We start from the raw sequence: 72,089 nt of genomic DNA, 5'->3' as shown, positions 1-72,089 counted from the left end.
AGATTGACTGCCGTACCGTAAAAAGTATTCTACAGTTTTGTGATTGGTTTGGTAATCCCTCTGTCTAGATTTCTAGAGAAGTCTCTTTCATTCCTTTTCAGACTCCTTAAAGGAAAAGGTCCATCTGAGCACTTGTCACTTCAAGCTCATTAAAAATCGAAGGCGACTAGAGTCATCTTTTGTTTTTTCTCGACTCTTAAAAATTGAAAAAACAAGTTGTATCAAAGTGTCTAAAATTCATTTAATTCGGAAACATATTTCTCCTTGATTTTTAGTTGATCGAGTAATCTGCAATCGTGGAGGAAAGTCAATTGAAACCCCGTCGTTTGCGGAGGCTTACGAGTCAACCGTCTTTGTCTCCAGAATCAAAACTGTTACAGACAAAGTGAACTCGTTTAACCGGTTCAAAATCCCCTGGTAAAGTTAGAACAAGTGTTCCAACACCATCGGAGACTCTGGTTACTCCAAACATTTCTGGTATCCCTACCTTTATAGAAGAAGTTGCGCAGCCACCAAAGGACAGTAGGATTGATCCTAGTGTGAAGGTAGACACTTGTATTACTGAACCAGCTCCATCTACAACTGATTCGGAAGGTGTTATTCCCCAAACATCTGTTGCTACAGAATCTATACCTTCTTCGACACCGGAAATATTTTACAGACCTGACGGTCTACCTCTTCCACCTGGTCTGATTGCTATAGAAGAGATTGTGGAGGATCCTCCATCTAGTACTCCGTCGCAATTTGGAGTCGGTATCACCCTATATCCTTCTTGATCAGAAATTAGTCTACTGTTATCGGAAGCTCCTGTAGAATCGCTAGGAAATATTTTGGATAGACTAGAAATTTCTGAACAATCGTCGACATCTAGGACTGTGTCATCTGACACAGAGACGGCAGAACTTCCTGCTGTCACTCCAACAATGTTTGCCGGCATACCATCTGTCCCAACTAGCTCTCAATTACTAGATGGGGCCCACTCAGGGGCTATTTCGACAGTATGGTCCATTCCCGTTTGTTCATCCGGAATAATATCTGGGAACTCTTATGTTGAGTCTCAGCAAATTGATCCTTCACAGTGTCAATTTGGGCAATCCAGTCCTCAAGGACAAATCATTCCTTTGAGTACCGGATTACCGCCGTATGGGGGGAAATATACCCTTTCATTGTCTCCTCCGGGAGGACAACCATACGAGAGTTCACAACAAAATTCAGGTTATGCTGGAATTACATCTAGCGGTTGGGTGCCAATACTGCCTCAACAACCAAGAGTTGTATACTCGATGCAACAATGTTTACCTATGTCAAATATACCAACTACGCCGGCTATTATGACGGTGTCGCAAGTACAAGCATTGCCTATTGTATGCCAACCTCAGGTTTCTCAGGTCGTAATGCAACAGCCTCTTATCCCTGTGATTCAACCACAATTGCCAACTAGTGGAATGACACAGGCCCAAATGGGTACAATTACCCCTCATCTTGGTCAAACAGCCAGTATTGGACAATAGCACATGGCTTCGTAACCATGGCTGGTGCAATATCAACAACCGCGATTCCAACAAGTTTACCAAGGATCTGAGCAACAAATCTTTGCAAATAATGGGCAGTTGTATATTCAAAATGGTCAAAATTGACCATTCTACAATGGTTATGCCCATCAACCTTACCAAAGTTACTAGCATCAAATGTATTATGCTGGTATGCAAAGACCAACTGCCCAGGCGATTCCATCTTATCCTGGGTATGCTTCGCCAAACCTGAATCAACAGTTACCCTTCGTGGTGACTTTAGAGTTACCAGATCTAAATTGGTTAACGAACGATCCAATTGCTTACACCCCTTGGTGGCCAGCGATTCCACATAAACTTCCGTCAGATATTCCTAAATTTAATGGAAATTCGGGTGAATACCTGTCGAATCATGTGATGACCTTTCATCTGTGGTGTTCATCAAACACCCTAAACGATGATTCAATTAGGCTTCGCCTTTTTCAGAGAACGTTAACTGGTCCGGCAGCAAAATGGTATATCGAATTACCTAGAGCTTCGTTTGATAACTTCAGTACCCTAGCCACAACCTTTTTAACCCATTTTCAGTTACCCATAAGGTACGAAACGGGAACAGAACTTCTTACCAATTTCAAGCAAACGATGGCCACTCACATATCCGATCATATTCATGAGTGGCGACGTTGTCGTAGAATGGTAAAAACGTATGTTCCTGATCAACTTTTAGCTAAATGGTTATAAAGTCATTATTACCTTCCATTACAGAAGATGTGGCAAAGGGAGGAGTCGTCACTAAAGAGTAAGTTATTGCTCGTGCACAATATTTAGACTTGATTTAAACTTAGTCTGGCATGCTCTACGATAAAATCCCTGATGCTCCCAGACTGGAATTTTCTGTTCCTCCTCCTCCTAAATCGAATAATGACTCTCATGCCGGTGATGGCGTGATTGGTACGACAGACACAAAATCAACAAAGGCTACATCTAAAAAGGCTCGTAAGATTTCTAGTCAAAATGAAAAAGATGAACTTCTCGCCTCGGAAGTAAATGTCGTCTCAACTGACAAAGGCAAAAAAACCAAGCAACCAGGAGGCAAGAAGAAAAACAAAGGAAAGAAGAAGAAATAGGAGGAATCATCACCTGAAAAATCTTCTGCAAACCCTTCTGGAGATAAGAAACCAAGTCGTCCATGTCTTATATGTGATGAGGATCATTGGGTAAAAGATTGTCCATATAAAGCCGAACTTAAAAGATTCTTCAAGAATTCAAAAACCTTGGCGGTATTAACTGATCCATTTCCAAATCCAGGAGCAAATCTGGTTGCCAGTGATAATGCTTCCCTGTCCCAAGTGCTGATGTTTTCGGTTTCGAAACAACAAAATGATGCTTTGATAACGACAAGGAATAAAGATTACGGGAATCCACAGCTGTCGAACAACAAGGATAAAGATCAACCTAGTAGTTCGACAACAACTTCGACAAAAGTTGCGCCGCCCATCATTCCAAAACTAACAATAAAACCGCCAAAGGGAGTAGTACACAAGTCGACATTTAATCCTCGTGCCAGAGCAGCACAACATTATAATATAGTGGAAGATCTGGCCCAATCGCCATCCACTATGTCGACACTCGAGGTACTGCAAAATTGCCCCTCCCAAAAGCAGGCTTTATTATCAGCAATAGGTGGGATTGACCCAAAGGATTCTAATCTTATGTCCTTTAATCACAAAGGATATGACCCTTAGTTACCAGCTCAACTAGCTTTCCTCATTCAAGTGAAATCCCTCAACAAAACTGTTCATCGAACAATTATTGATGAGGGGGCATCTACATGTATTATGTCGACGAGTTGCTGGAAAAATTTAGGATCTCCAACCTTGTTGCGATCTTCGACGACATTAAAATTATTTGATGGACGAACATATACCACATATGGGATTTTAAGTAACTTGCAAATTGAACTAGTGGGGAAAACAGTAGAAATAGATGTTGAAGTAATCAACGGAAACCTCGATTACAACATCCTACTTGGAAGGCCCTGGATATATGCTATGGCTGTGGTTGTGTCGACCTACTTCAGGAAAATTGCATTTCCCTTTCAAGGGGGAATTACAATCGTCGACCAACAAACATTTCTCCTCAATAGTTCCCAAGTTACGGGAATCATTTCGATGATCCATGGAAGCCCCCATTCACTTCAAAATATCGGAGTAGGCCTACTAAAAGACCCTATATTAATGGGGACTTTTGCCCTCCCACCTCCAATCAATCTGGCAGAAGTGGCAACGGTAGGAACCTGCAATATGATATCTTCTATTCAAAAGATCTCAGAAAATGATATTAACATGGATAATATGCAGGTATTGCCTCCAAGCTCAATAGAAATATTTTAGAAATCAATGTTTCTGGCATGGGAGGCAAACCCAAATCAACGCTCATCAAGCGTTTGGATAGATAGGTCTAAGGAATATGGGACCCCTTTAGATCCTTGGTCACAAGTGCATTACATTGACGAAGGAATTGTTCAGTCAATGATAATTGACGGGGCGCCATGGGAAGATTACCACCATCGTTCCCATCTTCCAGATTGTCAAGAAGATACTCCTGCTAACCTTCATCATCCTTCAGTTTTTGATTTCCTATCAAATATTGTAAACACGGTGGATTACGAGCGAAATTTGTCCAATATCGAAGAGACTATCGCCATAAATATCTCAACCAAAACAGATGTTGTAGAGAATATTTATGTTGGCAAATGTTGTTCTCCTTCAGAATTGGAAATATACAAAGTTCTTTTTCGCGAATTCAGAGATGTCTTTGCTTGGTCATATGATGAAATGCCAGGCATTGACTCGAGTATAGTTGAACATGAAATAAAGATGTATCCAGAGGGCAATGAATTATTCCTTCCATGACATCAAAAACATCGTTCAACCATATCTCTATGATCTTCCGGTTCATTCGCGAAAGCAGACCGATCATCCGCAGCATTTAAGAGCGATATTTCTACGTTGCTGACACTACAAGATACGACTCAATCCGCACAAATGTGTGTTCTGTGTCAGTTCTGGTAGTTTGCTCAGCTTTGTAGTCTCAAAGGATGGGATTCATCTCGACCCATGTAAGGTTCAGGCAATCATAAATTTTCCTCCACCTTCAAATTTGCTTCAGATTCAGAAACTCCAAGGGAAAGCAAACTTTTTGAGGAGGTTCATTCCAAATTACGCCGAACTTGCTAAAGGTTATACACGTCTATTGAAAAAAGAAGTACCCTTCGTCTGGGATTAGGTCGCGCAAGCTTCCTTTGATGCTTTAAAGGAATCCCTAATGAAAGCATCATTAATGTATGCTCCTGATTATCAAAAAGACTTTAACCTGTATCTGGCTGCAGCGGATACAACCATCACAATGGTTTTAGTTCAAGAAGACAATGGAATTGAACATCCCATATATTATTTGAGTAGAAACTTAAATGATACAGAAAGCAAGTATTCCTATGTTGAAAAGCTAGCTCTCGCAGCTATTCAAGCGATATAGAGATTTCGACACTATGTCCTCTTTCGAAAAACTACCATTTTGTCAGATTGCAACCCCATGACTTATATATTGTTGCGACAGTTGCTGGGGGGAAAATATTCAAAATGGATAGCAATTCTTCAAGAGTTTGATCTGGAATTTGTAAAATCCAAATCGAAGAAATCCTTGGTTTTCGCGGAATTACTATGCGATCTCCCATCATCGTCCAACGATGAAACATCCGAAGAAACCATCGTGGATGAATCTTTGTTTCTGATATCTTCAAGCAACCCATGGTATGGAGATATAATCATCTATCTCCAAACCCAAAAATATAGGTCTAATACCTCTCACTCAAAACAAAAACGTATTCGATACCAATCAAAAGACTACATGATCGTCGGTGATACGCTTTACCATCGTGGTGTCGATACAGTTCTGAGGAGGTGCCTCACCCATGAGGAGGCCGAAAAAGTCCTGAATGATTGTCATTCAGGCACGTGTGGGGGGCATCAATCTGGTTATGCTACGGCGCAAAATTTTTTACGAGCAGGATACTTCTGGCCAACAATGTTCAAAGATTGCATAACCACAATTAGAAGTTGCCATGCATGTCAAATTTTTGATAGCAAAACCAGAAGACCACCCGCACCCCTGCAACCAATAGTTGTTGTTGGTCCATTCGCCAAATGGGGCATAGATTTCATGACATGTAACCCCACCTCGACTGGGGGCCATGGATATATCATAGTCGTCGTAGACTATTTTACCAAATGGGCCGAGGCGATGCCTACATTAAACAACACCGGCGAAATAGCTGCCCTTTTCTTTTTCAATCATGTAGTCGCCAGATTTGGCATTCCACAGGCCATAGTCACAGATCATGGATCTCATTTTCACAATCACATGATGGTTGAATTGGCTGCCAAATTTGGGTTGTCCCACGACAGCTCTACTCCATATTACCCGCAGGCCAAAGGACAAGTTGAAGCAATCAACAAAGTCCTGAAGCGGATGCTGCAAAGGATGATTGGAATCCACAAAAGGAGTTGGCACCTGATCCTGTACTCAGCCTTGTGGGTATACCGAACATCGGTAAGAAATGCAATCGGGTTTACACCCTTTCAACTGGTGTATGGCCTAGAAGTAACCTTACCAGTTCAGTGTGAGATCTCGTCCCTCAAACTCGCAGTCGACCTTCTCCTCAGAACTTCAGAAGAGGAGGCTCGTTTCTTGGAACTAATCCAATTGGATGAAACCCATCGTGATGCCACTTTAGCTAACGAAGCCCGTAAGAAACGATTCAAGGCGTAGTTCAACAAGAATGTCAAACCCCGTGTCTTCTCAGAAGGTGACTTGGTCTTACTTTACGACCAGGAATCCGATAAATTGGGAGCAGGTAAATTCAAGTCTTTGTGGATGGGCCCCTATATTGTTAAACGTGTATTAGCAAAAGGGGCCTACGAGTTAGTGGATTATGACGGGATTCCACTGGCGCAACCCCGTAACGGGTTGTACCTTAAGCGTTACTACGCATGATTCAGTGTAGTAACCCCTATGCTTTTGTTACATTTTTGTTTTCGCTAAGGGTAATTGTTTTGGTCAAGTAATCCACTTTTTACATTTGTTGTAGATGTCGAACCTATTGGAATCATTTGTTGGATATGCCGACGGAGCGAGTCGTAGTTCGTGGAACCTATCTTCTGCGGCCTAGGCCATTTTTGATCCAAGCGGCGAGTTAGTAAGTTTCAGAGGGGTATGTATTGGTCAGTCAACAAATAACATCACTGAATATAGCGCATTGATAGAACTCCTCTCTGATGCCATCACACATGGCATACGTCGACTTGTCGTCAGGCTAGACTCACAACTCATCATCCTACAACTCACTGGTATCTACTCCGTCCGAAATCCAGCTATCTATCACATGTTCCTAAGGGTCAAGATTTTGGAAAGGCAATTTGATTTTATTCAATATCAGCATATTTCCAGAAACTTAAACACATTAACAGACTCATTGGCAAATTATGTGTTAGATAGACATTTGCAACATTTATAAAGAGAAGCATTTCATCAATATTTGCATCAGGATCATGTAACTTAACCAAAATAAAACTTCGAAAATCAAAAATATATGTATAACTATTTATGGTTTACACATAATGTTTTGTAACCAAGACAAAATTGGTCAGATGACCCAAAACTAAAAATGCTAGGGGGCACCCTAGTCTAATGATGCTGGTGATAACAAGTCACCGCCTGTGCAATCATGCGTAAAAGCCTAGTCCATCGACTCGGCATGCCGGTAGTATGTCGCTGCAACCTTAGAGGCAGCTCGTCAGTCCTCATGTCCGGAATACCAAGGGTGAGGCCCTCGACCTGATCCTGCAATGCTGAAAGAGTCTCGGCCACATCAAGGCTGCGAAGGATAGCCCTTCCCACAGCCTCTCCTGCTGGAGCGCCAGTTGGCACTCTCAGGTGTACTACTGGTCGAACTGGTCCAACATCTGCATGAGCACATGAGTTTTGATTAGTCGTGATAGAAGAAAGCACAAGAACATTATAAAGAGAAATGATAAATAGAGATATGGATACTCGGAAAAAACCATCTCTTGACGATTGAACCACTCAAAGAAGGTATTAGAAAAGGAAACCTGGGACTGACTGACATGTTTGGCCATAAGGTCGACCCATCTCTGCATTTGTGGCTCAGTCGGTGGAGGTAAACCAAGTGAAACATACTGCAGCTGCATCAGCGGGATCTTTTCCAAGGCAAAAGCGGTCAAAATAGAACCATATCCAAAGTTCTTCAATCTTCCATTTTTTACCTTGGTCAGTTGTTCTTTCATCACAGAGAGTACTGCATCACACCAGTTGAACACCTTTGGTTCAAGGCATTCCAAGGCATACTGCATATAAGACCTGTTGGCCACATGAAGAGCCGCACTACCAACCAGTCTAGCAAAAGTGAACAGAATGGTCCTCAAAGACCTGTCAGTGACATCTCGGATATTGATCTTGCCGTCCTTACTCGGCTGAGATCCCTCTCTACAGTACCGACGAATATAATCTCTCACAGATTCACCCCCACGGGCCAAACCTAATAATGAGATAGGGGCACCACGCCTTGATAAGCTGGTCAAAAAATAGATGTCCACGACAGTCAAAGGGATGGATTTGCCCCTAATCTGGAACACCTGGTTGGTAGGATCCCATGCATCGAGAAAATATTGCAACAAGTTGATTTGTTGCCTCATGCTAGAGATGCAGAAAAACTTGAACAGGCCACAGTTCTGTAGTGCATTTACCATAACCGGATCATGGAAAGCAAGCATGTCCTCTTCTTCATGCTCATGTTCTCGCCATGTAACAGGCATTTTGCTCCAATGAATCTCTGAAAAAAAACAAGAGAACAGTCGAGATCTTGATTTGGTGAAAAACAGGCAAAAATTTCCATGAAAAACTGTGCACAAGTTTCCCTCCTTGCACCCATCGCACCCCTAGCAGTGTACTGGGTGGGATGCATGCTGACTGGCCAATGGCCAAGCCAACATGCATCGCACCTTTCGATATAGGAAAGGTGCGATGGAGCCAGGGTGAATTCTTCAAACCCCAGGGGATCAGAAAAACCAGGAAACATGCTCAGAATTCAAAAAGGAAAGAATGAAAATGAAGAGCTCAGATTTAGCTCTTACCTGGTCCAGACGGCGCCAAGAATCGTCCACAGAATCTCCTAGAATCAGCTAGTGAAAATCAAGGGGGAAAGCACCTCCAAAGCTCCAACAAACCAAAGTTCAAATGAAATGGTAAAATGAGAGGTAAAAACCACTTTTAAATTACTTTTCACTCAATTCAAGTAAAATATTAGTGTTTTGACTCATTTTTCAAGCATATATTATTCGTTTCTAACAAGTTTGATGAAGTAATTGAATAGGCAGTACAACCTTTGAAGGAACAAAGTTGTCAATGGTAAAATCAAGGTAATCAATGACCATTATATCGAGCAGTTTTTATGTGGAGTTCAAGCTCGTTAAAAATTAAACATAAGCAGTGAGCAAATGTTTCCCCCAGAGTTTAAGCTCATTCATTAAAAAATGAACCAATTTCCGGTAAATAACCATCGTGAATGAATTATCATCAGCCTTTGAAGCCTTGGTCATGTTCTCATCATCACCTCCACTCTGTATTGGCCGATCATTCACCTCCATTTGATTGTTTACCCTTTTTGAGGAACAGCTGCGAAGAGTGATCCTGTTAGCCATCCTTGTGACACTGTCGTGATTGGAAAATTCCAAACCTTGCCTGGAATTAGTTGCTACCCGAATTTATCACTCGTTCCTCGAAAAACGAGTCTCCTTTAAGCTCTCTTCATCTGACTCATAAAATATGAAAATATTTCCGAGTAATTGGGCTCTCCAGCTTGTTAAAGTGATTGGAAGTGCTATCCCTCCTTTAGATTTTAATCTTTTTGGACCCGAGGGATTATTACACAAAAAGATCGAGTGCTTGTTTTGTTCGGCTCGTTAAAATTACCAAAAATTCATCGCTTTTGTATTATTTTATACTTTTTCGGACTTAAGGGATTATATGACAAAAAAGGATTGTTGGAGTTTTCTTTACGTCCCTTTCAGACTCTCTAAAATTGAAAAGGACCGAGTTATCTTTGTCATTAAACTCGTTAAAACCAAAGAGCGACAAACTTGTCCATACCGACAAGAACGAGTTTCACTATCACTAGGCTCCTTAAAACATAGCGATGGGTTTGCCCGAAGGGCAAATTATAGAACAAGCATATGTTATCCTCCTCAAGCTTGACAAAAATAAAGAGGTACTGGTCAGCAATGACTGGGGAAAAATTGGGAAGAAAAGTTGAAGAAACTTTATTGGTAGCAAGTCGCTCTTGAACATGACACTTTCACTCCGCATCCGAGTCGGGTTGGGTTGTTCCGTTCACTGGTCATATCACCATTGGTCCATCACACCATCCATATTTCTGGTTAACGCTACCAATCCATCATGTCAGTGTCGCCGATATGTTCAAGAGAAGTCGCTCAGAGAATTCACCTGTGTCTCATCCACTGCAATACATTTACGCTCCATTCTTTCATGACCACCACCCTGAACCTTATATCATTAGATCGTTTTCACCTCCATTAAAATCATTTGCTCCATTCCGTGTCATAGATGTGGGATTCACTAAGGCCCTCCTATGACGGATCACTTCTTGTCGACATCAGCTCATTATCCAGGAAGTCGATCTAGGAACAACCCTTTCAGTACTTTGAAGCTTGCATGCCTCAATGGCAAGTTTCTCACTTCCGACGACAGGTTTACATCAATGGCCTTCGACCGAAAGATTTTGTGTGGTGTTCGACGCCAAGTCCCTTATTCACACCACGTGAATTGTACTGTAGTACCTTGAGGGTCATCATCATTATCGGTGATTCCTCTCGCGCCTGTTAACAGCTTACATCATTGGTTGGTAATCAGGCGATGTCTTTCCATGTTCGACTCCAGAACATCTCTCACATGGATCGACTTGTACTTTGAGTGAAGATCGAACGAGATTGAAGACCCCGATCTAGTTTCATCCATCCAGGCTGCGATATATATTCAGGAAAATAAAGACATCAAATGTACATCATTGCTGCACAGATAATCATCCAACCTACGGGATGATGGCTCTACCAGAATCATCAGTCTGCACACAGACGATTGTCTGTCTTATGTACATGAAAATAATTTTATAAAGCCGAGCATGGGAATGTCTGCCTCAGCTAGATCATGAGAATATTATGAAGATAATGTATTGTATTGTATCTTATTACAAGTCGCCTTCCAGCTCGAAAAAACTTCGGATCCTCATGATAAAGCATTTCACCCGACATCAAAAGATTAATGACCTCATGCTTTAGGGGGCAACTGTTATAGACATTTTTGGGCACTGCAACCCCAATCATAAATGTCCATAAACCAAGGGCTCCTAAGTCCCTAAAAGTGTTGTTCCAACCCCTAAAAGAACAAGGTCAACTGATTACATCATCTCCCAGAAGTTCTCCATGAAAAACTACTCAGAACTGGTCAAAACTGGACCATCTCACCTGCTCCATGGTCAAAGTGTGTTGCATCCCACCTAAATGCACACGGGAGGTACGATGCATATTGAAAATCCCTTCTATGGGGTGTGATGGGTGAGAGTGGACAAATGACAGAGTCAATTTGCGAGGTGGAGGATCATGGAATCTTCTAGAAACTTCTCCTGTGACACTTGCCTCTCTGCATTCGCCCAGGGATGAGTAAGAGAACATCAATCTCCAAGTGGAATCAAGAACTATCAGAGAGAGGACACTAATCAAATCTCAGAAGTTGACTCACCCCCCTTACAAACATCTATATATGGATCCCTCATCCCAGAGATCCAGAGGCTGGAATTTTGTATCTTGTAAGGAAGTGTTGCTGCTTTCTTGGTGTAACATCATAGTGTTGGGTGATCTAAGCTTTTCATGAGGTGAAGAAGGGCTTTCTTGCTGAGAGGATGACGCTGGGTCAGAAAAATTGGTTGTAATCCTCTTTGCTATTCTTGATATTAATAAAGCTATTCAATTTTTCCTCCACATTCTTGTATGATTGATGATATATGCTTTTGTGTGGTCAATATATATCTAGTCCTATATTGTTTATGATAGTAGATCTCTGTTCTTGGATAGTGTTATGCTGCTTTGATTCCACAAGTGCTCTTTGAAGCAGGGTAGACAAGGAAGCAAGTGGCAAAGATCTATCAGAAGGGAGAGGAATCAAGTAAGGAACCAAGCGCAAGACATAGGTTGGTCTCCTTTGTTCCCCTCTTATCTACTTCTCATAAAGGAAAATGAAAGTAGTTTTAGTTAGTTTGTTTCTAAGATAGCTACCAGTCTTAGTGGGACTAGCAGCTCTGCATAGACACTAGGTTTCCCAATAACACATCCTCAATGACGATGGGCTCCTTTGAAGGTGGCTGAGGCCTTCCCATTTTGATTTTGGTGCTCTTTCAAGCTTTGAAGTACATAGATGATTGTCTCTTCCTTTTTCCTTTGGGCTTGGCTGGAGTACTAAGTGTAGCAAGAACAACTGTTGCTTCTCTTGCTAGTGTCTCAGGAGACACTTCTTCTTGCTGTGCTTCTTCTTTTTCATCTGTTGTTTTTCCTGTTTCTGTTGTCTTTGATTTTGTTTCTGCTGTCTCTGGTGTTGTTTTCTCCTCTGCTTGCTGAGTTTTTGCCTTTCTTGTGGCAGCCTTTTTCTGAGCTGTCTTGGGCTTCTTCTTTTCAGTTCTTGTCCTCTTCTTTTTCTCTGTTGTGGTTTTCCATTTTTCTGCTTTTGATGCTGTTTTCTTCTCTACTTTAGGTTCATCTGTAGGTGTGTCAGGTTTCTCCACTCCTCTCTGTTTTTCTTCTTTTTCTTCTTCCAATTGAATGTTCTGTTCTTCTTTTTGGATTTCCTTCTCAGGTTCCTCTTTCTGTTCCTCCTCTTCACTTCCAGATGGACTAAGGTCATCAGTGAGAGTTTTGATATCATCCTCTTTAGTCATGTTCCTGAAAATCTCCTAGGCTATGGGGATTGTGTAAGTGTGGAGGGCATCCTCCACCAGCAATTTAATTAGCCCATGGTGGGCCAATTGGTCTGGAACCCCTGCCTTCAGTTTGGTGCTAGATTCTATTAAGGATTGGAGGAGAAAATATGGAAGACTGAGTTTTCTAGATGCAGGAAGGTCCATGCCATATCTTAGTTCATGTAACAGTCTGAAATGATACCCATAGACTATGTTGTATCTTCCTTCACAGGAGATATACTTCATGATCTGATAGCTGACCTCACCCCATGGATAAGGTATACTTGTCCTCCTAATGCCATTCTTATCCTCCACAGGATGTTCATCAGGTTGGAAAAAGGTCTTCTTGGCCACTTGACCCAGTGGTTTTTCTTCTTTGCTCCAGGGGAGTCCAAGTGGGAGGCTTGTAATCCTATTGATAAACTCCGCTATAAGTTATATGGTTAGACCCCTGAAACTGACTGTGGCATGGGTTTTTGAATGAGGTTTTAAAGACAATAAAAATTCCTCTGTGACTTCCTCATCATACCCATGAAATTTTTCAAAGAAAGGAATCCAATTTTCCCTGGTAAAGAGGGCTACCACTTCTGGGTGTTCGTGCAGTTTAGTTGAATTCAGAGGCTCCATCCTCATAAAATCCCTTGTTATGATGTTCAGAGACTGTTGGAAAGTTTCAGGTGAGGAGGAAGGCAACAAATTTCAAACCCGAAAACAGAGGAATAGCTGAGGTTTTCTTTTTTGGAACCAGAGAGAGAGTTTTTCGTGTTTCTTCTTTTTAACCAAAAACAGATTGCAACTTTCCCTCCATTCAAACTCTGTTCTCAAACTTAATTTACTTCTCAGCTTGTTTGAGGGAAACAATAATTTAAAAAAAAACAAAGAGTATACAAGAAAGTGTTTTTTCCTTTCACAAAATAAGCAGACTACTCAATGAAAATTCATTGTTTTACAGGCTTAATTTTCTTGGTTGCATCATTTCATTACATAGGAGAATACTACGGAGTAGAAAGAGACAATTTTTCAGTGCAAAGAGTGAATGGAGAAACTGTATATATATTTTTAAAAGAAAAACACAGGCAAACTTCTGTTCTCACGTTTCCTTTCTTTTCAACTCAATACTTCGCTTCAAATCCCACCACCTTTTGTAGATATATGAAATGTAGAGTGGGTTTTACTAAGCCTACCTTTTTCGAGCTCACGTTTGGCATAAAATCTCAATTTTCCCTCTGCGAGACTGCTCGCTGGCCCTCCTATAGAAGGGCTCCTGTAGGACTGTGTTTCCGCTTCTGTAGAGTGCGATAATGCTCCTGTAGAGCCCGATAAATGGAAGGGTTTTGAAACTGACAGAGAGTGACTGTTTCAAGGTCCTAGAGGTGGTAGGTAGGTTGCTACAATCGAGAACTTGTCGATGCAAATGAAAACAAAGGTGGTGGAGGCTTCGACTGCAACGTACTTAAGCTTAGAGGAGTGTTCTGCGGTGACAAGGTGAGGTGGCAGGAAGGGTACGCTATCCCCATCTGAACCGTTGGTCTCTACTCCAGTGCCATTATGAATCTTCATGCCGCCTGCCCACAATCACTTCCATCATCCTTGTTATACGCTGCCACCACTACCTGTTTTGAGTTTTTCTTCCCGAGTTGATTGATCACACATGCCGATTGGACCCACTAAATGCTGTTTGAATTGGACAAGGTGTTGTTTGAACTGGACGAGTGGTGCTGTTTGAACTGGACAAGGGTGGCCAGTTAACTAGCCACCGATTTTGTTTAATCCCAACCATCTCAATTGTTCATGTAGTTTCTAAATTATACTCATGCAACAGAGGAATGGGCTTCGTCACTTACCTGTTAGTCGCTACGTGTTGTTGCATGCTTAGACTTTGGCACTCTGTTCATGGATTGTTGCTACTGTTGGCACCCATGGATTATGAGTTGGTGGCTTGGATACTTCATGCTAGTGATATTTAATCAGGACTGGTTCCTTGCGTGTTTTATCATCTGTGGCTGCACTGACCCTGCCTTTGGAGCTCGATTTTTAAGGGGATCAGTTGTTACAGGAATCCTGCAGGATTTCCTGTAACTGCTTCTCCCTCTAAAATTTCTGGCTGAGGCTTGAGCAGGGACTAAAGAGATAGCTGAGGAAGGTTCTGAAGGAAAAGGAAAAGTAGCTGGTATGCACTAGGTAAGAAACAAGTTAAGGATGCTACTATTTATTCTTCATTTTTTAAAAACAATAGAAACAGGCTTTCTGTGTTTTCTGTGCAGGGAAGAAAGAAGCGAGTGGAAATGCAGTGGTGCAGGTATGGAATGGAGAGTTAGGGTGATGAATGGTGGTAGGGAGGTCCACAGGTGTTTTGGACAAATTTCTAGCCCTATGTTTCTTTTTTTGAAATTGATTTCAAGGTCTTTGTGATTTCTATAGGAGCCTCCTGTAGAATGCACAGAGCTTCCTGTAGGATGCATAATTTCTAGAACAAATGAGACCAGGGACTAGGAAAAGACAATGGTGATGGAGAAATAATGTATCAAGGGTGTATTCAGCCTGGCCATGTCCCTTTTCCCTCTGTGGCCCTCCTACAATCTGCAAAGCATTCAAAGAAAATTTAATTTCCTGTTTCTGTTTTTGTTTGTTTTTTTTTTTTTATGAGACAGTTGGGGCGCCTCCAGGAGGTTTTCACCCTCACTGCCTACCCTGGGCACCTCCAAGGGGAGGTTTTCAACCAGGGATCTTTTATTCTCCTTCTTCTTTTCTGGTTTTTTTCTTGTTTTTTTCTTTTCTCTCTCTTTCTTTTTTAGGGTGTGGGTGGAGTGGAGGCAGAGACTTGCTCCGTTACCAACATTGTTTTACTCAGATTTTCAATGAATTCTTGCTTAGAGAGGGGCTTCCTATAGATCTTCAACCTATGCCCATTGATGAGCATGGGGATGGCTTCTTCATCAATGGTCCAGATCAGAACTGAACCATTGTTATTGCACTTTTCTACTGTGTATGGTCCCAGCCATCTTGTCCTCAGTTTGCCCTTGAAATCTTTATATCTTGAATCATACAGTAGCGCCCAATCTCCTTCCTGGAATTGTTTCTCTTTGAGGTGTCTGTCATGCCATATTTTCCTTTGAAGCTAGATTACCTCTAAGTGGAGAAGGACCTGCAATCTCTGTTCATCCAATCCATTTAGCTGAAGTAACCTTTCCTTTTATGCATGGCTGAGATCTAGGTCCAGCTGAGCTGCCATCCTTAATGTGTTATATTCAAATTCTATTGACAGCAAAGCCTTCTTCCCATAGACCAGCTCATAGGGTGTGAACCCTTTGGTGGTTTTCCAGGTGGTCTTATAGGACCAGGTGGCCTCAACCAATTGATCTGCCCAATATTTTCTGCTGCTACTCACTACCTTGGTCAAAATCCCTTCCAAATTTATGTTAGTGACTTCCACTTGTCCATTTTCTTGCGGATAATAAGGGGTGGAAGTTTTGTGCTTGATTTTTTGATGTGTGAGGAGGTCTTCAATCAAATTGGAGGTAAACTGACTCCCTTGATTTGTGACTAATTCTCTTGGATATCCAAACTTCTAGAATATATTCTCTCTCAAAAACTCAACTACTTTTTCTTCTGTTGCTCCCTTGATCACCTTTGTTTTTGCCCATTTTGTCAGATAATCAGTGCACACAATGATGTAATATTTCTTCTTTGAAGGAGGGTTGATAGGACCCACAAATTCCATGCCCCACTTCTCAAATGGCTCAAAAGTCACTTGAGGTTGCAGGGGCATCTCATCCCTTGGAGTAGGTCTCCCCATCCTTTGACATTGGTCACATTGGCTGATATATCTCCTTACATATTGATGAAGAGTGGGTCAATAGTAACCTGCTTGCAAGATTTTGAAGGCAGTCCTCTTTGCTACAAAATGGTCCCCACAGGGCCCGTCATGACAGGTTAGGAGAATGTCAAAAACTTCCTCCTCCCTGACACATCTTCTCAAAACCTGATCTGGGCCAAGTTTGAAGAGATTTCCCCTAATCCAGGTTAAAGGGGCAAATTTCCTCACAATTTTGCTCTTCTCTTTCGAGGACAGATGTGGTGGGAATTGTGCTGAAACCAAGTAATTTGCTATATCAGCAAACCATTGAGAGAGTACTGAGATAGCAAATAGGTGTTCATCTAGCATTTGATCATCCACCATTCCTTCTTCACCTATAGGCAAATCTATTCTAGACAAAAAATCAGCAACAACATTTTCCTTACCTGGCTTATCAACAATGGTTAAATCAAATTGCTGCAATAAAAGAAACCATCTAATAATGTGAGCATTTACATCTGGTTTGTTCATTAAATACCTAATTGCGACATGATCAGTGTGTACGAATGTTTGATAGACGGTGATGTAGTGTCTGAACTTATTTAGGGAATGGACTATAGCTAGGAGCTCCTTTTCGGTTACAATGTAGTTTAATTCTGCCTTGGACAAGTTTTTACTCACAAAATATATGGCATAAGGCAGCTTCTCATCAACTTGCCCTAAGGATGCTCCTATCCCTTTGTTTGAGGCATTTGTATGAGTGTGGAAAGGTAGGCCCAGTTTGGACCTCTCAAAATTGGGGCAGTCACTAGTTTACTTTTCAAGGTATCCAGAGCCTCTTGACAGTTGTCAGTCCATATGAACTTAGCATCTTTTCCCAAAAGACCAATCAATGGAGAGGTTAGCTTACTAAAATCCTTAATGAATCTTCTATAATACCTTGCTAAACTTAGGAAACTTCGAACATCTCTTACCTTTTGAGGAGGTGGGACCCTTTGGATGATGGCAATTTTGTTGGGGTCCACTTGTAATCCTTGCTGAGAAATTGTATGACCTATCACGGTCCCTTCAGTCATTAGGAATTCACATTTTTCAGGACCGAGGGATAGGTTCATTTCAATACACTTGTCCAAAACTTTTCCCAGGTTAGACAAAGCTTCCTGGAAGTTAGAACCATAAGGGGTAAAGTCATCGATATATATTTCCACTGCATCATGAACTAGTTCAACAAATATACTCAATACAGCTCTCTGGAAAGTGGCGGGAGCATTGCACAATCCAAAAGGAAGGACCCGGTATGCAAAGGTACCCCAAGGACAAGTGAAAGTGGTCTTATCCTGGTCTTCTGGGCTAATTTGGATCTGGTTGTACCTGCTAAACCCATCTAGGAAGGAGAAAAACTTCTTCCCTGCCAGGCCATCTAACACTTGATCTATCAAAGGGAAAGGAAAATGGTCCTTCTTGGTGGCCTTATTTAGTTCCCGATAATCGACATAGATTCTCCACTTCCCATTTTTCTTCGGCACTAGCACCAAAGGAGAGACCCATTCGCTGTCTGAGATAGGGTAGATGAATCCTACATCCAGTAACTTTTGTAGTTCTTCTTTACAATGTCCTTAAGGGCTAGATTCATCCTCCTTTGAGGCTGCCTGACTGGTTTGCAATCTTCCTTACTGTAAATGTGATGAGTACAGACTGAAAGGTGCACTCCCTTCATCTCCTTATAGCTCCAAGAAAAAGCATCCAAGTGGTTTCTTAATAAGCTACACAATTCTTTCTCCTGAGAGGTGGATAGGGATGAGTTGATCTTCAAGGTTCTTTCTGGGCTGAATTCCACATTCTTAACTTGGAGAGAGGTTGGGTCAGCCACACAGAGATCAAATAAGGGATTGGCTTGGGTTTCTTCCACCAGCTCTTCTAATGGCAACACACTGGGGGGTGGATTCTGAATCAAGTTTTCAATAAGATCATCCTCGGTTTGTGGGCCCCCCACGGTAGCTCCCATTGCACACAAAGGTGCAGAATAGACTTCATCCTCATCTTCCTCCTCCAACCAGAGAGGTAAATCATGGTCTAACAAAGGTTGGGCAGGAGGATATAGGACTAGCTGCTTGGACATATGCCCATTCTTGATTGTCATGTTCCCGGCTGAACAACTAATGTAGGCATCTGTAGTAGCCAACCAAGGTCTTCCTAGGATGAGAGGATACTGTTTGGTCAATTTAGTGTTGTCTAAATTGCTATCATAAATTGTCAACCTGGGGCTCGTAAGCTGATGAAGTGAAGTGTACAATATATACTTAAGCAACCTTTCCTAGTTCTTTTTGTCGTTTTTAGTTCATGTTTGACTTATCTTCCTAATGTGATGTGATGAAGTTATAAACAAGTGAGTGAATGTGTGTGTATGTGGCGATTTCTAAATGCTTCTTGAAATTTAAAGAGAAAACTTGAACAATAACTTGGAATGAAATTAAAGCTTCAAATGAAAGTAAAGCATCAAACAAAAAGACCAATGGCACTAGTCCAATACCTTTACTGCTGATAAGAATGAAAATGACATCTACATTAACTCAATTGAAAGCAATAACACTATTCTAACTCCTCTATTGAACCTAAAGCAATGCAAAAATTAAGTGACAAATCACACTACTTAATTCTCCCTTAACATTCTGCCTTTAGCTAAATTGATCATGTGAAAAAGAGTTAGGAGTGAATTAGCAATATGAGTCTAAAACTAAATAAACCAAGCTGCAATTAAATGATGTTTTTGTCCCATAAAAGTTAGTGAATTATGATAAAAAGAACCATCAAGAGATTAGCAACTTGACAAAACCTGATAAAGTAAACTAGGCAAGGAAACTAACTAAGCAAGGAAACTAATGAAAATCAAAGCAAAAGTCAGCAGTTTAGATAAGACAACTTCAAATGCCACTAGTGATAAAAAGAAGGAAAAGCACACTGTCCCGGGCTCCTAATAAAGCTGCAAAAACACACACTGATCAGTCATGAAAAGTACGGAAATGTAAAGCAGCATAATTCAAACTGTACAATAATATACATGTCAAAAGAAATCAAAATTGCAGAAATCAAACTGTACATTAATATACATGGTAAATTAGAAAAAAGAAATGCGGGAAAATAAATTTAAAAGCTACTGTACAATGGTTGTAGCAGACAGGGGCCCTCCATCCACTTCAACCAATTAAAAAGATCAGCTACGCAGGTAAGAACAGAACTGTCTTCTTGGTATTAAATCAACACATAATAAAATACAGTGGGGAGCGTAAACGCTATGTAAAAGAGTCTTGAAACAGAGTTTTACAAACTGAATAACAACAGCAAAAGACTAAATTCCAAAAGCTAACTAATCAGCGTGTGGAAACGCTTTATTTATAGCAAGAACACAAACTGTTCTGTGCGTAAACTAAGCTAACTAAAAGCTGTGCAAAAGACACGTTCAGCAGCACCGTGCACGGATTTAGGAAACGGTCATCATGGTTGATAAATCCGCTGTTGGATTCTTGTCCCCTGCAGTCTTCGTGGCTAAAGAAGAGGCCAACTGTTAGTTCCGTGCTCCACCTGAACACGCAGAGCCGTGCCACCATTGGCAACCTTGCCGTTTGACCAGAGTTACCTCCGCGTTGACCAGGGATGTAGATGGCCAGTTTGGCTGAGCTGACAGCACACGCACCATGTACACAGTCATACAAACTTGCCCATGTAGCTCTTTCCTCTGGAGGACACCTGGAGCATAGCAAACAAGAAAATGGCTGCAGAATCTGGGATCGGCTGCGGAAACCCTGTATAAGCTACGGAATTGCAGCATTTGAACCAAAAATCTAAACCAACAGTCAATCATTAGCACAATTAGCAAATCATGTTAAAAAGTCCTATAATGCAATGAATTGAACAAGTTGATGAAGGAAATGATGACAAAAGAAGGAAATGAGTAGGAAAAGGCTATTGGGAGGATGGGTAAATGAGTGCAGGTTTGAGGCTCAACATACCCCCATTGTGAAGGTGTTGCATGTCCTCATGCAACCGAAACTTTGTCATGATTTTTCAGTCCATATGCTCAGATGCCTCTGCCAAGACATCCAACCTTCTCCTCTTTCTTCTTGCTGCCAAATTTGTTCTTGGTTTTCTAACCAAACACCTAAATTTCAAGTTAATCAAGGCCCTGCTCAATTTCTTGCATTTCCTCTTCAATTTCCTATTCTTTTTCTGCCAAAGACCCAAGTGAAGCATTGTGTTGTCATGGACAATTTTGTCCACCTTGCTTTGTTCTTTCAATGCTTCATTCTCCTGTTTAATATGCCAGTTCAAGACTTCCAGCTCAAATACCTCTTGTTTTAGAGAGTGGACTTGTTCCTCAAGAGGTAATATAGTGCTTGGACCGGCAACAGATTGCTCTAAGGTCTCCAAATAATCATATGCCTCCTGCTGGTCAGGGTCAATGTCAGGTGTTTGTCTTGGCCTAAATTCAAATTCTTGAAAACTGCTTTCTCTTTCTTGCTGGAAGGGACTTTCCTCTCGTGGAGGACTTAGCTCAATATCTAGCTGAATTGGAGTCTTTTCAGGTGTGCCCAAATCAATGAAATGGGACTGTTTCTCTTTAGTCACACTCTTCTTCTCTATAAGTCTACTGCTTCTTCTCACTTGTATACTAGTACTCTTTGGCTGACTGTTTTGTTTTTCTTTTTGTTTCTTTTTGGAGAGGGCAGTAGCATGGATTTGAGCAAGTCTATCAGCTAGTGTTTGGGATTCTTCTTCAATTGAGGGCTCAGGTGAAGGGTATGACTCTTGCACAATGGCTTTCCCTTTATCCCTCTTTTGTCTTTTAGTTCTGTCTCCCTTTTTCCTTTCTTCTTGAGCAATTTCCTGGACAGTTTCTTGAACAGTAACTTCTTTCCCTCTTCTCCTACTTCTCTTTGGTATCCTAGGAGAGCTACTAGAGGCTTCAGCTACCTCTTGAAAATGGTTTCTAACTAGAAACTTCTCCCACGTATCCTTTTTAATTTTCAACTGCTCCTCAATTAAAATTCTAATGAGTCCATGATGATACAAGTGAGATTCAATGTTTCCCACGTGTTTTTGAACAGTGGCACTCATCTTCTTTAGACTAGCTAACAAGAAATAAGGTAGGTTGATAGCATGGTCATCCATAAAGTGCATCATGATTCTTGCATGGTATACATACATGACACCAAAGCGGCCTTCACATGTTAAAAATTTTTGAACAAGCACCAATAATGAAGTCCACTCTTCCTTAATGACATGTACAGGGATTCCCTTAGTGAAAATGGAGGTATCCATACCTGGATTCTTGAGCATATTTTTCCACTCTTGATCTTCAACTGTTCTGTTTTTGAACCAGCGTTCTCCTTTTTGAGGCAAACCGGTTGTTGTGGCCAAGGTACTCTCTGTTATGGTGAACTGCAGGTCTCCTACCTCCACGGTATTTTCTTTAAATGACCGGGCAAATGCCTTTGTCACCTCTTTATTGTACCCTTTAAATTTCTGGATGAACTTCAACCATTTGGCTTTCTGCAGTGCTTCCTTTGTCTGTGGGTAACCCTCTAAAAATTTTGAACCCTCCGGTTCTGCTCTTAACAATTTCCCCATTTTCGGCTCTCAGTTTTACTTGAAGCTCTGACAGTGGTATATGGACGCTTGAGGAGAATGCTCACGGGAAAAACAGGGGAATTACGGTTGTAATAGAGTAACCGTAGTGTAATAAACGGTATGGTGCAAAACTTGTGATCGGGGTTTTGAACAGAGAGGTGAGGAAAAAAATGTATGAAAACGAGAATGGAAACGGTGGTATGAGAGAGTAGAGAACAATACGGCAATGAGTTTATGCATGCGGGAAATGGAGATATAAGCAGATGAAGCAACGGCCAAATCCTTAAGCGTCGGGTGGCTACGTACACTTGGCTGCGGAAATGATCATATGTAGAGCCGTAGTACACTGGTATACGTCACTGAGGTACGAGTAATTAATGGAAGAGCAGCTCGTATTAAGTTCGAATCAATAGTAATTAGGGAACCGTTAGGAGGGTGATGAGGTGGATTAGGCGTGATCGTGGATGAGGAGTGGACGAGGAGTGGGATAATCTTGTCAATCATTGCATTAAGTGACTCTTACCACGATTTGAAAACCATGCATAAATGACATTAAACTGTTGGTTAAAAATTTGGAACATACCTTCATACGTTTGCATTTGATCCCTTTGTTGATTATGGTGGCTAACTTTTGATTGCTTTCTAGCCTTGTAGGTGCTATGTATCCTTGCTGCTCTTTGATGATGATACCTCTGACTGTAAATTTTTTCTTTTTGAAACAGAATTGCTTTGATTGCAGAGACAGAGTGTGTTGGTTGCGGAAACTTGGTATGAGCTGCGGAAACTGCAACAACACTTTTCTGCCTGCACAAAGATGATTAGAACAAACTTAACTGAATGGAATAGTCCTAAGAGGGACTTTATTGGTGGAAATGAGATGGAATGAATGAACTGGAAGAAAAATGAAGTGGAATGGAGATGATGAGATGGATGAAATGGCGGATGAGATGGAAAAAATGGGGGATGAGAAGGAAAGAGAAGGAGAGATTTTTTTTTATTTGGAAAATATAAGTGTTAGGTGACCCTGATTTTCACTTTATATTTTCTGCATAAGACCGCCAATCCAAGATTAGTTTTCAGGCTTATACAAGAGACTTTTTTTTTTTTTTCAACTGAAAGAAACAAAGACTAGGCTGATGGAGGAGAAGAATTCTTCTCCACCAGCCTCATTGCAGAATCTTCTTGGAACATTTTAACAAATTCCTCCTTTGAGAGTGGCTTGTGGTAGACTTTCAATCGGTGGCCATTCAAAATGAGAGGAGTCTGAAGCTCATCAATGGTCTTCACTCGAACTGCTCCATTGTTAAAGACTTCATCAATCTCATATGGTCCAAGCCAATGAGTTTGAAATTTTCCTTTGAAGTCCTTAAACTTGGAATCAAACAATAGTGCCCAATCTCCCTTTTGAAACTTTCTCTCTTTGATGTGTCGATCATGCCACTTAGTTCTTTGGTGTTGAACTAGATCAGTCCTTAAAATTGCATCTTGTCTTATCTCATCTAGCTCATTCAGCTGCTCCATTCTATGCTTTTGGGCTTTTGATAGGTTCATCCCCAATTGAACTGCCATCTTGAAGGTCTTGACTTGGAACTCAATGGGGAGCAGGACTTCTTTCCCATAAACAAGTTCATAGGGAGAATGCCCTGTTGTGTTCCTCCATGTAGTTCTATAGGCCCATAAGGCTTCAGGAAGCCTTTCTGCCCAATCTCTTCTGTGGAGATGAACAGTTTTGGTGATGATGCTTTCAAGAACTTTGTTTGTAGATTCCACTTGACCATTTGCTTGCGGTTGGTATGGAGTAGATGTTATGTGCTTGATTTTGTATTCTTCCATCAGCTTCTCCATCAAGTTAGATGTAAATTGACTTCCCTGATCTGTCACAATTTCTTTTGGGACACCAAAACGAGTAAAAATATCCTCAAAAAGAAATTGAACAACTGAATTTTCAGTGGCAGAAGGCAATGCCTTTGCTTCTACCCATTTAGTAACATAATCAGTACAAACCAATATATACTTCTTTTGCTTAGATGGTGGGTTAATAGGTCCAATGAAATCTAAAGCCCATTTTTCAAAGGGTTCGATGCATACCTGTGGCTGTAATGGCATTTCATTTGAAAGAGTTGGTCTCCCTACTCTTTGGCAGCTGTCACACCTTTTGACATATTGTTTTGCATCTTTAAAGAGAGAAGGCCAATAATATCCTAAAGAAAGGATTTTATAGGCCCTCCTCTTGTCAGCAAAGTGTCCGCTGCATGGTTCATCATGACATGCCTTAAGGATGTCAGGCATTTCATCTTCCCGAACACATCTTCTGATCACACAATCTGGCCCTGTTTTGAACAATTCATTAGAAATTCATGAATAATGTGAACTCTCCTGAATGATTTTCCTTTTCTCATTAGGAAATAAGTGTGGAGGTAGCTTCCCTGTAACTAAATAGTTAGCAATATCTGCATACCAAGGAGTTTTAGTAGTTACTGCAAACAAGTATTCATCTGGAAACTTATCCTCTACAGGAGAATCTTCGTTAGTATTTTGGATTCTAGACAAGAAATCAGCTACTGTGTTTTGTTTCCCTGGTCTATCTAACACAGTAATATTGAATTCTTGTAAAAGTAAAAGCCATCTTGTAACTCTGCCATTAGTAACAGGTTTTTTCATAAGATATCTAATTGCAGAATGATCAGTATGGACAAAAGTTTCATAGCCGGTTATATAATGTCTAAACTTGTTGATTGCATGAACAACGACTAAGAACTCTTTTTCAGTCACAGTATAATTTAACTCAGTGGGAGTCAAATTTTTACTGGTGTAGTAAATGGCATAAGGGACCAAATCCTTTTGTCCCAAGACAGCTCCTAGAGCTGTATCTGAAGCATCAGTAGAAATGTGGAAAGGGAGTTTCCAATTTGGCCCTCTCAAAATGGGTGCTTCAGATATTCTAGTTTTTAAAGTTTCAAATGCAGATTGACATTCAGGATCCCATTTGAATTCACAGTCTTTTGTAAGTAATTTGAAGAGCGGAGATGCTATCTTGGTGAAGTTTTCAATAAATCTTCTATAATATCCAGTAAACCCAAGAAAACTTCTAACATCTTTCTGACAATTTGGAATAGGTAACTTGGAGATGACTTCAACTTTTGATCTATCAACTTTAATTCCATCTCCTGAAATATGATGTCCTAAAACAATCCCTTCAGTAAACATCATAAAACATTTTTCATGACTTAATGAAAGATTTGTTTCTTTACATCTAATTAGGACTTTTTCCAAATTTTCTAATGCTTCTTCAAATGTGTTACCATAAACTGTGAAATCATCCATGTAGACCTCTACACAATCATGAATTAGATCGGAAAAGATTCCTTATACTGCCCTTTGAAATGTTGCGGGTGCATTACATAATCCAAAAGGAAGTACTCGGTAAGAAAAAGTTCCCCATGGACAAGTAAATGTGGTTTTGTCATGATATTCAGGTGCTACCTGAATTTGCTTGTAACCACTAAAACCATCCAAAAATGAGAAATACTTTTTGCCTGCTAAAGTATCTAATACTTGATCAATAAAGGGCAAAGGAAAGTGATCCTTCAAGGTTGCTTTGTTCAATTCCCTGTAATCAATGCAAACCCTCCATTTACCATTCTTTTTAGGTACTATAACCAAAGGAGAAACCCATTGGCTATCTGAAATGGGGTAAATGAAGTTTACATTAAGTAACTTTTGGAGTTCTTCTTTCACTATCTCCCTAAGATTTGGATTCATCCTTCTTTGAGGTTGTCTTATTGGTCTGCTATTTTCCTCGATATAGATGTGATGAATGCAAGTCTTAGGGTCAATACCTTTCATGTCAGTATACTCCCATGCAAATGCAGTAGAATGTTTTTGCAAGATTTTGGTTAGTTCCTCCTGTTGTGATTTTTCCAAGTTTTTATTGATATTCAATGTTTTTCCTGGAAAGATCTCAATGGCAGAACTACCAAATTCTTCCATAGAGAAAAGAGACATTTGTCTAGATGATAGACACTCAATGTCAGAATCCAACTGAAATTGTGTGTGGTCATATTCTGAAGATGGTTCAAAGTTTTCTAATGTATTCAGAATTTGACTATCTTCACTAATCTCAGAAATGGTAAAGACAGGTTGTATAGTATCTTCATCATCAACCCACTCATTATCTCCTATTTCTGTAATTGCTTTTGCTGGAGGATACAGATTGAACTTCTTTGTTGAATTGCCATCAGAAATATACATATCCCTAGACCTACAACTTATAAAAGCATCAGCTGTGGCTAGCCAAGGTCTTCCTAAAATAAGAGGATGTCCTCCTAGATTGTTCTTGGGAGTTAAAATCATAAAATCAACTGGATATTCCCAAGAGTCTAGGGAGACTGAAATGTCTTCCAATACACCATCAGGTTTAATGATTGATCGATCTGCAAGTTGCAGTAAAGTAGGTGTAAAGAGAAGGTTAGGAAGTTTTAACTGGTCCATGGTCTGTCTACTCATAATGTTGATAGCAGCCCCTAAATCAATCAAGGTATTTGGTATTTCTACCCCATTGATATGTGTTTTGACAATTGGACTACCGGGGTCTACATATTTCTGCATAGTAATCTTTCCCATCATGATGTCTGCAATTTTCCCTACCAGGTGGATCCTTCTGGTATCTCTTGGTTTCCTTCCTGGTCTTTTAAGGCTCAACTCCTTTATTGTTTTTGCTAGAATAGGAATCTCTTTAATGGCTTGTAACAAGGGAATCTTGATACAAACATTCTTCAATTCATCTAGAAAATTATAGTCAGGCAACCAAATTTGTTTTTCCACTCCTTTGTCGATTTGTAACCTTTCAGGAAAAGGAGGTGTGGCCAAAGATGTAGGTTGTTCAACTATGGGAGTTGTGGGGGTTGATTCTTTTTCTTTTTCTTTTTGAGTGTTTGGGTTTTGAAGAGATGCTTCAGAACCCTTATTGGCTTTAAGAGACTCTTCCTCAGAAATGCTTGGTTGTTGAACATTTATAGAAGGTTGATCTAGGATTCTACCTGATCTGAGTTGTACTTCATTGAGAGGAACAATCATATAGGTAGGGAATGGTTGACCTTCCATCATGTAAGCATTTTGAGGGTTCCTATTATTGGGGTTTGGCAATGGCTGAGAAGGAAGTTGATTTGACTTCTGTTGGGATGGAAGCAAGAGTTGAGAATTTTGGTTTTGTGGAGAAGGTTGTTGTTGTTGAGGAAATGGCAATGATAGTTGTGGACTTTGATTTGGAAGTTGTGGAGCTTGCTGGTTTTGAAAAGATGGAGGATATTGATAGAATTGAGCAAATCTCCCATAAGGATTTTGCATGCTTTGCATCCATGATTGAAAAGGATTTTGAGGTTGAGACCAAGGTTGTTGCCAAGGATTCCAATTTGGTTGGGGTTGAAAATTCATAGAGTTGTTAAACCCTTGATTTTGTTGCCCTTGCCAAGGTCTCCTTGCAACAAAACAGAGAGATTCAAGTGTATTTGGATCTTCTTGAAAGACTGCTTTGAGCCCAGGAATTGAAGGACAATCCTTGGTCTCATGGTTTTCTGAGAAAATTACACATGTTTCTACAACTTGTGCATCCAAGGGACATTCCCTTAGAGCATGTTTCTTCCTACATTTTGGGCAAAAGATGGCCAAAGCCTCGGCTTCTGCTTTCTGTTTATTGTGAATCTTAAGGGTGTCTAATTGTTCACTAAGACTCCCTAAGATGTCAGTTTTGAATTCATCAAGCATATTGCCGATCTCAGCCCTACTTACTGATCCAGTTGCAGATTTATTTGCTCTAAGGAGAGAAGGATCTCTAGGCCCTTTTTGAGTTTATTTGCCCCTTGAGAAACGGACACATAGCTCTGCTATATCATTGAGTAAAAGTTGAGATATATCTCCTTTCCCCATCATGTTCAGAATATTTATCCATTCATCTCTAATGGATTTTAATAGGAGGGCTTTCAAGGTCTCCTCATCCAAGTTACTCATTTTTGCTCTTTTCAGGTTATATTGAAATCTTTCAAGTAAATCCTCTAGGTTCTCATCTTCTCTTTGTACCATTTTAAATACCTCATCCTTGTGATTGGTGGGCATACAATAGTCCAGGTACCTATCCAAAAATGTTTGTTTCATATCATTCCAAGACCTAATGGATTGAGTGAGTAACCCCATGAACCATTTCAAAGCTTGTCCTTTCAATGTTGAAGGGAACAATTTCAGTTTTTGAGAGTCATCCAGATAGTCATAAGTTCGACACACGACTTCAAACTCAAATAGAAATGTTTCAGGGTCCTCAGTTCTTAACCCATGGAAGTTTGGGAGGACAGATGGTGATATGTTTTTCATAGTGGCTCGGGAATCCTCATCGACGATAGGAAACCCAAATGAGTTATCCCCATCTCTATTTCCTCCAATGTGACCTCTACCTCCTCCATTGTTTCCTCCTCCTCCTCCTCCACCTCTACCTCTACCACCTCCTTCCTCTGTCATAATGGTTTCCCTAGAGACTTCAGAGTCTTCTGGTTCTTCTACAAAGGGTGAATGAGAAGGAATTTCTCCCTCTTCTTCAGATGATTCTACTTCTTCAATTACAATTGGTCTTTCTGTAGAAGGAAGGAAAGGATCTCTTTCTAATTCAAATTCAATCGAAGGTGTGGGAGAGTCAATTCTTGCCTCTTGAATTCCAGGAATCCTAGGGCTAGGAGTGTCAGTTGGAGATGAGGGAGGTGTCTCTTGTCTATTCCCTGAAGTAGATGGACTTGTAAAAATCGAACTCTTGGCTCTAGCTAAAAACCTTCCCCTAGAATCTCTAGCTCTATGCATGTCATTTTTTTTATTTTTCTTCAAGTCGGGCTAATAATTCTCTTTCTGATCTTCTAGGTCACTCTAGGTACAAGAAGAGAGCATACTTAAGAAACTATTAAACCAATAACTTTCCCTTTTCTGATCCTCCAGATCACTCTACGTGCAAGAGGAGAGCATACTTTGAGAGGTTATCAATTTCCCTTTCTTGAAATTTTCATAATTTTTTTTCTAGAAATTGGCTACCTAATTTCACTTCACCGGCAACAGCGCCAAAATGTTTGGTCAATTTAGTGTTGTCTAAATTGCTATCATAAATTGTCAACCCGGGGCTCGTAAGCTGATGAAGTGAAGTGTACAATATATACTTAAGCAACCTTTCCTAGTTCTTTTTGTTGTTTTTAGTTCATGTTTGACTTATCTTCCTAATGTGATGTGATGAAGTTATAAACAAGTGAGTGAATGTGTGTGTATGTGGCGATTTCTAAATGCTTCTTGAAATTTAAAGAGAAAACTTGAACAATAACTTGGAATGAAATTAAAGCTTCAAATGAAAGTAAAGCATCAAACAAAAAGACCAATGGCACTAGTCCAATACCTTTAATGCTGATAAGAATGAAAATGACATCTACATTAACTCAATTGAAAGCAAGAACACTATTCTAACTCCTCTATTGAACCTAAAGCAATGCAAAAATTAAGTGACAAATCTAATTCTCCCTTAACATTCTGCCTTTAGCTAAATTGATCATGTGAAAAAGAGTTAGGAGTGAATTAGCAATATGAGTCTAAAACTAAATAAACCAAGCTGCAATTAAATGATGTTTTGGTCCCATAAAAGTTAGTGAATTATGATAAAAAGAACCATCAAGAGATTAGCAACTTGACAAAACCTGATAAAGTAAACTAGGCAAGGAAACTAACTAAGCAAGGAAACTAATGAAAATCAAAGCAAAAGTCAGCAGTTTAGATAAGACAACTTCAAATGCCACTAGTGATAAAAAGAAGGAAAAGCGCACTGTCCCGGGCTCCTAATAAAGCTGCAAAAACACACACTGATCAGTCATGAAAAGTACGGAAATGTAAAACAGCATAATTCAAACTGTACAATAATATACATGTCAAAAGAAATCAAAATTGCAGAAATCAAACTGTACATTGATATACATGGTAAATTAGAAAAAAGAAATGCAGGAAAATAAATTTAAAAGCTACTGTACAATGGTTGTAGCAGACAGGGGCCCTCCATCCACTTCAACCAATTAAAAAGATCAGCTACGCAGGTCAGAACAAAACTGTCTTCTTGGTATTAAATCAACACATAATAAAATACAGTGGGGAGCGTAAACGCTATGTAAAAGAGTCTTGAAACAGAGTTTTACAAACTGAATAACAACAGCAAAAGACTAAATTCCCAAAAAGCTAACTAATCAGCGTGTGGAAACGCTTTATTTATAGCAAGAACACAAATTGTTCTGTGCGTAAACTAAGCTAACTAAAAGCTGTGCAAAAGACACGTTCAGCAGCACCGTGCACGGATTTAGGAAACGATCATCATGGTTGATAAATCCGCTGTTGGATTCTTGTCCCCTGCAGTATTCGTGGCTAAAGAAGAGGCCAGCTGTGAGTTCCGTGCTCCACCTGAACACGCAGAGCTGTGCCACCGTTTGCAACCTTGCCGTTTGACCAGAGTTACCTCCGCGTTGACTAGGGATGTAGACGGCCAGTTTGGCTGAGCTGCCAGCACACGCACCATGTACACAGTCATACAAACTTGCCCATGTGGCTCTTTCCTCTGGAGGACACCTGGAGCATAGCAAACAAGAAAATGGCTGCGGAATCTGGGATCGGCTGCGGAAACCCTGTATAAGCTGCGGAATTGCAGCACTTGAACCAAAAATCTAAACCAACAGTCAATCATTAGCACAATTAGCAAATCATGTTAAAAAGTCCTATAATGCAATGAATTGAACAAGTTGATGAAGGAAATGATGACAAAAGAAGGAAATGAGTAGGAAAAGGCTATTGGGAGGATGGGTAAATGAGTGCAGGTTTGAGGCTCAACAGATACCCATTGAGCTTTTCCTTTGGTTGGAGAACCAAGAAATCAATAGGGTACTCCCAAGAATCGATGGAGACCATTACATCTTCCACAATCCCCTTAGGGGTCATGGTGGAGCGGTCTGCTAACTGCAGTACTGTTGTGGTCTTTCTCAGGGAGCCCTGAAGGTTGAGCTTGAGCATAGTGTCTTTGGTCATCACATTAATGGTAGCCCCTAGATCAATTAGGGTATGCAGGATTATGGTGCCATTGATGTGGACATCGACTACAGGACTTCCAGGGTCTAGATATTTCAGACACATCACTTGCCCCAACATCAGGTCGAACATTTATCCTATGACATTAATAGTTGGAGCATCTCTCTTGCGCTTGCCTGGGTGCCCGAAGCACTTCTCCTTGATCATCTTGTTGTATATAGGCACATCCTTTATGGCTTGGAGAGGTGGTATCTTTACACATAATTGTTTCAATTCTACCAAAAGTTCAGTCTCTTATGGGGTAGGTTAGGTTGTTCTGGTTAATCTCTCAGGAAAGGGTGGAGTGGCTTTTGGTTCACTTTCATGTTTTTCTTCCTCATGCTCCTTAGGGGGAGGCTAGTTATCTGGGAGAACCTTCCTAGATCGTAGATTAATCTCTTGAATCTCCACAGAATAGGTCAGGCATGATGTTTCCCCACTATATACCTATTTGGCTTGTCTGTTATTCAGGTTCGGGTTCGGTTGAGCAGGTATTTTGGGTTGCCTTGGAGGAGCAGGAGGCAATGGTTGTGGTTGAGCAGGTGGTGGAGGCAAAAGAGTGGGAGGAGAGTTGTACTAGGGCCTCCACCCCTGATGAGGTGCATTCCACTAAGGCTGTGGCCGAGCATAAGAGTGAAACAAATGAGCAGCTGGTTGAGTATGGTATTGAGATGGATATGACCAAGGAGAGGGTGTGGACTAGGAAGGATGAGCAGGGGGGACCCCAAGAAGGCATGGAAGTGGCTTGATTTGGGTTGTAATATGTCTGGGATGTCCCTTGCATTCCCTGCTGGTAAGGTCTGGACCCATGTGGCCTTCTTTGGTTCATGAAATAGAGTGGTTCAGTGGCTCCTTTAGTCCCCTAGTATGCAGCTTTAAGTCTGGGCAAGGAAGGGCACCGATTCGTAGAATGGTCTTCTTCACAGATTGAACACACTTCTATAGAGTTCAATGGACATTCATTCCTAGGATGCCTTCTGGTGCACCTAGGACAAAATATGGCCAAAGCCCTCTCTGCTTCCTCTTGTTTTCTTTTGATATGCAAGGTATCCATTTGCATGGAAAGAGTCTGCCTCATCTCACTCTTGAAATCTTCTAGCAAATTTTCAAATTCACCTCTAAGAGATGAATTGGATAAGGATGTAATGGCTAAGGGTTGACCTCCCCTACCTCTCTTTCTGGCTACCCTAGAATGGTTTCTAAACACAATATTTATGTCATCATAAGGTAGTTGGTAGATGTCCCCCCCAGCCAAGAAATGGAGGGTATCTAGAAGGTCTTCAGGGACCCCTCTAAGCAGGACTAACTTCAGAGATTCGGGGTCAAGTGTGCACCTAGCCCTTTTATAACTGAGCTGAAACCTCTCTTCATAGTCTTCTAAGGATTCATCGCTTCCCATGGTCATTCAGAAAATCTCTTCCTTGGTATCCTTTGACCTACAGTAGTCTTGGTATTTGTTGTTAAAGGCTTGTTGCATCTGAGCCAAAGTTGTGATGTTGTTTCGAGGTAACCCCATGAACCAGTGCAATACCGCATCCTTGAGGGTAGAAGGAAACTGTTTCAACTTCTGCTCATCTTCTGCATAGTCATAAGTTTGACAGATAATGGCAAATTCAAACAAGAAGGTATCAGGATCTTCGGTAGTCAACCCATGGAAGTGAGGTAAGGCTAAGGGACTTATGTTTTTCATTTTAGTGTCCCCATTGGTCTCTCGGATAGGAAAGGTACCCTCTACTCTTTCCCCATTTCCTCTAACGTTTCTGTTTTCAGCCATGGTCTCAGGAGGAATGGTTTCTTGCTCTTCTTCTGCTATAGGATCTTCGTATATCTCTGGTGGTTCACCTATAGGTTCTTCTGGATCACTGCCACCGAAGAAGAGAGAAGGGTGACTTAGTGATGTGGTGGGGGTGTTGGGTAGGAATTTTCCTGAATTATCTCTATTCCTACGAGGCATGAAAGGAAATCTCTTTTTGGGTGATTTTTGTTTTTTTGTTTTGTTTTTGCTTGTACCTGCAAAACTGAAATGGATTGAACAACAAATTGCAACTACTGAAATGAACTTGTTGAAATGAAATTGCAGAATTGAAATGAAAGCAAGGAAATGACTAATCTACTTTGCTGGAATGGAAATTGCAGAATTGAAATGAAAGCAGGAAATGACTAATCTACTCTTGCTGAAATGGAAATTGTAAAATTGAAATGAAAGTAGGAAATGACTAATCTACTCTTGCTAAAATGAAAATTACAGAATTGAAATGAAAGCATGAAATGCCTAATCTACTCTTAGAGAGTTGAAAATTGCAGAATTGAAATGAAAGCAGGAAATGCCTAATCTACTCTTGCAGAATTGAGATTGCAGAATTCAAATGAAATAACTACTCTACTTTTGCTGAAATAAACTACTTAGAAGAATGTTGCAGTAGAAAATACAAGAAAAGTAGTAATCACAAAATACTCTGATGCTTCCCCAGAAACGGTGCCAAAAATGTGGTGAGCACTAGTATTGTAGCAATAATGTTGCAACTCCTGGGGCTTCCTTCTTTACTTTTATCAACCCGGTAGTTCATAACAAACATGGAAGCAACGATGATGTATGCACAAGTACTAGCTCTTACTGTAGGCCGTCATTTGATCAGCTGCCGCAAGTTCGCTAGGAGCTTAAGCCAACTTCTATGAATTCTCAGAAGAAGCTTTTAACTGTGATGAAAGAAAGCTAACTCTACAGAGGCTATTCTATTTGTAGAAAGAGAAGGAAAACTGAAATGTAATGCAAACCCTAGCAAACCCTAATTTACCGATTAACCCTACTTTTGCAAGAAAAGAGATGAAAATTGATGAAATGAGTGTCATTGACTATTGGAAAGGTAAATTGCATTTATTCAAGCTACTTCTGATAAGAAAGGAGAAGAAAACATCTTTTTGTGCTTTTGAGTGTTTTTATGTGAAATTATTATGCTTGTGATTTATCTGGTTATGATTGTGCAGAGGTTTGGTGGCAAAGGAAGGTGGAGTTGGTTTTTGCAAAGGTGGAGGAAGGTGTGGAGAGGTCCTAAGAAGCCCCTATTACCCTTCTGAGGACTTCCATTGTGATCAGACTTCGAAAAATCACTCACAGGAAATTCTACAGGAGGCTACAGGGGATCTACAGGAGGAGGCCGAGAGCTATTTTTGGAGTTTTGAAGGTGGAAAAATGATTGGAAAGGGTAACTGAAGGCTAGATGAAGGTGTTGAGGTGCTTGGATCTTGTCAAGGAAGATCAAGAAAGACCAAGAGGGTTGGATTTGTTCAAATGGCAAGAAAGAAGCTTATGGAGAAAAACGCAGAAATTAGAGCAGATTGGCGAAATGTTGCGAATGACTTGGGAAATCTATTAGAAGTGAGTTGGTGCTGGCTATTTTATGGATGTATGGTGAGCTAAGGTGTCTTGTAAGAGATCTGCACATCTACTTACAAAAACTGATCAAAGAAAGGACTAAAAGACTGAAATTTCTCTAGCTTGACCTAATTTCTGACCTACAAACAGAAAATGTTGAACAGTAACCTGTGAACAGAAAAGCATGTAGAGAGATCTATGGTAAAAGAACAAGAAATGATCTAGGCAATTGAATCTAAACCAATATCAATCTTTCCAAATCAAAGTATCACACTAGTAGTTGCATGGAAGAGCAAAAACTGTGTTTTTGGTGGCAGCAGTAGTGCCTTGACCTCAAATCATAGTCCCAGAAAGGGAGAAAGGAGATTAAGGCCTGTTGTTGGCCTTTTTTAATCTTATTCTGTCACTACAGTAACCTACTTGAGCAACTGAAACAAAAACAACTATGCTAACCATCAAAAGCAACCTAATCTAACAAAGTAAAATGAATCTATGCAACAGAAATTAACTCATGAACTAAAGCAAAAACATATAAGTACACAGTAGGAGGTGTTGTGTAGCTTGGGTTGGGCCCTAACCCAAGATATTTAGCCCTCTAAAAGAGATCAGTGCTAGCTCTGAAACTGTTTCATCTTCATTATCAAAAATAGCAATCACATTACATAAACTGTTCTCAAAAAGGAACTTGAAAATGAGCTGAACACAATGCTGCAAAAAGTGCAAAAATCTACTAATAAATGAATAACCTACTGAGGTTTTAAGCCCCCTTATTTATACAAATGGAGTCCTCCAACGGTCCTCCTAAAATCAAGGAACTTGGCTTCCTAGAACTGGAGATAAACAACAATCCTACTTTACTTGCTTGGCTGCCCCTTGGAATCATCAATGTGGACCTTTGTGCTCCGAGTTGCTGATGGAGGATTTGAGGAAAGGGGTCATAAATGAAGGAGACACCCCCATACAAGTCCTCTTCCCTATTTTCCTCGAGTTTTGGCTGCCATTTGCTCATAAATCCCTTGACTTTGTCCAAAATTGACCAAAAAATCTGCATAAGGCACACATTAGACTACATGGCAAAATGACTAACCCAATTCACTCTATTAGCATAAATATATTAAAAAACATGCAATAGCTAATGAGAATGGTGGATTAAGTTGAAATAAGAGGCAAAATGAGCCCATATAATTACCCATTTTTGGGGCTCATCAATACCCATTCCTATGAAGAAATGTACCAATTCCTATAAAAGGAATGTACCCATTTCTATAAAAATAATGTACCTAATGTTATCACTCTGAATTTTCTCTAGAAGTTATCAGAAAAAAGAAAATGATCGAGGTAACCACAAACCAACTTTTAAGAATAGGCTCTAGGCAACCTATGGCTCAGAGAGGGCTCTCTCTATATGATTTAGCTTTATTTGCTGGGATTTTAGGCTAGTTCTGAATGTTCTGGGGGTTTTTTATTTGTATCGAAGATTGGATGGTGGAATCCTTAAAAAATATGGATAGAATGATGTATTTAGACCATTGGGCTATGGAGTCAAAAGAAGGGCAACAGAACTAGAATTAACTCACTAAAGGGAGTGTTCAAAGGGAAAGCTAGCAGAGTACAATATAGGTCTTTGGGCCAGAGGGGTGAAATGGTCTTAACCAGGGTAAGAGAGCAATTAAGAATTCTCAGACCAGGATTAAAACGAGGAACAAGGGGTAATTGGAAACAAAGGGCAATTAAGAATCCTTTGCTATAGATTACAGAGAGACAACCTAAACTAAGGAGCAATTAAGAATTCCTTAACTTAGATAATTAGTAGAAAACATTTAAATCCATAACAGTTAAAACAGAGTGCAATTAAGCAAATTATGAGGTATCATTCCATATTATAGCATTCAGATACAAAAATACATTAAAGATTGTGGAAACTTTAAGAAAGATAACAACAACATGAGAAATTACTTGTCTGCACTTCACTCTACACATGAATCCTGTGAAATATCTTGTCTTTATTCATCAATCCAGCTTATTGATCCAGTGAGTGATACAATAGCTTTACAGTCTTTTGATCAAGAAGTCTATAGAAATGTCTAAGAATCCACCCTACATACTTCGAATTGTGAAGTATTTATACAAAAATGTATTACAAAATATCTCAAACTAACTTGAAATTTAATTTAGGAAATACAAATATCTTCTTGCAAGGAGATAGAGATAGCTATTGAACTTCTTTCATGCTGTCCCATTTATTTTGGTGCTGCTAGCCTTTATGGTTTGGTTTGTAGCCCTTTATGCTCTTTATTGTTTGAACTTTCACACTGGAGGCTCTAGTTACTTTTTTCTTTCATTTGATACTCTTTGGCACTGATACTCTTTAACCATGCTGACCTTCCTTTACCTTTTACCCTGCTGACTGTACATTAACCTTTTACTACATTTTACTATAGTAAATCAATCAATTTTTCCCATAATTCAGCATCAGGTAACTTGATTTTCAACATCCTTCTATATATTTCATCTACCTCGGTATACTTAGCAAAAGTAGGCCTAGTGATGAATAAGTGTTTCACCTCATGCTGGAGAAAAAACAGGTTTTCAAATGTTTGGTAAAGAACTTTGCCTGTTGGCAATGCTTTTATCGATGATGTACTGGCCTGTTCTTTAGCTAGCTCTCTAATTTTGTTGTTATAATCTTGTTGTGTCATGAGCTTGTCATTTATGACCAAGGGACTGGGTAATCCTTTCTCTCTCAAAATTTGAAACTTGGTCATAAATATATCAATTGTTACTTGCATATTTTGACAATTGTCATCCAAGTTTATCATTAAGTTTCTCTTGGAAAGGATCTTTCTTACCTGCAAAATTGTTTCTGTCTTATCCTCTATATCTAATTCTTGAAGTTCATACCTATTTTTACTGTTGAGAAAGTGGATAAGGCTGGTTGCATCTTCAGGCATGTCTCCTAGTTCTTCCTTGACTTTTTGGATAGCTTCTGTAGCTACCTTTATCAGGTCTATCTGTTCAAAAATCACTTGAATTGATGGCCAAATATCATTGGCAGAGTCAATGATATTGGCCCATAATAGTTCCTTGGCTTACCCAAGGGGTTCCTTTAGTGTTAGGTCTTTCTCCATGGCCTTTAATCTTTCATTCATTCTTGCAGCTTTCTGCATTTCTTCCTTGTTCATGATCTTGGCAAGCTTGCAATTTGTTTCCAGGCTTGTCACATGTTCTTTCAGTTTTTTCATTTCTGTAGCCTGAATAGTCATTTCCTCCATGGCTTTGACCAGCTCTGCCGCTTTTTCTCCTCATGTACCTGCTACTGATGTAGACTCTATTGAAACTGGTTGTGTTGTAGGCATGGGAGCTATGGGAGCCAATGAGGTTGCCAGCGTTGAAGGGACTGCTGTTAAAACCGTTGGGATGACATTTACAAATGTAGTGGCAATATCACTTTGCTTCAATTGAATTAAATTGTCTAGTTATTTCTTTGTCTCTTTTAACTGATCATTAAGTTTTAGGACCAAGTCTGTCAAGTTTTCATGTCTGGTTTGGCTCTCTAAGACCTCCTGTGTTTGGGGATGCTGCAGCTGAGGTATCTTCAATTGTTTCTTCATTGCAGAAATGTTGTTAGGTCCCTATAATATTAGTGATCCCCCCATTACTATTTTCGTTGTATCCCTTATTGTTATTATTGTGCCCCTATTTTCCCTATATTGTTATTATTGTGCTGCATAGAATCCCTCTATTGTTAGGTTGGCTTGGTTATATTGTGACCCCATATACTCCTATGTATAGAAAGGAGGTTTTTTCATTTCAATCATCCAAGAATTGTTCATTTGTGTAATGTAAAGGAGGTTTCCCCCTCAAAGAGGCTTATTTATAAGGTGTTCATCTATCTTTTCTATCTTTTTGTGAGCTGGTTTCATAACACTTGGTATCAGAGCTTTGGATTCTAGTGTTTCGCTGCTCCAAACATGTCATCGTGCCATTTTCACTATAACTTTTTTTCGGTGACGTTTCAGAAGCTAAGAAAAAACCCATTTGGGCCGAAATAGTTCTGAACTTCAGGTCCAAATTTTAGAGCTTTGCTTGCTATATTTGCAGAGATATGATCTGAGTAAGTTGACATTTTTGCAGACTCCCAAATTACATTCCAAACAAGTGATTTGGGGAAAATCGTCAAAAATTTTGTTTTGAGCATCAGATTGAAATCTCGTAAAATGTTTCAAAAAGAGGACAACCTCTTGTTTTTTTTGTATCAGTTTCAGTTACTAAGGTTGAAACAGTGACACATGGAACGTCGTAGAAGTTCTCTCTACCTAACTAGTCTATAATCAGGTCATCGTGGGAGATTTGGCAGAACTCTTCCTTGGAGAATCCAATTTTGATCAGACTGGTGGCATTGGAAAGAGGATGTAGAGTACTATTGCAGGTCACGATTTTAGAACTAGGAGATCCAAAATTACACATGTACATCAGATTCAATATTGAGTTCCTATAAGTGAAAAAAGGTGTGTATTTTTTAAATTTTTGCATAATCTTGGTTTGAAAAATTAGTTTGAAGGAATTCAAAGGGCATAGTGAAGCATTATTATCGTTCACTGATGCCTCGAAGAAAGAAAATGGAAACACCTAGTAAGCACCCTGAAAACTCTAGCATGACTCATGAATAAGAGGAAGAAATGCAACATGATATATCAATATTACGAAACCAAGTGCAACAAATTTCACTCGCACAAAAGGTAACAGAAAATAAGATGGATGGTTTAAAGAAAGATGTAGAAGCTAAGATGGATGGTTTAAAGAAAGGCGTAGAAGTTAAGATGAATGACTTGGAAGCTAAGATGGATGGCGTGGAAGCTAATATGGATGGCATGGACGCCAAGATGAATGGCATGGATGATGATATGGAAGAATTGAAGATAAATTTGAATACGTTGCTACAAGAAATGGTCACTAATGGTGAAAGGGTAGTAAAGGAAACTCATGATGAGAACAAAATAAATGTTAATCATGATTTCATAGACTTTAATGTTGGATTGAAGATCCACCATGTTCCAAAAATCTATATGAGTAAGTTTGATTGCAAGGATCTGGGAACATGGATACTACAGATGGAGCAATTTTTCGATCTCCATAATGTGCAAAACACACAAAAGGTACGTATTGCAACTTTATATTAGCAACCAAATCAGTTTGTATGGTATGGATGGCTTTACTCTCGTAAACAAATTGTCACTTGGGAAATTTTTATGGAAGAAATGATAGCACATTATGAGGATACAAAAAGCAACACCTTTTTTAGCCAATTGATAAATCTCAAACAAAAGGGTTCAATGATGGAGCACATTGAGGACTTCCAAAAATTTAACATAAGGGTAAAAGATATTCTAGAGGAGCATAGGATTGATGTGTTCATAGGGACTTTAAAGGATAATATCCAACATGAGGTTCGCCTTTGGGAACCTGATTCATTGGAGAAGGCATTCAGGTTAGGAAGAAAAATGGAAAGAAAAATTATGGCAACCAGGAAGCCTACCACTCACAACTTTCCGTCGTAGTCCTCGGAGAGATCTTTCCAATGGGCTATCATGCACGTCAAACGGAGATAAGATGACCAATTCGCGACCCCGGGAAGTTGGCTGTGCAACTCACCCCAAAACGGGGCCCACAATTTGGCGTTTCATCTTCTAGGGTTAGGTTTTGGAATGTGAAGGGTTTTACATTGTTTCTCAATAATAAATAGGCCTTCGAGCCTCATTGTAAAGACAGTTCGAAACAGTTTAGAGGCATGTAGCCGACACATCTCCTCTCAGAGATAAGCTACCATCGCCCTAGCTGGGTTATTTCTATTTGTAAGCATATTTCAGTATTCTCCATTAATGAAAGGAAGTATCATTTCCTCTGCATCTCTGTTTTTATGGTTATCGTATCTCTGTATTTATGGTTATCTCTGTAATCTATTGCGTTCCTGCTTAAATCCGGATCAGTGGTATCAGAGCGGTCTGCTTTTTCTCTGTTTTTCTTTGCATGTCCCCAACGAGGTCAGGATATAAGGAGTTAGGGCTTGAATTGGTCGAACCTTTGCAAGACCAGCCTCGCAAATCTCGACGACCTCCCATGGCGGATGAGAAGAAAGACGAGGGGGCAGGAGATCCTATCAGAATCTTGCTCGAAGAAGCCCTCGAGCGGCAAAGGAACGCGATGATGGATAGCTTTGCGCAGATCCTTCAACGGCTACCCAGAGGCGACGCATCGGCTTCCAACAGCTACTCTGGAAACGCCACACCGTTTAAGGTACAAGTTAATTTTGAAATCCCCATCTTCGAGGGTCAAATAGACGCAGATGCCGTAGATAAATGGTTAAATCTGCTAGATGGGTATTTTTCTGTTCATGAATTTTCAAGTCGGGAAAAGATTGTTTTCGCTCTTCTCAAAGCAGCCCCCCACGTCAAGGACTGGTGGGAAACATACTGCGAGCAGAAGGACGAAAGTACAGGCTCACTGTTTTCAGCCGCCCCCACTTGGAATGATTTCCGGGATGCCATCAAGGAGCAGTACTACCCTGTCAAAAGCTATGAGGACAAATACATCAAATGGAGCACACTGCGGCAGGGACGAGACCAAGATGTACCAGAGTTCACAAATATTTTTCATACCCTTCGCACACAGTTGGGTATCAAAGATTCTGAGCTGCATCTGGTACTCAAATACCGTGGCTGCCTACACAGATACATCCAGGAAGAGATGGAGTTCTTAAACATCTCCTCACTTGGCACAGCATACCGATACGCTGTCAAAATCGAGCAAAAGTTCAAACAAAAGAAGCGAGACTTTGGATCTGCAAATCCAAAGCCCAAAGGACAAAGCCAAGGCGGGGTGACCCAAGACAACCCGTCGAAGCCGCAAGAAAAGAACACCACCACGAAGCCGAAGAAGGACACAGGAAAGTGGTGTGAGTTCCACAAGAGTCCCACTCATAACACAAGTGAGTGTCAGACCAAGCAGTCGCTGGTGGCCGAGTTGAAGGCTTCTGAATCAGATGCATGTTCCGACTCTGAGCTAGAACCCGACAAGGGGAATGGCAAAGGGAAGCAGATCATTGATGCGGATCCTAGTGCCGCTGTTGCCACTGCCAAGATCCAGAAGAATGAGCCCGAAGAGCCAGAGGAGGGGGAATGTCTTTTCCACTCACAGATGTGGGTGAAGGGTTCGCCGCTACAATTCATTGTCGACAGTGGCAGCCAAAAGAACCTCATTTCAGCAGAGGTCGTGAAGCGGTTGGGCCTACCAACTACACCACACCCACAACCGTACAGTATCGGTTGGCTTCACGAAGGACGAGATCTCAAAGTTCGCCAGCAGTGCCGCCTTCCCTACAACATCAAGCCCTTCACAGACGAGGTATTGTGTGATGTTACACCTCTGGATGTTTGTGATGTACTATTAGGCCAGCCATACTTGTGGAGGCGACATGCTGTGTATGAGTCAAGGCCTCGCGCTGTCATTATTTCTTTGGATAATTCATTATACAGGATACCGGAGGTAGCCCCACCTACTGCCACCTCTTTGATCACTGCTAAGAAAGGCAACAAGCTCATCTCACAGACTAGGAAATTTATTTTCTGTCTAGTTCGCTCCCAAAGTAAGGGGAAGATCGTTGCTACATCCATGATCCCCACGAAGGGTTCCTCCACGCAGCAGCAGCAACAGAGGGATACAGTCAGAACAGAACACAAGAACAACTTCTTCTCACCCACGGGGGTACCACACAAGTTTCAGGTGGGGAACAAAGTTTGGTTGCATCGACAGAAAGAACGCCTTACCAGAACCCATCATAAGCTCAGGCCACTCCGACATGGTCCTTACACCAGTACCAAGGCTACGAGCAACAATGCTTTGAAGCAAAGCATTCCTCCATTCCTTCGCTTGCATCGAGTGTTCAATGTGGACCATCGTCGACCATGCTTCCCACCATTTCTGGACACATTAGAACAGCTCACCAGAAGCTTCCTCATCTCAGGGAGGAACTCAACGCAATGGGAACCATTGCTTCCTAAGGGGGGAGGAATGATCCAGGTGGATGTTGGTGGCCACCCACCTATCCCATTTGGACCCCCACAACTGTCTCTTTTAGTTTTTCACTTTCCTTAATTATAGTGCAGTTTACTATTTTTAGTAGTTTTTCGGGTCCTAAACTTCCGGAGCCGTTTTGAGGCCCTAAACGACGTTTTTTGGGAAATCCACCGCCAGCGTTTTTTCAGATAAAAATCGTCTTTTCTGTCGTAGTCCTCGGAGAGATCTTTCCAACGGGCTATCATGTGCGTCAAACGGAGATAAGACGACCAATTCGCGACCCCGGGAAGTTGGCTGTCCAACTCACCCCAAAACGGGGCCCACAATTTGGCGTTTCATCTTCTAGGGTTAGGTTTTGGAATGTGAAGGGTTTTCCATTATTTCTCAATAATAAATAGGCCTTCGAGCCTCATTGTAAAGACAGTTCGAAACAGTTCAGAGGCATGTAGCCGACACATCTCTTCTCGGAGATAAGCTACCATCGCCCTAGCTGGGTTATTTCTATTTGTAAGCATATTTTAGTATTCTCCATTAATGAAATGAAGTATTATTTCCACTGCATCTCTGTTTTTATGGTTATCGCATCTCTGTATTTATGGTTATCTCTGTAATCTATTTCGTTCCTACTTAAATCCGGATCAGAATAGCCCAATGCTTTCCATTACAATGGGTGGTGCTGATGTTGTACTAGGAGTACAATGGCTACAATCCTTGGGTACAATAGCTTTTAGTTTTCAGAACTTTTCATGAAATTTTCTGCGAAAGGAAAGAAAGTTGAACTAAGGGGTATTGCAGGGAAATTGAGAAAGATAATCAGCTTTAACGGTATGACAAAACTTCTAAAGAAGGAACGACGAGGTGTAATTGCACAATTATGTTCGCTAGAGGTTCCCACATCGAAATCATCTATTTCTCCAGATCTCCGAAAAGTCTTGGACAATCATTCCAAGGTATTTGAGACTCCTAATGGTCTCCCACCTATTCATGATCATGATCATGCTATTCATTTGATTCCAGGAAGTGTTCTTCCAAACATCAGGCCATACAGATTTCCCTATGCCCAAAAGAGTGAAATTGAACGTATGGTTGTAGAAATGCTAGAGGCTGGAATAATTAAAGCTAGTCAAAGTTCTTTCTCTGCTCCAGTAGTATTAGTTCACAAGAAGGATGGATCATGGCGCATCTGTCAAGATTATAGGGAGCTCAATAAGCTCACTATTAAAGATAAATTTCCCATTCCTGTCATTGATGAATTATTGGATGAATTGCATGGATCAATTTACTTCACCAAGTTGGATCTTCATTCAGGATATCATCAAATCATAATGAAGACTGAAGACATTCCATAAATAGAACTTAGAACTCATGAGGCTCATTATGAATTTTTGGTCATGCCTTTTGGCCTTACTAATGCGCTTTCTACATTTCAAGGTTTGATGAATTCCATTTTCAAACCCTTCCTTAAAAAATTTGTGTTAGTATTTTTTGATGATATACTAATCTACAGCAAGTCTTGGAAGGATCATGTCCAACATGTTGACATGGTGCTCAAACTATTGGAGGAGAAACACTTATATTCAAAAACCTCCAAATGTTTCTTTGGAGTACAAGAGGTGGAATATCTGGGTCATCTTACATCTCATGAAGGTGTTAAGGTAGACCCTATCCAAATTAAAACCATTAAGGAATATAAAATCCCCACATCCATAAAGCATCTATGAGGATTTCTCAGGTTGACAGGGTATTATCGCAAGTTTGTTAAGAATTATGGGAGAAAAGCATCACCTCCAACAACATTATTGAAAAAAGATGCATTTTCATGGACTCCAGAAGCAATGACGGCCTTTGAACATATTAAAGAGGTAATGTGCCAAGCACTAGTCTTAGCTACACTGGACTCCACATAAACCTTTATTATGGAATGTGATGCCTCAGGAAATGGAATCGGTGTTGTTTTAATGCAAGAAGAAAGACCCATTTCTTTAGAAAGTCATCCAATCATAGGAAAGTATTTACACAAAGCTATTTATGAGAAGGAAATGTTGGCAATACTACATTCACTTAAGAAATGGCAACAATACCTAATGGGAAGACACTTCAAGGTAAAAACAAATCATGATAGTCTTAAATACTTTTTAGAACAAAGATTATCTTCAGAAGAGCAACAAAAATGCATCACAAAGATGTTGGGTTATGACTTTGAAATCATCTACCAAAAAGGGAAGCAAAATGTTGTGGTGGATGCACTCTCAAGAAAGGATGAGGATGTGGAAGAATTTCTTTGCGCTATTTCTATTATCAAACCAGATTGGATAAATGAAGCAAGGGATGAATGGAAGAATGATGAGGAAGTGTGGGCACTCATTCAAAAGATACAACAAGATCTCAGTACATCTGATACATTTATCTGGAAAAATGACTCGTTATGGTACAAGGATCGGGTATACCTATGTAAGAATTCCCAACTCAAACAAAATATTCTTAGGGAATTGCACACCTCTCCCTTAGGAGGGCACTTAGGATTTCTAAAATCCTACCACAGGGTTAAGAAGGATTTTTTTAGATGGCCTTAAATTGGATATTCAAAAGTTTGTGGTGGAATGTTTGGTTTGCCAACAAAATAAAGTTGAAACAATTAAGACTTTAGGACTATTACAACCTTTATCCATTCCAAGCCAACGTTGGGAGGAGGTTTCAATGGATTTCATCACAGGTTTACCGAAGTCCGAAGGAAAGAGTGTTATCATGGTGGTAGTGGACAGACTTACCAAGTATGCACACTTTTGTGCATTATGTCATCCATTTAAAGCGAGTACAGTTTCTAATGCATTTATGGAAACAATTCAAAAGCTACATGGAAACCCAAAGATTATTGTAAGTGACAAAGATCCCATTTTCACTGGAAATTTTTGGACAAAATTATTTTCTTTTCTTGGTACTCAATTAGCTCATAGCTCATCTTATCATCCTCAATCTGATGGGCAAACTGAGATAGTAAACAAATGTTTGGAAGGATATCTTCGTTGCTTTGTATCTAATAAGCAGACACAATGGGTCAAATGGTTGCCTCTGGCTGAATGGTGGTATAGCACTTCCTTCCATACTGCAACAAAAATGACCCCATTTATGGCACTTTATGGATATCATCCACCATACATCACATCATAATTAAGAGAAAATTCTAAGGTTCAAGCAGTGGAAGATCACATCGAGCATCAGCAACAAGTTCTCCAACTCTTAAAAGATAACCTCAGCTTGGCACATAATATAATGAAATAGCAGGCAGATCAACATTGCAGCGAAAGAATTTTTGATGTAGGTGATTGGGTATTCCTACAGTGACAACGATATAAAAAAATGTCCCTCAAGCAAGCTAAAAAGGATAACAAATGATCACCAAAGTATTTTGGTCCATACAAGGTGTTGCAAAAGATAGGTACTATGGCATACAAATTGGAGCTTCCTGCAGCTTCTCGAGTGCACCTAGTTTTCCATGTTTGATGCTTAAAGAAGGTTATAGATGATAGGCTTCCAGTTCAGACAATATTGCCAGAACTTTATGAGGAAGGAAAAATCATATTGGAACCTGAAGCAGTCAAAGAAACAAGAACTCGACAACTACGAAATAGATCAATTTCAGAGTATCTCATCAAGTGGAAGAACTTACCCATTGAAGATTCCACATGGGAGGATGTGTTATAGCTCCAAATCTCACTCTTATGGTTTGTGATGCTGCACTTATGGCCTAGGGCAACCCCTCCTTCCAGACCTGGTCCAAAAATTTAAAAAACAGTGTTTTATTCCCTATACGCGACTTTGCCCTGTGTTAAACGCGTGTACACGCGGGTCTGTTATACCCAACCCGCGTGTATCTATTAAAACACTTAAAAAAATAATAAATTCCTCTTTTTCGGGCGGAGATCGCGGGTTTACCTGCTGGATCACCTGTTAGTGCCCGTGGCCCAACTGTTCCCAACCAACTCCTAACTAAAAAACTACTTTGGAGAGGGTATAAAAAGACATCAAGGGGAAGGCCAAAAGGGGAGAGAGAGGAGAGCAAGATTATTATGCTGAGATTTTTCCCTTAGACCAAGTCTGAAGTCCTTGGTGCATTCTTCACTTTCCCCCTTTTGCATAGGAAACCCTTGTTTCCATGTGTATTGGTGATCATTCATCCTTGATATCATCATTGAGTAAGACTTGGAAGGAGCTCTTGTTGGAGGCTTGAGGCTGGAACGAATCCGGGAGGAGGCTTGCTTGGAGCCTGCTGAAGGTGTTCAGGTGATATCTTTCTGATATATGTACTTTATTTGCCTTTATATATAAAGAAACACGTCTTTGTTCCCGAATAATCTTTCTTTATGCTTATGAGATTCTTGTGTCGAATTCTTATGAAAGTGGTTACTTAAAGATTTTTTATAACTAACTTTATAGCATGAAGATGATTTATATATAAGTATTTGCACTTGTACTGTTGTGTTCTTTGATTTGTTTGTCTTGCAGGTCAAAGAAAGAAGAAGGGAACTCCAAGAAGGGTTTGGACCCTTAAGGTCTTCTCGAACGTAGGACCTTAGGTACGTACCCTTAACGTTAGCATTTGCTTAAAAGTAAAATGATGGCTGTGTGTGTGTGTTTCTTTGAATAAGCAATTTTCAGTCTGGTAGAGTCTTAGCCCAAAGGACCCTAGGGGTACTTTCCCTTCAACCAGAATTGGCGACTCCGCTGGGGATCGAACCCAGAATCTCTGGTTTCGCAGACCCTTGGTATGGAGATATCATTGTTTATCTCCAGACTTCGAAGTTTCCCTCTACTTTCTCCAAGGATGAACGTCGCAAGTTACGTCACCTGGCTAAAAACTATGTTATCATTGGTGACACATTATATCATCGAGGGGTTGATTCAATTCTCCGACGTTGTTTAACCTTAGAGGAAGCAGAGTCTGTGCTTAATGATTGCCACAGTGGAGCCTGTGGCGGTCATCTATCCGGGCTTGCTACAGCCCGGCGCATCTTACGTGCCGGCTACTTTTGGCCTTCACTCTTTAAGGACTGTGTGGAAGCGGTCAAACGCTGTCACCCGTGTCAAATTTTTACTCGCATGATGCGCGCGCATCCAGCTCCCCTTTTTCCCGTTGTCACCGTCGGTCCCTTCACTAAGTGGGGTATTGATTTTACGACTTGTAATCCGCCTTCAGCGGCGAATCACAAGTACATTATCGTGGCTGTAGACTACTTCACGAAGTGGGCTGAGGCCATGCCTACTTATAAGAACGACAGTGACACGGCAACTTTGTTTCTTTTCAATCAGGTTATCTCAAGATTTGGTATCCCAAGAGAGATTGTCACTGACCATGGCAGTCATTTCCAAAATCAGCTAATGTCCGAATTGGCTTTTAAATTAGGTTTCCGTCAAGAGCATTCGTCCCCTTACTATCCTCAGGCCAATGGACAGGTCGAGGCAGTCAATAAAACTCTTAAGACGATACTCCAACGGACAATCGATAAAAATCGGTCCAATTGGCACATTATGTTGTATCCGGCTCTTTGGGCATACCGAACCTCCGTCAAAACGGCTACTGGTTTTACTCCGTTTCAGTTGGTTTACGGGATGGAATCTATCTTTCCGGTCAAATGTGAAATTCCATCTCTGAAATTGGCTGTCGAGCTTCTTCCTGAGACTTCGAGTCTCGAGGAGCGCCTAGTTCACCTGGAACATCTCGATGAGCAGCGTCGAGATGCCGCCACGATGAATGAGGCCCATAAGAAAAGGGTCAAAACTTAGTATGATAAGTCTGTCCGTCCTCGTGTCTTTTCTGAAGGTGACCTTGTCTTGGTCTATGACCAAGATAAGGACGCCTTGGGGGCAGGCAAATTTAAGCCTATGTGGTACGGTCCTTTCATTATAAAACGAGTCTTAGAAAAAGGATCGTATGAGCTAATTGATTTCGAAGGAAACAAGCTGGCGGAGCCCCGAAATGGGCTCTATTTAAAGAAGTATTTTGCTTAGTTTTACCAGGCAATGACTTCTTTGTATTTTATGTATATTTGTACATATCTTATCGAGCGTTTTCTGATATTAGCACTTTTTGGTCTGCTTTGGCAGGTGTTGATGGATGATTTGGTTTATTTTGGATTCGCCGATGGTGCTAGTCGGCACACTCGGAATCTTGCTTCCGCAGCTTGGGTACTTTATTACCCAACTGGTCAGTTGATGATATCGAGAGGCGTGTGTATCGGTCCTGCTTCAAACAATATGGCCGAGTATACAGCTGTTATCAATTTATTATCCGAGGCAATCTCTCATGGGATCGACTCGTTGGTAGTATACCTTGATTCTCAATTGATAGTGTCTCAGTTAAATAACATTTATCAGGTTAGAGATCCATCATTATATCGCCAATATTTAAGGGTGAGGTTGTTGCAAAGATCATTTATTTACATTAATTATTTGCACATTCCAAGATCTCAAAATTGGTTAGCTGATTCTATCGCTAATCAAGCATTAGACTGGCATATCAATCATTCATCATCATAAAATCATGCATCAAAAAGTCAAACTGTATATATGTATATATATCGCAAAGCGTCTCGAGTGTACATATGTGTGTCCAAAAATATACAAAATTGGGACTCAAATGCCCATAATCATGTCAGGCATATCTAATGCCTCGGCTCTGGATGAGCAGCTAAATAGCTAACTATAGCATTGGCCACGCGCCGAAAAACGCGAACCCAGTCACGTGGCATCCCAACCACATGACGCTGCATATCTGGAGGAAGGTCCTCTATCTCGGCCATCGGTACTTGGTAGCTCAATCTCGCCAAGTGTCGCTGGACGTTGGCGAGGGTCCTTTCCGCATCCGCAGCCGCCTCTTCGGCTCCTCGGCCACGCCGTCCGTGCCGTGGGAATCCATCTGGTCGCACAGGCCCAATGTCTGGAACATGATCATCATATTAGCCATTTGAATCTCATCAAAAATATTTTTTCAAAGTTCATCATTATATTTGAAAAATCCTAAAAATCATAAAATCATAAAAATCAAAATCTTACCGATCTCGCCCCATGCTGCGTCCGGTGGTAACACTAGATCAGGATCTCCTCGGAAATCCAGTCCAGCATAGGGGTAGTCATCTATGGCGATGATCTGTTGCTCCCACCAAGCAAAAAAGTCATCGTCGAATGCATTCCTAGGCACTTCCCCACCCCCCAGACGTCTCATCAAGTCAGCCCACCGGCCCATGCGTGGATCACGTGGACTACTAATGGGAACTGCTACCCTGGGGCGAAGTGCTGGAACCTTCTCAAAGAAGAAAGTGCATAAAATGGTTCCGTACCCAAAGTTTTTGGTCTGTCCCCTCCTGATAGAAGCAAGCTGTTCTTTCATGTTGGCAAGTAGAGGAGTACACCAGTCAAACACCGTGGTGAGACAGTCCACTGCTACGCTCATGTTTACCCGTGATGCCTGATGTAGCGAGGATGATCCGTTCACTCGAGCTATGGTGAACAAGATTATCCGCAGTGACAAACTCGCCACGTGTGGGATCGAGATCTGGCTCCCGACCTTCCGATGACCTGGGCAGTAAAGTTGTACATAGTCGTCTACACTGAGACTATTCCGGGTCCTGCCCCGGGAGTGTACTACCTCTCCCCTTCGGGAAAGGCCCGTGATGAAATATATATCTTCCACTTCTACCCTGAGTGGCATCTGATCAATCACAAAAGCTTCTTCCTCAACATCCCAATAATCAATGAGTCTCTCGAGCAGACGCACATTTGCTTTCATATTTGGCAACTTGAAGAATTTTAACAATCCGCATCCCCGTAGGGCATCTAATGCCTCATCATTGTTCATAACTTCATTATCTACGGTTGAGTGCTCTCTTTCACGCCATGTGAGAGTCATCCTGGAAGAAAAAATCATTTCCATCCATTAGTTTTATGTATAAAAATTTTTCGCTGCGCACACGCGGTTTACCCTATACACAGTCGCATGTAGGGCCGTTGTATACGCGATTTATATACATCCAACCCGCGTGTACGCCGCAGAACGATTTTTTGCAAAAATCTAACGGTGAAACATTAATTAAACTTCCTAAAAACTATCACAATTGATTGCAAGACAAGTTTAGTGCTTACCTGGAAGTTTTCGGCAAGTTTGAACGGTTGAATAAGTCACGGGGAAGTTTGCTCCTTTTGCTCCACAATTTTTGCTCTCCAAGTCAAACGGTGAAAATGGTAAGTCCAAAATTTCTTTTTATAAGTTTTGAAAATGCAAAATTTTTTCAAAATTTTATTTTGTTTGGTTTCATGTCACTTTTAACTTGGGAGCTTGGAATGTCGAGATTGAGTTGTTTTTCAGGACATTTTGGACATTTTTCGACGGTTCGAGACGGTTCCATGACTGCTGACCCATCATGGCAGGTATCGTGTTCTCACTGGCATATAGGTTAGGGACACCATTTTTTCCGTTGCACTATGCATACTAGCCTCCATTTGACCGATACATCTGCCGTAGGGTCGACCCCATCATGTTATGGTTCGCAAGCCATTTTCACTCGCCGATTCTTTAAATCATGACATGATGGTAGAGCCATCCTTTTACATGGGCATCCTAGTTAGCACCTCACTGACATTTGTTGCCCATGCTGCTTCGTTTTGAGTAGGCTCGGGAGTCCTTTGTAGTCCCGCCATGACTTATGCGTTGAAGACTCATTCTTCTTTGCTTCTTCGCTTCGTTCTGGCCTTATACCCTAGAGGCTCCTATGTGTGTTGAGTTGTACCTCTGCATTGCATGTTGACCATTTGCACCTTTTGGCCTATAGCCGGCTTCACTTGGACTCGTGTTTAAGCCCACTTTTGACCATGACGTCTGCAAAATCAACCTTGCATACCCTTGACCTCTGCAGCTTGACATACCCAGATCCGTGGAAGGAACATACCTCTGAGTGTCACTGACCAGTTTTTCACCTCCCTGCATTGAGCATAGGAACGTTCCTTTCCCAGGAACTAGATCATCTGTTTCACCGACACTCGTTCTTTCCACTGTACCATAGCATTCTTTTATTCTTTTTCCGGCTTATCAGAAAAAGACAAAAAAATTAAATATTCCAAAAAGAGCGGGAATAGGGACATTATTTCCATTTATTGTTGGCAGCTAGAGTCAGTCGTGTCGCCCTTGAACAAAGCACTCAAAACAAAGTCTCCTCCGCATGGGTGGGATTTAGTTTGACTTAGGTAAGCCATAACCTTGTTATCGAGTCAGTTCTCCCCCGATTGGTTATCTCTTCCAATCATATGGAGGGTTCGTTCGTGCCTCCTGCATGACGAACTTATACAGATTCATTATATGCTACCACATAGTCACATTGAGTCGTGCTTTTGTTCAAGGGAAGTTAGCCTGAGTCGGCCTTTCTGCGGTGTCTCTTGACTCATTTTTCAGTCGGCCATCCCTGGTTGTCAGTGTCATGTCTATCATCACATCAGTTATATTGGTCCTTCACTCGTGCCGGTTTGAGAAGGTCCCCATTGACTTCTTGCTGGCGGGTCTTGTCCTTATCGACGACGACACATTGCTCTGAGGGCAGACCTAGAGACCGCACCCTGGCCCTATTTTCATTATTGATAGGTCACCTTGTGCTCAGCATCGATCAGTATCATGGGTCTTTGACTGAGTGGTTTCCCTTGTGTTTGACATCAGCATACATTATCACACATGGGATTTGTGCAGTACCTTGGTTTCCATTTGACCCTATTGGTGGATACCTCGCCTCTGTGTCAGCTTTCATTATTGGTTGGTTCAGAGGGTTTTTGCCGTGCGCTAGCCACATCTTGTGTACGCCGGAAACGTACTTCGGTTGGGTTACTACATCTTTTTCGTCCGATTCCTTCCACATTATTGGCCTACGGGTTACACTCACGCTAGATTGATGGAGGATGCCTTAATGCCTTCCTTCTAGCGGATCTTTCCCTATCGACTCCGACTCATTGCTCTGGGGCAAAGATCTAGAGTCCATTTGGCAGTACCTTGGGGTTTGCAGTCATTAGTGGCAGATTCCTCGCTATCGACAGTGGGAAACCATCATTGTCTCCTGATCGATAGATTCTTGCAGGTGTTCGACTTCAGCTCATCTATTCACACTTGTTAGATTGTACTGGGTACCTTGACGCTCATTATCATTATCGGTGAGTAGTCTCGCGTTTGTTAACGGTATACATCAATGACCGGTAATCAAACGATTTCTCACATGGTCGACTTCAGATCATTTATTCCCATGGTGTAGAAATGTACCACGGCGGTCGGTGAAGACCTCAGGTTGTATCAGCATTCATTGGTTCACTTGACAGTTGCTCCTGTTGCTGCTAGTTGATACCACTCCACCTTATATGTTGCAGTTAGTCATGGCGACATTCTATATGCTGGCACCTGAGTTTGCAGTGTAGTACCATCCTATTCCATCATGTTCAGTTGGTACCTTATGGGATCAGTCTTTGATTTCAGTGATCCGTTGCATCTTTCAGCATCATTGACATTTTTATATGTGATATTCAGACATGTACTTACTCATTATGATCAGATGATCCATTATGTATTTTACAGTCATTTATACTTGTATACTTAGTGGATCCACTCGTACTTGATATGCGGACATGCTTTACTTTTCCTGAGCATGGGTATGCCCGCCTCAGACAGTGTTTCTTTCTGATCTCCTTTCGGTGGCTTGGCAGGCTGAATTCTGGTGAAGTCCTCCTCGGTTTTTCGGCAGAGTTCCTTTCCTTGTACTTACTTAATATATTTCGGCCATCATGTTCCCCTTCTGACCTCATACATTAGGGGGCATCTGTTATAGCTCCAAATCTCACTCTTATGGTTTGTGATGCTGCACTTATGGCCTAGGGCAACCCCTCCTTCCAGACCTGGTCCAAAAATTTAAAAAACAGTGTTTTATTCCCTATACGCGACTTTGCCCTGTGTTAAACGCGTGTACACGCGGGTCTGTTATACCCAACCCGCATGTATCTATTAAAACACTTAAAAAAATAATAAATTCCTCTTTTTCGGGCGGAGATCGCGGGTTTACCTGCTGGATCACCTGTTAGTGCCCGTGGCCCAACTGTTCCCAACCAACTCCTAACTAAAAAACTACTTTGGAGAGGGTATAAAAAGACATCAAGGGGAAGGCCAAAAGGGGAGAGAGAGGAGAGCAAGATTATTATGCTGAGATTTTTCCCTTAGACCAGGTCTGAAGTCCTTGGTGCATTCTGCACTTTCCCCCTTTTGCATAGGAAACCCTTGTTTCCATGTGTATTGGTGATCATTCATCCTTGATATCATCATTGAGTAAGACTTGGAAGGAGCTCTTGTTGGAGGCTTGAGGCTGGAACGAATCCGGGAGGAGGCTTGCTTGGAGCCTGCTGAAGGTGTTCAGGTGATATCTTTCCGATATATGTACTTTATTTGCCTTTATATATAAAGAAACACGTCTTTGTTCCTGAATAATCTTTCTTTATGCTTATGAGATTCTTGTGTCGAATTCTTATGAAAGTGGTTACTTAAAGATTTTTTATAACTAACTTTATAGCATGAAGATGATTTATATATAAGTATTTGCGCTTGTACTGTTGTGTTCTTTGATTTGTTTGTCTTGCAGGTCAAAGAAAGAAGAAGGGAACTCCAAGAAGGGTTTGGACCCTTAAGGTCTTCTCGAACGTAGGACCTTAGGTACGTACCCTTAACGTTAGCATTTGCTTAAAAGTAAAATGATGGCTGTGTGTGTGTGTTTCTTTGAATAAGCAATTTTCAGTCTGGTAGAGTCTTAGCCCAAAGGACCCTAGGGGTACTTTCCCTTCAACCAGGATGAGAATTTTATACAGAAGCATCCAAAACTACTCAAGCGTTGCGGACAACACTTTTTTGAAAGAGAGGGACATGTTAGGTCCCTATAATATTAGTGATCCCCCCATTACTATTGTCATTGTATCCCTTATTGTTATTATTGTGCCCCTATTGTCCCCATATTGTTATTATTGTTCCCCATAGAATCCCTCTATTGTTATTTTAGTGCCTTTATATTATTATTGTTAGGTCGGCTTGGTTATATTGTGACCCTGTAGACTCCTATATATAGAAAGGAGGTTTTTTCATTTGAATCATCCAAGAATTGTTCATTTGTGTAATGTAAAGGAGGTTGCCCCCTCGAAGAGGCTTATTTCTAAGGCGCTCATCTATCTTTTCTATCTTTTTGTGAGCTAGTTCCATAACAAATGTCATCATTTTTCTTCTTTATCAGTTGTTCAGTGGCTTTAATATCTTTGGGATCATGTCCCATTTCAATCACTAAGTCTTCCAAAGACTTGATTCTAGTATCCTTGGCCTGTGAGGAGGCCTTCTCTAATTGATATTGAGCTGAGATATTGCTCAACGAATTCTGTAACTGATGAGAAACTATGGCTTTTCCAGTGAGGGTGGAGTATATCATCTCTCCAACCGGTTTGTGAAACTCAATTTGGTCTATGGGATGAATATCCCTTTCCATCACTTCAAAATGAACTCTCTTGAAATCCGTTGATGTCCTTGGCCATTGTGTTGTTGGTTTTATGAAGGACATCTGTAATTTTCCCTCGTTGATGTCAAAAGCTGACATCAACCTTGTCTTATTGGTAGGTGTGAGTTTGAGATACTGAGCATAGGTTTGAGCCTTTAGTTTATCTTTTCTCATCTTGATCTCTTTATATCTATCTTTTATATCCTTTTCCTTATCAACAGGCCTACTTAATGAGGATACTTCTACACTTATCTGTCTTTCCAAAATCTGGGTCTGTGATGTAGATGGCCAATGTGTTTCCATAGGTAGAGTTGTGCCTTTACTTTGGTCTAGCTCATTATCAGTTATTTCTACTGAGCCTTTTGTGTCTTCCTACTCTGAAATAGGATTTAGTCTAGTTCTTTTGCTCTGACTGGTCCCATACTGTACATTTGATGTGCCCATTCCTGAACTTAAGGGTTCCTCCCTGGTCCTTTTGGGGTTCTTTTCCTCATTCTGAGGATTCTGCATGATAGGAGGGGTGCTCATGGCTGGCTCTTGCTGTTCAGGTACCTGCAGAAATGAGCTCTCATCAAACTGTCTTTCTAAGTCACATAAGGCATTCTCTACATCTACCTTTGTACTGTCTCTGTCTACAAGAGTGTTTTCCACCCACTCAGATTGATTTGCATATCTTTCTATCTTTGGTATGGGGTGGTGAATATAAGGTCCCAACTTGGCCTTCTTTCTCAATATGGTCATAAATTCTTGAGGGTCATACCTCCACATGAAACTCATTTGGAACTTCATTTGTTGCAAAATTTGGTCTGCCTCCTTCCCTGCCTCTCTAGAATTGCAGATGAAGGGGCCTAACTGGTTTTTTACTTTGAATTGTGATCTTTTCTTGGCCAAGACAAAATTTATCTCATCAGAGTTCATTATTTGTCTATATTACTCTAGAACAAATAACCTCATGGGGAGTTATTTGGGTAGTTTATATGGTGCAAGCTGGCAACCATAAATCCTTATCTCTGTGTGGTTTTGGTAAAGGTACCAATCTCCCACTTTGCTTTGTTTAGACAACTGAAGGACTCTTTTGATCTCTGGACTTATCCTGGGTGGAGGGCTTCCTTTCAGCATAGTCATAACTGGATGAACAAAAGAATATATGAAATATGAATAGGTATATGGTGACTCAAACTTATGGAATAGTGGGGCCCAAAAAATGATAGAGCTAGGCTGGCCTCTCGTATCCAGCTTCTGGAGGGGGAAAGGAAATCTGTCTAGTTGATAGTATAAGAACATATGGTGGAGGATAGATGTGTATTTGAACACTCTTTCATTGTTCATCCTAGTGAATTGTTCATGCATTCTCTCAGCTATGAACTCAGCATAATTGTACAAAATAGTAGGAGGTTGTCCTGGGGTATAGATTGACATGAAGGCTAGGACAAGTTCATCAACAAATTCATCAGTGGAGAAGCCTAGGACACATGATATCATGGTGATGATTTGTTTTCCCCTTTCAGAGAACTTGGCATAAAGATATGGGGGTGGGGGGAATTTGAGGAATGTACTACTCTTCAACAATGAAATCTTGAAAAAATTGGGCCAGTCTAGAGGGACTTAACTTGAAATATTGGTCCAAAAAATCTCCAATTGAGAGTGGGGTTAGGTTTGGTCCTCGTTGGTCAAGGGACATTACAGCTCTCAGGCTGGGAATGTAACAGGCATGGCACTGGTGGACAATTTCAGGGAAAACATGTACCTGTGGGAACTGGTATTTGGGAAAATTTGACTCCCAAAGGCCAATATCATTAGCGTGGTTGAGGTATTTGTCCCTACTTAAACAATGGATTTTAAGCAGGAGGCATTGGGTAGATGTATCCTTAATTTGTAAATCCAGGTCAGCCAAGGGAAGGTGGTCAAGGTCCAAATGGGGAGTCGTGATAGGTCTAATGTCCAACGAAACAGGGTCAAAAATAATTTAGTTCTTGTGGGTTTAAATTAGGCTTTACAGGTTTATTCAGAAGTTTTTTACGACAAGTGGGATTTTTTAGAGGGTTTGGCCATGGATTTCAAAATTTAAAGTATTTATTCAATTAATTTTACTTAATTGAAATATTGAACAAGGCTGAGCATTTCCAAATTTGAAAGGGCGAGTGATAATTTGTGGTAAAATACTTGGAATTGGGTGAATAGTCTGCAAATTTGGAGGCAGCTGCAGAGGTTCGAATGGTTCCGGTACGGTTTGACAATTCAATTGGGATTTCTGCGGCTTCTTCAAGAACGAATTTAGGGTTCAAATGGTGAAATCAGAGTTTGCAGGTGTCATATTAGCTTGTAGAGGTTTAACAGAGGAAACGAGCGAAAAAATGAGAAAAGGGGCTTCTTAGCCTTTTATGGCACAACGGTTATTTTTTGGCGGCAATTTTATGAATGAATAGTAGGTGGTTTGGCAGGTTAAGTGGGGAGGCGGTATTGGAAGGCCATCGCACTGCTTTTGTGGCATGGGCAGTTTTTAGGAGGGGTCACCCGATCTAGTTTAGAGCATGATACGTAGCATTCTGGGGGTCAGGGAAAACCTCCTTATCGGGTGGGTAAAGGTCAGCTATCGGGCTCGGCTGATATGGCTGTGGTCCATTAGATTTGGGCGCCTGTGATTTGATATTAGTCGGGTGGAGAAGATGCACAGAGGAAATGAACGAGAGTTGAGGGGGTTACCTAGGGGTTTTAATCACAACAGTTTGGGACTAATTTAAGAATTAATCGTGGGTTAAGCAATTGGGCGGGGCTTAATCGCGGGATTAGGGAATGAGGTGAGGTTAATGATGGGATTAACTTAGGTTTACCGGGATTAGGTAAATTAAGTAAGGTTGTATTGGGATATGGGTAATCTATATAGTTTTTATTAAAACTAAGGGTTGGGATATCTATTTTAGGGGTTTAATTAATATACGGGAAAAAGGTAATTATGGGAGATTTATACAATAAAATTAGAAACTAATATGAAATGAGTGGAGTGACTCTTCCCTAAGCCTAAATGTAAAATATGCGCATTTCATTTCATGCATTTGATACTTAGGATAAAGTACTCTTTGTGGATTTTGGAATGAAATAGAATTTACATGGTGGTGTTTACTTTCCCTAGGCAAGCGAAGTTTTTCCTTAGGAAAAGGGGTTTTATTAAGCTAATGAGGGGAAATGAAGGGAGATGAATTTTATGAAGGGGATTCTAACACTTTTTGTCCATAAGTCATTAAGCCAGGGGTCCGGTCCTACAAAAGGTCAAATAAATGCTCTGAGCCTTTTTGACTTGTAGGATTTAAAGTACTAGAACATACTTGTGGATAGGAAATTAGTAAGTAAAGGGGAAAAATGAATGAGGGGAGTTAATCATAATAACTTGCAAACCTTTGTTTTTTCTTTCATGATTGATCATACATGTTGAAATATGTATCTAAGCATGATGCATGTATTTTGATCCAATTAACTTTGTAGTTCAATAACCTTTCTTCTACTTACTCATCTCTTACCCTAACATTCTTTCTTCATTTATTTGGGTGCATTTAGGCTACCAAACCATTATTCTATCTTTTCTTTAATAAAACAAACTATCTATTTCTAACCTTATATCATCTAAGGGCTTTGATTAAGCTTATGAGCTCCTTTTATTTTCTCTACCTATCTAATGATCTGCCAAGATTAAACTGTTTCGTTAGATTTTATTCTCTAAATATAAACATAAAATTCAAAGCATGGTATAATGAATATTAAACAGTTTGATTACCATGGATTGTGGCATGAATAACAAGCTACACACAATCATTATTATGCATAAAAGTAAATAGTAGTGCCATTTAGACTTGCTCACTTTCATGGTCTCTTTTTGTTTTTGGGGTTCATATATTTTCATCTTTTGACCTTTTCTCATTCTTTTTGTCCTTTGATTTTTCTTTTAGGACATACGCTCTTTACAATTTTTAATTTTTTAATATGGAAAACATTTGCAGAAAGAAAAGTTATGTACAATATTACAAGGCTTAACCTTAGTCATTCAAAATTATGACTCCTATTGGTATAGGAACCTAACAGTGGCTCCACTTGGGGATGGCATTTTCTAGTGAAATGTCAAGAAATTTAAAGATCAATGGCCTTTGAATTGTTGTTGATGTTACCTTGTAAAGTGTTCTTCTATGCATCTGCATTATTGATACTTATGATAGTAAATCTTTGAAAGTTTAGGGCCTTCTCTTTGGGCTTCAACTTCAAAAATCACCATCCAATCTAAACTAGACTTTTGAAAATAGAAAATATACAAATGGGAAATGAAAATTAGTAACTAGGTTCAAAGTAGTGTTTTAGCATTCGACCATTCACTGGCCCACCTTCTGCATCTGTACCATCAATTTCTCTCAGGAATAAAGAATTATTTCCTCTGTAAGTATAAATTATATAGGGACCTTTCCATAGGAAATCAAATTTCCCATGTTTACCTTTGTCCTCCCTCCTTGAATCCCACTTGAGCACCTTGTCTCCAAGGTAGAAATATTTAGCCTTGGTTCTCTTGTCAAAAAAAATTTTAACGCTTTCCTGCACAACTTGAGACCCGATATAGACCTCTTCTTTGGTTTGTTGAAGATGAATAGTTTGATTGATTCTTCTTTGGATACTATTTGGTTCAACCTGCAATTCTTGAAGTATCTTCATTACTGGTACTCCCAAAGAGGATGGAATGACAACTTCCATCCCATAAACTAGTTCATAGGGAGAAGTACCAATTGATTTCTTAGTAGTCAATATGTCTACCCATAAGACATTGACTAGCTTTTTATTCCAAGTTTTCTTATTGTCCTCTAGTAACTTCTTGATGATTTTTACTAGACTTTTGTTTGAGGATTCTTCCAGCCCATTTCCTTGAGGGTAATAGGCTGTAGAATGGCCCAGGGTGATATGATACTTATTACAGAAATCTATCATTCTTTTGGATTTAAAGGCTGCCGCATTATCAATAATGAGCTTAGTTGGACATCCAAATCTTGACAGAATATTGGTTTCAAGGAAGGTTATGATAACAGTGGCTGTGGTTTTCCTTGAAGATATCGCCTCTATCCATTTTGTGAAGTAGTCTGTGGCTGTGAGGATCCATTTGTGCTGGGCAGAGGAGGGTGGGTGAATTTCACTAATGAAGTCTAAACCCCATTGTTGAAAAGGTATTTCAGTAGAGATTGGCTTGAGGGGTAAAGGTAAAAGATTTTTATTCCCCTAAAAAATTTGATATTTGTGACAGGAGGTCACATATTTTTTAACATCAGCAAACAAGGTAGGCCAGTAGAAACCTGCTCTAAGGATTTTATCTGCAGTGGTCTTCTAGTAAAGGTGTCCTCCACAGTTACCTGCATGAAACTCTTGCAAAAATTTGTCAGATTCATATTTTAATAATCAATTGAGAAGAATACCTTCATGATCTCTCCAAAACAGAGCATTGCCTAATATACACAATTTCAAGGATTTCATCTTTAAAAACTTTCTTTTAGTCCTAGATAATTTAGGAGGAGCTTGTAAGTTCAGTAAAACATAAATAAAGTTTATGTTTTACTGAGTTGCCATCTCCTCTTCATTATCTATTGCTGCAATAAAGTTTATATCCAAGGCCTGACAATTTGATTCAACCATGAGCTTGGCTAAACCTTGTCCCTTGATTAACTTAGTAGGTTTGATTTCTATATCGTACTCTAAAATAGTAGCAATCCACTTTCCCCTTTTTCCATCAAGACCATCCTGAGTTAGGATGTCGTTGACTACTAAATTTGGAACGTAGGAAACTATATGAGAATATAAGATGTATACCCTAAAGTCCTTAATGTCTTTGACTAAAGTCAATGCTTGTTTTTCCATTATATTGTATTTCAAGTGGGATCTCTTAGGGCTTCACTACATAAGGCAATGGGTTGTTCATAGCCCTGGCATTCTTCTACAATAGAACTGCAACTATTGTGTGCTTAGAAGCAAAGGAAAACAAGATGAAATCTCTGTCAAATTTAGGACTGATTAACACAAGTGTTTTAGTTAAGGCCAGTTTAATGTCTTCAAAGGATTTTTTAGCCTCAACAGTCCATTTTATGGTGGAATCTTTTTTTAGCATATTGTTTAGTGATCTAATTAATTCTTCCAGATTAGATATAAATCTTCTAAGAAAATTAATTTTTCCTAAAAAAGCTTGTAACTCTCTAATGTTCCTCGGGTGTTGTATTTGCAAGATGGCTTCTATTCTCGCAGGGTCTATTCTTATACCATCTTTTGAAATTATATGACCTAACAACTTTCCTTCTTCTAACCCAAACAAAGACTTTTTGGGGTTCAAGGAGATTCCAAATTTCCTGCATTTAATAAAAACTTGTCTTAGATGATCCAAATGTTGATTGTCAGATTTTGAAAATACAGTAATATCATCTAGATATATCACAAGGAAATCATGAATTTCTTTTGCAAAGGCTATATCCATAGCCCTCTGGAAAGTGGCTCCTACATTCATTAGCCCAAAAGGCATTTTCACATACATAAATGTGCCCCAAGGAGTAGTAAAGGCAGTTTTGGGTTGGTCATCTGGATGAACCAAGATTTGATTGTAACCAAAAAACCCATCCAACAATGAGATTCTGGTTGATCCAACTACCCTTTGTAAAATGTGGTCCATTTTGGGGAGAGGGTAATTGTCTTTTAGTGACACTTTGTTGAGGTTTATGAGATCCACATAGAGTTTGATCTCACCAGTTTTCTTTCTAGTTGGCACCGAGTTTGAGACCTAATCAAAAAATCTGATTGGTGCAATTATTTTGGCATCATACATCCTCTGAATTTCTTTTTCAATTGCAGGTAATAAGACAGGATTGATCCTTTTAAGTTTTTTTTTAAAAGGCTTTTGATTTTCTTTAATAGGAATTGTGTGCTAGATGATGTTGGTGTCATAGGATTTGAGGTCCTGATAACTCCAACAGAGACATCCTTAAATTCTTTCAACAACTCAATGTATTTTACTTTTCCAGTTGGAGGTAATGATTCTGAAAGATTGATCAGTTTCAGATTTTCATTGGTGCCTATATTACATTCCTCTATATCATACCTTAATGGTTCCATTTTAGGTTTCCTAGGAACATCATTTGAATCAAATAAATCTTCCAAAGGGGTTAATCCCTTTGGTAAAAAGTTATCCTTGAGATTAATTACTTCGGTTTCTTCACTGATTATTTCATCAATTTCAATTTTCTCTAAGTTATCTACATCTGATTTAGTAAATTTAGTTCGGTTGACTCTATCTAGTTCGTCACCTTTTATCTCATTTATTTCTATCTCATCCTTAGTGTAACGATCTATGGATTTATCAGTATCTATATTGTTATTTACAAACTCTTCTTTTGAAAGTAAAAGGTTATTTATCTGTTTGTCATTAGAAAATATTTGCCAATTCTTCAAATTATCTAGAATTGCAAGTCTGTGCCTAACTTCAGCAGTGTATTGATGGTTAGGTTGGAAGGGTAATTTGCAAGTGCTGGCAAACATTGCTAAACTATGGGCTTACATATTGTGTTTTCTAGGGATTACTGCAAGCTTTGTTTCTAGGAAAGTGTTAAGTATTTCTACGATAGTTCCTCTATAACAACTTAATCTAGGGTCCTTTGTCATATATACAGCATCAATCTATTTTATAATTAGTTCAGAGTCTCCCATGACAGAAACTCTTTTAGCTCCTAGATTCCTAACTAACTTAAGACCTAAAATTAATGCTCATACTCCGCCATATTATTGGTACATTTAAAATTCAATCTGTATGCATGACCTTCTGAGTGATTATTTTCCAAATTGTATATCCACACTCCTGCTCCTACTCCTAACTTATTAACTATTCCATCAAATTCTAAATGCCATAATATCTCATGCTCATAATTTTCACTATCTTGTGCAACAAATTTTTCATCATTTATAGCAGTTTGACCATCTTGTTCATTGAAAAGTTTTGTAGTTTGGTTAGTTTCATTTTGTGTAGAAACTACAATTTCTTTTGGTTCTGTATTAGTACTGTCTAAAATTTCTTCTTGTGTTTGATCAACATTATACAGGATAAAAGAATTGATATCTGAGTGTATGGAGTAGATGGGAAAGTTTTGAGGCCAATCCTGGCTACTTACCATATATTTCATTAAGGTTTCTCGGTATAGTTTCTTAGGTTGTCCAAAAACAGAGATTGTTGCATATGACATATCTAGTTGTAAGGATCCCTGAAGTTTGGCTCCCCATGATCTGGATAACAACATGCCATACTTTGGTGGGATGTTAGCAACTACAATATCCATAAGGATTCTTTTGGCAGGATATTGGACTAAAGTGACACACAGGTCTTTAATCAATCCTAGACATTGTACCTGATTGGAGTCAAATGAGAATAAGTCTTTGTAAGGCCTTGTAATGTCTAGGTTTAATTTCTCCATCATTGATTTGGGCATTAAGTTGTGAGAGGCCCCAAAATCCAACATTGCATTGTGTAGAATTTTGTCATGGATACTAAGGCTAATGTAAAAAGGTGGAATTTCTCCTTCTAATGGTTTTCCATTAACATCTGGACCAAATATGAGTTCTGGTTGGTCATCAAACAGGTTGACAGAGTCCTCATTTTCAGCAATGTTTAAGGTTTGGTTTATCAGTGATTTGTAAGTTTCATTCTTGATTATTTCTGTTAAAGGAACTAAAATATTTAGCTTTGCTATCTCTACTCCCAGATTGAATGACAAAGAGACTTTTTCTATTTGAAGGTTTTAAATTTTTGAAGCAGGGATTTGAGTAGACTTGTCTTCTTTTCCTTTATAGGGGATCTCCTTATGTGGGCTTTCAGATCTGGTGTTTTGAGCTTTTTCCATTGGTTCCTTAGGTGGAATTGAAATGGATGGTGGATCAACAGAAGGTTGATCAGAGGTTATATCTACAATTGTAGAGCTAAAAGGATTTGGGTTCTACCTAGGGAGAATTTGGAGGATCTTTGAAACAGGGGCTTCTTTTATTTTCTTGGGTTGACTTTGCATTGTTTTCTTGGTTTGGTCAGGGACATCAACATTCTTTTTGCTTCTTAGATTATACTATTTATGTACTTCAAAAATGGGAGAATCATATCCATGTTTGTAATCAATGACTCTCTAGATTGTATTTGTAATTGTTGCAGCGTATGGAGTTCTTGCTCATCTTGGGTTAGAAAAACGATGTCCTCATCATTTATTCCCATTAGGTTAATTTGTGTATCTTGTTCTAGATCTTCAGGATGGGATGTCTCTGCATAATTTTCTTGAAAAGGAGGCCTAATGTTCTGATCCAGTCCATTTTTACCAATGTTTTGGTTTTGGTTTTTTCTAAAATTTGGGTTTCTAACTGGAGGTTCTTGTTGGTTATCCCATTGGGGTTTCCTTTCTATGTTCTGTATTCTAGCCATTAGTCTTTCCATACTTTTGGCTAAACTATGTATTTTAATGTCAGATGGTGAAGTTTCATCCTTAACAGTTCCTCTTTTTTCATTTCTAACTCTAGCCCTTTTAGCTAACAAATTAGCTTCAACACTAACAACTACACTTTTCATTTCTTCTAATGTTGGGGGGTTTCTTTCCCTAAGTTGGTATGCCATATCTGTGTCAAACCCACCATGGAACTTTATTAATACTAAGTCAGGTGGGCATCTAAGATTAATTGGGATGGAGTTATATATACTATTGAATCTAGTGTAGTAATCTTGAACAATTTCATTAGGTCCTATTCTAATATTCTCATATTTTGAAAGGATTTGTAGGGGATTCTTTTTATTTTCCCATCTATTCAAAAATTGTTGGTGAAGTGCATCTAAACTATCAATACTATTAGCAGGCAATGCTCTAAACCATTTCCTAACATCACCAACTAAAGTTTGGGCAAAGAGTCTCATTTGAACATTATCTGTGTCAATTTCGTGCAACTCAAAGTAATTTGTTATCTTGTTGACATGTTGCTGTGCAGTGTAATGTCCTGTGCCATCAAATTGAACAATTTTACTTTGGTAGTCTGCTGGCATAGCACCAAGTTGGGCAGGTAAAACAAGAGGATAATATCTATTTTCCATGGTTGTAAGATGGGAGGGGTTAAGATGTGGATGAAGAATGGATGAAGAACCAGGACTAGTAGGTGATGAATGGGAGATGATAGGTTGGTGAGGGAGAGTAGGTATAAATGGTGGTGAAGAATGGACTTCAGAAGGTATTATTGATGAAGTTGAAGGGAACAATGGTGAACTCAAGGTAATGGACGATTGTTCAGAAATTTTAGGGGCTGTGGCAGTATTGATGGATGATTGTGGAGATTTCAGAATGTATTCATCAATGGATTTGTTGGCCTGTTGAACTTCAAGGTCTGTAATAAAGTCAGGATCTAGAACAATTTCACTGAGTGCATTTTCAGATTTTGTTCTAAATAATGAAAGATCAAATGGCACATCAAAGGGAAGTTCTTCTAAAAATAACCACTCATTAGGACATGAACTAGCTTTAACTAATGGTATCTGGCTAACTGAACTTTCTTCTTTTTTGGATTTTCTTGAAATTAGGTTAGGATTATCAACTACTGGGGTAGGGTTTGGATCTGGATTAGCCCTAGTAAAATGAGTCTTCCTAGAAGCCAGAATTTCAAGCTTTTTAATTGTTTTTGTGAGATTTTTTCAAGGTAACTTCTAACAAATGACTTTAAGAGGCTTATAATGAAGATTTAGAATTTTCCTAAAGCTTTATTAAGACTGAGGATTTGATGTCCCTAGTATGGTCGCCACTATGTTATCACTCAGAATTTTCTCTAGAAGTTATTAGAAGAAAGAAAATGACTGAGGTAACCACAAACCAACTTTTAAGCATAGGCTCTAGCCAACCTATGGCTCAGAGAGGGCTCTCTCTATATGATTTAGCTTTGTTTGCTGGGATTTTAGGCTAGTTCTGAATGTTCAGGGGTTTTTTATTTGTATTGAAGATTGGATGGTGGAATCCTTAAAACAGATGGATAGAATGATGTGTTTAGACCATTGGGCTATGGAGTCAATAGAAGGGCAGCAGAAATGGAATTAACTCACTAAGTGAGTGTTCAAAGGGAAATCTAGCAGAGTACAGTGTAGGTCTTTGGGCCAAAGGGGTGAAATGGTATTAACCAGGGTAAGTGAGCAATTAAGAATTCTTAGACCGGGATTAAAACGAGGAACAAGAGGTAATCGGAAACAAAGGGCAATTAAGAATCCTTTGCTATAGATTACAGAGAGACAACCTAAACTAAGGAGCAATTAAGAATTCCTTAAATTAGATAATCAGTAGAAAACATTTAAATGCATAACAGTTAAAACAGAGTGCAATTAAGAAAATTTCGAGGTATCATTCCATGCTATAGCATTCAGATACAAAAATACATTAAATATTATGGAAACTTTAAGAAAGATAACCACAAAATGAGAAAATACTTGTCTGCACTTCACTGTACACATGAATCCTGTGAAATATCTTGTCTTTATTCATCAATCCAGCTTGCTGGTCCAGTCAGTGATACAATAGATTTACAGTATTTTGATCAAGAAGTCTATAGAAATGTCTAAGAATCCACCTTACATACTTTGAATTGTGAAGTATTTATACAAAAGTTTATTAAAAAATATCTCAAACTAACTTGAGATTTAATCTAGGAAATACAAATATCTTCTTGCAAGAATATAAAGATATCTATTGAACTGCTTTCATGCTGTCCCATTTATTTTGGTGTTGTTGGCCTTTATGGTTTGGTTTTTACCCCTTTATGCTCTTTGTTGTTTGAACTTTCACGTTGAAGGCTCTAATTACTTTTGGATTTCATCTGATAATCTTTAACCATGCTGACCTGCCTTTACTTTTTACCCTGTTGACTGTACATTAACCTTTTACTACATTTTACTATAGTAAATCAGTTAAATTTTCCCATAATTCAGCATCAGGTAACTTGATTTTCAACATCCTTCTATATATTTCATCTGCCTCGGTATACTTAGCAAAAATAGGCCTAGTGATGAATAGGTGTTTCACCTCATGTTGGAGAAAAAACAGGTTTTCAAATTTCTGTTAAAGAACTTTGACTCTTGGCAATGCTTTTACCGATGATGTATTGGCTTGTTCTTTAGCGAGCTATCTAATTCTGTTTTTATAATCCTGTTGTGTCATGAGATTGTCATTTATGACCAAGGGACTGGGTAACCCTTTCTCTCTCAAAATTTGAAACTTGGTCATAAATCTATCAACTGTTACTTGCATATTTTGACATTTGTCATCCAAGTTTATCATTAAGTTTCTCTTGGAAAGGATCTTTCTTACCTCCAAAATTGTTTCTGTCCTATCCTCTATATCTAATTCTTGAATTTCATACTTGTTTTTACTGTTGAGGAAGTGGATAAGGCTGGTTGCATCTTCAGTGATGTCTCCTAGTTCTTCCTTGAATTTTTGGATAACTTCTATAACTACCTTTATCATGTCTATCTATTCAAAAATCACTTGAATTGATGGCCAAATATCATTGACAGAGTCAATGATATTGGCCCATAATAGTTCCTTGGCTTGCCTAAGGGGTTCCTTTAGTGTTAGGTCTTTATCCGTGGCCTTTAATCTTTCATTCATTCTAGCAGCTTTCTGCACTTTTTCCTTGTGCATGATCTTGGCAAGCTTGCAATTTGTTTCCAAGCTTGTCACTTGTTCTTTTAGTTTGCTCATTTCTGTAGCCTGAATAGACATTTCCTTCATGGCTTTGACCAGCTCTGCCACTTGTTCTCCTGATGCACCTACTGCTGATGTAGACTTTGTTGAAACTGGTTGTGTTGTAGGCATGGGAGCTGTGGGAGCCAATGAGGTTGCCAGCATTGAAGGGACTGCTGTTGAGACCATTGGGATGACATTTGCAGATGTAGTGGAAATATCACTTTTCTTCAATTGAATTAAATTGTCTAGTTCTTTCTCTATCTCTTTTAACTGATCATTAAGTTCTAGGACCAAGTCCATCAACTCTTCATGTCTGGTTTGTCTCTATAAGACCTCTTGTGTTTGGGGATGTTGCAGCTGAGGTATCTTCAATTGTTTCTTCAGTGCAACAATGTCATCATTTTTCTTCTTTATCAGCTATTCAATGGCTTTAATATCTTTGGGATCATATCCCGTTTCTATCACTAAGTCTTCCAAAGACTTGATTCTATAATCCTTGGCCTGTGAGGAGGCCTTCTCTATTTGATATTGAGCTGAGATATTGATCAATGAATTCTGCAACTATTGAGAAGCTACGGCTTTACCTGTGAGGGTGGAGTATATCATCTCTCCAGACTATTTGTGCAACTCATTTTGGTCTATGGGATGAATATTCCTTGATATCACTTCAAAATCAACTCTCTTGAAATCTGTTGATGTCTTAGGCTATTGTGGTGTTGGTTTTATGAAGGACATCTATAATTTCCCCTACTTGATGTCAAAAGCTGACATCAACCTTGTCTGATTGGTAGGTGTGAGTTTGAGATACTAAGCATAAGTTTGAGCCTTTAGTTTATCATTTCTCATGTTTATCTCTTTATATCTATCTTTTATATCCTTATCCTTATCAGTAGGCCTACTGAATGAGGATACTTCTACACTTAGCCGTCTTTCCAAAATCTGGGTCTATGATGTAGATGGACCCTGTGTTTCCTCAGATAGAGCTGTGCCTTTACTTCGGTCTAGCTCAGTATCAGTTATTTCTACTGAGCCTTTTGTGTCTTCCTGCTCTAAAACAGGATTTAGTCTAGGTCTTTTGCTCTGACTGGTCCCATACTATACATTTGATGTGCCCATTCCTAAACTTGAGGGTTCCTCCATGGTCCTTTTGTGGTTCTTTTCCTCATTCTAAGGAGTCTGCATGATAGGAGGGGTGCTCATGGCTGGCTCTTGCTGTTCAGGTACCTACAAAAATGAGCTCTCATCAAACTGTCTTTCTAAGTCACATAAGGCATTCTCTACATCTACCTTTGTACTGTCTTTGTCTACAAGAGTGTTTTCCACCCACTCAGATTGATTTGCATATCTTTCTATCTTTGGTATGGGGTGGTGAATATAAGGTCCCAACTTGGCCTTCTTTCTCAATCTAGTCATAAATTCTTAAGGGTCATACCTCCACATGAAACTCATTTGGAACTTCATTTGCTACAAAATTTGGTCTGCCTCCTTCCCTGCCTCTCTAGAATTGTAGATGAAGGGGCCTAACTGGTTTTTTACTTTGAATTGTGATCTTTTCTTGGCCAAGACAAAATTTATCTCATCAGAGTTCATTATTTGTCTATATTACTCTAGAACAAATAAGCTCATGGGGAGGTATTTGGGTATTTTATATGGTGCAAGATGGAAACCATAAATCCTTATCTCTGTGTGGTTTTGGTAAAGGTACCAATCTCCCACTTTGCTTGTTTAGACAACTGAATGACCCTTTTGATCTCTGGACTTATCCTGGGTGGAGGGCTTCCTTTCAGCATAGTCATGACTGGATGAACAAAAGAATCTATGAAATCTGAATAGGTATATGGTGACTAAAACTTATGGAACAGTGGGGTCCAAAAAATGGTAGACTTGGGCTAGCCTCTGGTATCCAGCTTCTGGAGGGGGGAAGGAAATCTGTCTGGTTAATAGAATAAGAACATATGGTAGAGGATAGATGAGTATTTGAACACTCTTTCATTGTTCATCCTGGTGAAATGTTCATGCATTCTATCAGCTATGAACTCAGCAAAATTGTATAAAATAATAGGAGGTTGTCCTGGGGTATAGATTGACATGAAGGCTAGGACAAGTTCATCAGCGGAGTAGTCTAGGACACATGATATCATGGTGATGATTTATTTTCCCCTTTCAGAGAACATGGCATAAAGATATGGTGGGGGGTGTGGGGTCGTTAATATGCCATGATTATTCTCACTTGAGAAGGTTTATTCCACCCATTTCCACCATTCTTCATCATGACATTTATTATAATTTATCATTTAAATCCATTTTATAAATAATTTATGCTCTCATGGATGAATGTTATTTATTCTCTTTTATTTTTAATAAATTGATTATTATGCATTAATTTATCAATGATAGTTCTAATAAGTTGGTTGTAACATCATTCGCCATTCTTAGCCTCCAAAGTAACTTCCAGATTGAAGATTTGATTTTTAAATCAGCCAACTCAGAAATTCGCTGGTTTAAGGAGTGACAGTTTTGCGGTTAAGATTCTGAGCAAATGAAGACGAATTTGGAAAATCCGGAACATGGGTTTTGTCCAGAACGGGCCCAATTATCTTCTTGAAGAACAGTTTGCCCAAATTCGGCTTGTACAGGGAGAAACGCAGGGTTCTTTGAGCACGATTTTCTGAGATTTGCTGTTGCGGCCGCCCTCCAAATCTTAGCTGCAAACCTAAATCCGCCTTGTTCTTGTTGATCAATGGGTTAGAATCAACCTAAATTTGTAAGAGAAATCATGATTGTAATTATCCATGCTCTGATCTTCTTTATTTAAATGAAACCCAAGATCGGAGATGGGGGGGAGACGTGATGATGGAAAAATGATAGAGAAATGATGGACAACGGTGGTGGATTCTTCATGCTGTAGCTTTTGCTGTTGTAATGATTCCAATTGGCTGATTAATAAATGAATCGGGAATTGCTGTTCATTCTTCTTATTCTGAAGTGATCCCGCAGCATCCGCTGGCGGCTAAGGGCCCAGCCTATGGCGGAATACGCTGCTACTACTGTATAGTATCTTCTTTTGTTTTATGCGTGGTTTGTTATCTTTATTGTTCAGTAATCTGATGCACGAATGCTATGTGATCATTAATTCATTAATGTTCTTTCTGAATTCCTTGTGGCGATTCTGCGTTATATTATTAAGTCTTTTCCAGAATTGATTGCATGGTATCAATCTGAATCGGGTATTTCTATTACAGAGCTTTTGTATTAAACGTTACCATCACAAGATTTATTTGAAGTTATGATTATCAGAATCCGGAAGTAATGTTGTATTTGGAAACATAGTTCTCATCTCAGATTACTATCTTAGTGTGTTGAATGTATATATGATTGTTGTTCTATTAGTGTGTTTTGTATATATGATAACTGTTGTTCTAAAATCCATTTGTAAATATTGTCTCATAAAGTAAAGTTCATTGAAATTACTTTTGAAGATTGTTATTTTATTGCCGAATGTATGTAAGTTGATGCCGAGAATTGAGAGTGTTGAACTCGCGAGATTTAGTTTCTTTCCTACCGTTCCTTTTTACTGCTGTTCCATTTCTGAATTGCCATTCCATTCTGCTTTCTTGCTGTTCCTTTTTACTTGCATTCATTGGTTTGGTGTGGGAGGAGGATCAAGGCTGTCGTGAGACACAGCAGACGCTATTATGCTCCCAGATCCATGATCCATACTCTAATTCCTTTTGCATCAATTTCTAGAGGAATGAGCTATTGCTACTATATCCTCGATTGATGGTTGTTTGAATGAATGAGTTAGTTTAAGACATTTTCAGTTTCTTGTTGTTTCAATTAGATTTCTTTTTTTAAGCATTCATCTACTTTTGGGTTTTAAGCACTATACTGCGAAACATTACTCTTAAGAAAATAGCCGCCTCAGACAGAGTACACTCTTGAAATAAAAAGTCGTCCCTGGGTTGATAATTAATGTGAGGTAATTAGGAGTTCACAAGACACCTTTTTATCGCTCCACATTTCGGCGCCGTTGCCGGGGAAAATTGGTCACCATATGGCACCGATCTACTTTAGAGAGCGACACGTAGCATTCGGGGGGTCAGGGAAAATTGCCTTATTGGGTGGGTAAAGGTCGGCTATCGGGCTTGAACGATATGGCTATGGTATGTTAGATTTGGGCACTTATGATTTGATGGTAGTCGGGTGGAGAAGAT

The sequence above is a fragment of the Pinus tabuliformis genome, chromosome 1_1 (assembly GCF_031772625.1).
Source record: "Pinus tabuliformis cultivar Carrire ecotype Pingquan chromosome 1_1, CPIR1, whole genome shotgun sequence".
Taxonomy (NCBI): Eukaryota; Viridiplantae; Streptophyta; class Pinopsida; order Pinales; family Pinaceae; genus Pinus; species Pinus tabuliformis.
The sequence above is the reverse complement of the archived record's forward strand: the minus strand, read 5'-3'. Positions refer to the sequence as shown.